Consider the following 72,089-nt stretch of genomic DNA (forward strand, 5'->3'; position numbering starts at 1 on the left):
TCTTTGTTCTAAAAAGTATTTAAGGCTATCATGATCCATTTTTACCTTGAAGTGTCTTCCCATTAGGTAGGGTCGCCATTTCTTAAGTGCATGGAGTATTGCCAACATTTCCTTCTCATAAATAGCTTTTCTTAAAAGCTTTCCCTTGATTGGACGACTTTCAAAAGCAATGGGTCTTTCATCTTGCATTAGAACAGCACCAATTCCATTTCCTGAAGCATCACATTCCACAATAAAGGTTTTTGTGAAGTCCAGTGTAGCTAAGACTGGTGCTTGGCACATTGCCTCTTTAAGATGTTCAAAGGCCTTTGTTGCTTCCGGAGTCCATGAAAATGCATCTTTCTTCAATAATGTTGTTAGAGGTGCTGCTATTCTCCCATAATTCTTAACAAACTTGCGATAATACCCTGTCAACCCAAGAAATCCTCGCAGATGCTTTATGGATGTGGGGATTTTCCATTCCTTAATGGCTTTAATTTTGCTAGGGTCTACCTTAACTCCTTCATGAGATACAATATGACCCAAATATTCCACCTCCTGGACTCCAAAGAAACATTTGGATCTTTTTGGATCAGGTTCCCAAAGGCGAACATCATGTTGGATATTGTCTTTTAAAGACCCTATGAACACATCAATCCTATGCTCCTCTGGAATATCGTTTACCCTGATGTTCAATTTTTGGAACTCCTTAATGTGCTCCATTATTGAACCCTTTTGTTTGAGACTTATAAATTGGCTAAAAAAAGTTTTGCTTTTTGTATCCTCATAATGTGCTATCAATTCTTCCGTAAAAATTTCCCAAGTGATAAATTGTTTATGAGAACAAATCCATTGATACCATACAAACTGATTTGGTTCCAAATATACAGTTGCCATACATACCTTTTGTGTGTTTTTCACATTATTGAGATCGAAGAACTGCTCCATCTGTAAAATCCATGTGGCGGTATCCTTGCCATCAAACTTCCTCATATCGAGTTTTGGAATATGGTGGGTCTTCGATCCAACATTAGAGTCTATGGAATCATGATTAACATTTCTTTGGTTCACATCATGAGTTTCCTTTACAACCTTTTCACCCTTAGTATGTATTTCTTGTAGAAAATTTGTCAAATCTGTCTTCAAATCTGCCATGTCTGTCTTCAAATCTGTCTTCAAATCATCCATCTTAGCTTCCATGCCCTTTATCTTAGATTCCACGCCATTTATCTTAGATTCCATGACATTTATCTTAGCTTCTGTTAGATTTTGTGAGCGTGACATTTGTTGCACTTGTTCTTGTAATTTTGATATATCATGTAGCATTTCTTCCTCTTCTTCATGAGTCATGCTAGAGCTTTCAGGTTCCTTACTAGGTGTTTGCATTTTCTTTCCTCGGGGCATCAGTTACCGATAATAATGCTTTACTATGCCCTTTGAATTCCTTCAAACCAAGCTTACGCAAAAATAAAAAATAAAAACTACACACCTTTTTTTCACTTTGTAGAAGCCCGATATTGAATCTGATGTATCTCTGTAATTTTGGATCATTCAGTTCTGAAATTTCAACCTGTGGTAGCCTTCTACGTCCTCTTTCCAATGCCACAAGTCTGACCCAATTTGGTTTCTCCAAAGAAGAGTTATGCGAAATCTCCCACAGTGACTTGATTATAGACTAGTTCGGTAGAGCAAACTTGTACGACGTGCCACGAGTCACTGTTTAACCCTATGGATCTAAAAAATGCCTACAAGAAACTACAGTCCGTCCTCTTTTTGTACCTTCTTACGAAATTTCAATCCGATCCCCAGAGAGAAAGTTATGACAATTTTCCCCAAGTCACCTATTTTGAATGTAATTCAGGAGTCTACAAAAAGACTAACTTTCTCTGATCATATCTCCGAAAATATCGTACAAAAATCTCTGAAATTCGGACCCAAGGTTCAGCGTGCTTTCTTCTCAAATGGGTTTTTTTTGAGACTTCTGAAACATCACAGAAAAAAGTTATAGCGAAAATGCCACGATGACCTGTTTGGAGCAGCAAAACCCTAGAATCCAAAGCTCTGATACCAAATGTTATGAAACCAGCTCAAGAAAAGATAGAAAAGATAAATCCACGCCTCATAATTCTGCCTCTTCGAGGGGGCAACCTCTTTTACATTACATAAATGAACAATTCTTGGATGATTCAAATGACAAAACCTCCTTTCTATATATAGGAGTCTAAGGAGCCACAATATAATCCAGCCGACCTAACAATAATAATATAAAGCCACAAAAATAACAATAGAGGGATTCTATGGGGCACATAAATAACAATATGGGGGTAATAGGGGCACAACAATATAAATAAGGGGTATAACTACAATAGTAATGGGGTAATCACTAGTATTATAGGGACCCAACATAGATTTAATATATTAAATTAACATTAATATTATAAATGATAAGATTATTATTATAAACCTCAGGATTAATATTATAAACCCCAAGAATAATATTATAATTGCTAGGACTAATATTATAAATACTAGCGCCCACATCGTGTAGCTCAATTGGTGATCACTTTGCTATGAAGTAATATATAAAGAATGTGATTAAAATTTCAAATCCTTTTGGGTTAGACCAACAATTTTTTTAATAAACCTTAGCATTAATATTATAAATCCTAATATTAATATTATAAACTACAAGATTAATATTATAAAACTTAGGGATTATAGACTCTATGATTAATATGATAAACCCTAATATTATTATATCAAACCCTAGTTTAATATATTAAACCCTAAGAATATAAATTATAAACTTAATATTATAAACCCTAAGATTAATATTACGACCCTAGAATTAATATTATAAACACTAGAATTATAAACCCTAGGATTAATATTAAGCCCAATATTATAAACCCTTATTTTGAAATATCGCAATGTGATATTGAATAAACTACAACGTAATGTAACATCGTTACAATGATTATCACACTAGTTGTCACAATGCAACAATTATAAACCCTAGGATTGTAAAGCATAGGATTATAAACCCTAGGATTGATATTATAATCCCTAGCATTAATATTATAAACTCTAGGGATTATATACGTTATGTATAATATGATAAACCCTAAGATTATAAACTCTGAGATTTTTATATCTAACCATGAGTTTAATATATTAAACCCTAGGATTATAAACCCTAATATTTTTTTTTCTCAGTAAAAACTAAATCTATTAAGAAAACGTATGGTACAATGCATGGTTACAAGCAAGAGAAGCAAGAACAAAGGCAGCCGGAAAGGATTGGTTGTCCACCTCGGCTCCTAAGAAAAAAAAGAGTGGAACACAATGCTGAGCATGAAGAAACAAGAGGAACAAAAGAGCAAAGAGCTGAACAGAGGACTCTACCCTACATGTGCGGAGTCCACTATTCTGCTTTTTTTCCCTTTCTTTTTACCAACTTTGACCCACTCAGGAGGATTTTGCTGAGCTGGAATAATTTGCATACTGAGATGAGCCAACGGGGAGGTTTCCTTTTCTGAGTCCGAGGTGGAGGATTCATGGTTCCTTTTCTGAGAAGCTGGTATGACTGATGAAACAACAGGACCTACCGAGGACGGATCCGGTTCTGTCGTTGCTGCCATATCTTCCTTATTCTCTTCCTCTTCATCGGAGCTGAAGTCAAAATCATCCATGGGAGGAGGATCATGAGGCTTCCAGCTTTTGGATTTCTGTTTAGCATTGGCTTTCTTCTTTTGGGCTGGCATCGTGGGACAAGAGCTCTGAAGGTGACCTGTATGATGGCAGTTGCGGCAGCGGAAGGCTGTGTTCTCGTAATCCAAAGACTGAGTCCAATGGAAATCTCCAATTTTGAGATTAATCTGGTCCGGGAGACCTTTGCTTATGTCAATTTCTACACAGATCCTGGCAAAAGTGTATAAGCCCTTTTCCCCTCTGTAAACGTCTGTGTCTAATAGGCGGCCTAGAGATTCGACAATCCCTTGAAATACCGCAAAGTGCCAGAGATTCGCTGGGAGGTTTGGAAGTCTGACCCAAATGGGGAGTTTGGTGATAACTGCTGTAGAGGGATCAAAATCTGGGAACCAAGGAGTGAGGAATAAACCAGCTGCACCCCAGAACCATGGGCCACCAGATAAGGCTTTTTGATAGTCCTCATCGAAGGCGAATACTACGATGAAAAATCCATTTGAGCATAGCAGAACCTTGCAGTTGTTGGTCCAGTTAGATTGGACCCATTGGTAGAGGTCTGCTGTGCGTGGCCATAGCCCATTAAACCTGCAGATAATGCCATGGTCCGCAAAATGCTGGGTTTGCTCATCCAGCGATGGATGTTTTATTTCTATGGAGGGGGTTTCCTCCAGCTTGTCCACCAGGAAAGGCTTGGGAGCTTGAGCAGGTGGAACTGTTCTCTTAGGCATCTTTGCATGGACAGCGTCTTTATAAGAAAATGCCTCCGCTGAGGAAGACTGCCCTGCAGCGCCCCCTCTTAGACGAAGGGTAAGAGCAATGGAGGAGTTTCTTTGAATGCTGTAAAAAGACAGGGGGAAGAGATCCTCGAGTTGTTTACCTTCATGGAGAAGTATCTGTGCTGTAGAAGGGATCCTCAGCTTGATTTCTAGAGCCTGTTTAAGGTCTTGCACTAGATCCGACGTTCTCACCCATTGAAGCAGGGTTTTGCCTGATATAGGCTTGATCAAGATCTGAAAAGGGGCAGAGGAACCAGAGTTCTGCTTGCCTCTGCCTATCTGAGACAACAGGCTGGCCTTCTTATCCTGCTTTTGCCACAGGAGATTGAGAAGAGAGGAGGCGGGAGTTCTGGAGGTGCCGAATCTGACATTGCGATCTTTACAAATAGATTGAAAATCTTTTTCCAGAACCATATTTGAATCCTGAGAAACCTGGCTCTGAGCTAATAGTATGGGGGCCATATTATAGATCTGCTTTACATCCTTTCTGCCCGAACCCTTACAGGAGTGTTTCGGTGCCCAAGCTTCAAGCATATGAAAAATAACCTGCTGCCGAACATATGTCCGTAGACCCGAATCGATGAGTAGTATTTCCCCCAACGATTTGATGCAGATCTGGAAACGAGCCATCAGATCTGTGCATAACTCGGTTGTTACAATGCCCCGGCTAGCCTCATTCAACAACAGCTCGCTCAAACGCATAGATCTGAGGCTGTGAGGGTTCGCCTGTGAGAGAAACCCAATAACGTCCTCCGTTTTTAACATTCGCTGCATTGTCGAAACCCATAAGCCCCTCACAGCCTTGGTTTCTTTCACATTTGCATCTATTGGCTTGCCGGCGAGGAGAAACCGTGGAGATCCGCAGTCCTTTACATCAGTGGGTAGCCAAATCTCTGCGTCATATGCAGATGCAATGATTCTTGCAAGGGCTCCTTCGTCAAAGGCCGTTGAGCAGCGCTGACGCCCTCCATTTTCCCTGCCGCCATAAACCCTAAGGAAGAGCCGAAGCTCGACAACGAAAGCGGGAACGAGGAAACCTGCGCTAGCCATTCTCAAGGGTCTTATAAACCCTAATATTAATATTACGAACCCTAGGATTATAAATCCTAGCATTAGTATTAATCCCTAGCATTACACCCAATATTATAAACCGTAATATTAATATTACGAACCCTAGGATTATAAATCCTAGCATCAGTATTAATCCCTAACATTACACCCAATATTAAACCCTAATTTTGAAATGTCACAATGTGATATTGAATAAATTGCAATGTAATGTAACATTGTGAGAATGATTGCCACATTGATTGTTGCATTGTGACAATGCTTGTCATACTACGATGTTGGATAGATTGACATGCCATTCCAACGTCACATTATTGAACCATAATATGAAACCAAATATTATAAACCTTAACATCATAAAACCCAATATTATAAACTCAATATCAAACCCTAATATTATAAACACTAAGATTAGAAAACCTAATATTATAAACCATAAGATTAATATTATAAACCCTAAGATTATAAACACTGAGATTAATATGTTGATAACGTAAAACTCTAACATTATAAAACCCAATATCATAAAAGTTAAGATTAATATATCAAACCCTAATTTTAATATATTAAACCCTAGGATCATAATCCCTCATATTAATATTCCAAGCCCTAGGACTAATATTATAAACCCTAGGACTAACATTATAAAACCTACATATGAAGTTGTATAATTATAAACCATATATATGAAACCCTAATATTATAAACCTTTATATTAAACCCTAATATTATAAACCTTGTATGTTAAATTCTAATATTATTATTATTATTATCCGATTTTAAGGTCACGACCAAGCTAGACACCAAATTGGTGTATGAGACCCCCTTTTTTGTTGGACAAGGGACCCACCTCCATGTAGCTATTTGACTGCTAAGCCTATGAAGGCATACATACTCTAGCCCCCTCTAGTTTTGAACCTGTGACCTTTTAGGAGGAAATGCATGTTCTTAACCATTAGGCCCACTCAAGATGTTTATATATTAAATACCTATATTATAAACCTGAATATTAAAATTAATATTATAAACCCTAATATTAAATTCAATAATAGTTTACGATGATTGACCGAGGTTTCTTGTGGTTGAACATGACTATCTATGGCTCATGTTGAAAAATGAAGCAAGAAATTCTCAATTTGATTTTGACTTGATTTAATTGAGAAAATTCAAATTTCCACATCAGCAGACAACTTGGATGATGTTAACTTGAGTGACATGGCTTGTGTCACCCAGTTTACTCAGTAAATTCGTGTTGGAGGAGTTAGAGTTCAGTTAAGCATGTGTGATTTCTAATTTGTAGCAATCAAGGTCAGTTATCTAAGGTTGTTTTCAGTTAAACTAGTTCTAACTGTTGGAAGAACTAGTGGAGGGTCAAGTTGCGCAATGGGACTTCAGTCAAACTCAGTGATCATCCAGTTAGTTAATCAATCAACCAAAAATATCTAGTGCATGGAGAGAATTCGAGTTACTGAGTTGAGGTGGATATTCCAAGGTAGTGTAACATCAGTTGTAGACTAGTTCTGAATGTACATGTGTTGCATGCAGTCAGAGGAAGGACCTAGAGAAATTTCACAATTCAATTAAGGGAATTTCCTTAAAAATAGGGGCTAATTCCTCCACAAACATGAAAAGGAAATAGGAGCTCAATCCAAAGTAGAAATTGACTAAGTTTGGGTCAGAGGCCTTTAGTGAGCAAAGAGATAAGTTGTGCACTTGCACGGTGAGCTCAGTTGAGAAAATAAATTATATTACATCTCTATTTCATCTGATTAATGCAAGAGGCATTGGGGTTTTTAGTAGATTTCTTTCCCTAGATAAAAATACTTGTTGCATGTGTGTGAATTATTATTGCATGTCTGAAATTATTATTCTAAATTGTGGAATAATGTCTGTAGAATAGTAGAGTAGGTTTGTGTCTTGTGATTTTGATTAAATCTTCATGACGAGTTTCAAATCTACAACATAATTTCTACATGGTACCAGAGCTAGATTCATAGTAGAGCATAAATTCAAAGTTGTTTCTTAGAGGCCCAAATTTGGAGATCAATGTTGCATTTTTTCTTCAAAAAGAAGAAGATGGATTTCAATGGAATAAGGCTAGAGTATTCCTTAGAATGCACCTCAAATTTTGTTGCATGGAAGGATCGCATGGAGGCAGTATTGGATGATAATGGATTGCTAGAATACATTAAAAAATACATTGCAAAACCATAAAATCTAATGCCCAAAACCTTCCTAAGTGGAATAAAGATGTTTCCAAAGCGAGGAGAATCATACTGGAGGGAGTATGTGATCATATTGTATCAAATATCCATGGAAAGGAAACTTCTTTCACTATGTGGAAAGCATTGTTAGAATTGTTCGAGAATAATAGTGACCACAGGAAGATGACGCTCAAGGATAAACTTCAAAGTATCAAGATGTAAAAGAATGACAATTCCACGATATCTGAGTAGGTTCACATCGTGTCGTGATGAACTTGGTGGGGTTGGTGTTAATATCCCTGAAGAAGACTTGGTAAGCCTGGCCCTTCTGGGCATTCCCAATATTTGGCACAACTATCAAGATTCAATGAATGGGAGGGAGAAACTACCGGATTGGGAAAGCTTATGGTCAGAGTTGGTATAGGAGGAAATATGGTGGAATACCAGATATGGGACTTCATCAAAGGGTGAGGATGAAGGAAAATTTTGATTAGCTAGAAAGGCAAAGAAGGGAAGAGGGAAGAAATTTGTTAGGCCCCTATAATACTAGTGTAACCCCTTATTGTTATTAGTACAACCCCCTTATTATATTGTTGTACCCATGTAGTCCCCATATTGTTACTATTGTGCCCCATAGAAGCCCACTATTGTTATTATTGCGCCCTTACATTATTATTGTTATGTCGGCTCCAATTATATTATGACCCCTTAGACTCTTATTTATAGAAAGGAGGTCTTTTCATTTGTATCATAAAAGAATTGTTCATTTATGTAATGTAAAGGAGGTTGCCCCCTCGAAGAGGCTGAATTCTAAGGCGTTTAGCTTTCTTTTCTATCTTTTTGTGAGTTGGTTTCATAACATTTGGTATCAGAGCTTTGGATACTAGGGTTTCGCTACTCCAAATAGGTCATCGTGGAATTTTCGCTATAACTTTTTTTCCGCGACGTTTCAGAAGCGAATAAAAAACAAATTTGAGACGAAATCACGTTGAACCTTGGGTCCGAATTTCAGAGCTTTTCGCGCCATATTTGTGGAGATATGATATGAGGAAGTTGGTCTTTTGTAGACTCTTGAATTACATTCAAAACAGGTGACCTTGGGAAAATAGTCATAACTTTTGTTTTGAGCATCAAATTGAAATTGCGTGAGAAGTTACAGAAAGAGGACATACTGTAGTTTCCTGTGTATATTTTTCAGATCCTAAGGTCAAAATAGTGATACATGGTACTTCATACAAGTTCGCTCTTCCGAAAAGGTATCTAATAAGGTCATCTTGGGAGATTGTGCATAACTCTTTCTTGGAGAATCGATATTCGATCATACTAGTGGCATTGGAAATAGGACGCAGAGGGCTAATGCAGGTCACAATTTCAACTTAAAGATCTGAAAGTACAGAGTTACAGTCGTTTCAAGATCGAGCTCCTAAAATAAAGAAAAAGCGAGATGATGAAGTTTGATGGCAAGGATCCGGTAAATTAGATCTTCCTGCAGCTTCTCAAGTACACCCAGTTTTCCATGTTTCATGTTTAAAGAAGGTTATAGGCGACAAGCTCCCAGTTCAAACAATATTTCGAGAAGGAAAAATTATATTGGAACCGGAAGCAGTTATAGAAACAAGAACTCGACAACTACGAAATAAATCAATTTTAGAGTATCTCATCAAGTGGAAGAATTTACTTGCTAAAGATTCCACATGGGAGGACAAGAATTTTATACAGAAGCATCAAGAACTAGTCAAGAATTGAGGACAACACTTTTTGAAGGAGAGGGGCATGTTAGGCCCCTATAATACTAGTGGAACCCCTTATTGTTATTAGTACAACCCCATTATTATATTGTTGTACCCATGTAGTCCCCATATTGTTACTATTGTGGCCCATAGAAGCCCACTATTGTTATTATTGTGCCCTTACATTATTATTATTATGTCGGCTCTGATTATATTATGACCCCTTAGACTCCTATATATAGAAAGGAGGTCTTTTCGTTTGTGTCATAAAATAATTGTTCATTTGTGTAATGTAAAGGAGGTTTCCCCCTCGAAGAGGCTGAATTCTAAGGCATTTATCTTTATTTTCTAATTTTTGTGCGCTGGTTTCATAACAAAATCCCAATTCAGACCAAAATCTAGTCAAGGGGGCAAGAAGAAACATTTGTCAAAAATTAAATGCTTCAATTGTTATGAATTTGGGCATTATGCCACAAAGTGTCCACACAAGAGGACAAGAAATAAGACCTCAAGAGGAGTAGCAGGTGAAGCCTTGGTTTCATAGTTTGAGCTTGAGTTTATCCTCATTGCATGCATGGTCATCACAGTGATGGGGAGTGTATGGTACTTGGAATTAGGTGCCTCGCTCCACATGATGGGGAATAAAGACTTTTTCAGTGACCTAGAAGAAAAAGATTTGTAGATGCACATCGAGATGGGGGATAACGGAAGGTACAATGCAACTGAGGTTGGTACAATCACCTTCCAAAAGGATTTAGGCTCCTCTCTCAGAGTCAAGGATGTCATGTTCATTTTGGGCCTAAAGAAAAATTTCATCTTTGTTACATTTTTGGAAGACTGTAGTTATGATGTGATCTTCAGCAAAGGAAAGGCATTCCTAAGACACATAACCATGACACAGGTGAAGAAGATCGAGGTTTGATTCAAGAACCTATATACACTTGAGGAAGAAGATGCATGCACAAACTTGAGGATAAAGGTAGAGACTATAGATATGGTGGTTGAGAGGGAGCCAAATAGACCTCTCAAAATGGAGCCTTTGAACAAGCTTCGGGAAGTTGTGGAGCAGCCACAAATGGAGAGGCAGAGTGGAGACATCCACTAAAGGAAATACCTCCAGTAGGGGGAAAGTTTGGGACAAGTGGGAAGAGGGAGCACATGTAGCCATACCTCCAAGTGTGAGGTGGGGTGATGTGAAGCCCTAGGTCACGGTCCATTGAGGCATTCTCCTCATGGATCATTACCTTGCTATAAGGGCCCATAGTATTCAGTAGTAGGAGGAATAATGTCAGTCATATACTGAGGAGTGCATTGAAGTGTTGACAATAGAGTAGGAGGCTCAGTAGCAAAGTCAACAACAAAAATTTCCCAGTGGACAGTTGCAGACACAATTGATTCAATGTTTTTTTAGATGCTTCTCAGTTGCAAGTGTTGCAGTAGTAGTAATAACAATGAGAGGTGTTGCATGCAGCACATTCCATAGGTGTCGAATAATGTTGGTTGATAATATCTTTCTTGTTAAGAGGGAGTGTTGAAAAATGTAGCAAGAAATTCTCAATTTGATTTTGACTTGATTAAATTGAGAAAATTTGAATTTCCACATCAGAAGACAACTTGGATGATGTTAACTTGAGTGACATGGCTTGTGTCACCCAGTTTACTCAGTAAATTCGAGTTGGAGTTCAATTAAGTATGTGTGATTAATTTGTAGCAATCAATGTCAGCTATCTAAGGTTGTTTTTAGTTAAACTAGTTCCAACTGTTGAAGAACTAGTGGAGGGTCAAATTGTGCAGTGGGACTTCAGTCAAACTCAGTGATCATCCAATTAACTGATCAATCAACCCAAAATATCTAGTTCATGAAGAGAATTCGAGTTACCAGTTGAGGTGGAGATTCCATGGTAGTGTAACATCATTTCTAGACTAGTTCCGAGTATACAAGTGTTGCATGCAATCAAAGGAAGGACTTAGAGGAATTGCACAATTAAATTGAGTGAATTTCCTTAAAGATAGGGGCTAATTCCTCTAGGATAAATGCAAGGAAATAGGAGCTCAACCCACTGTAGAAATTGACTAAGTATGGGTTAGATGCCTTCAGTGAGCAGATAGATAGGTTGTGCACTTGTAGGGTGAGCTCCGTTGAGAAAATAAATTGTATTACATCTCTATTTCATGTGATTAATGAAAGAGGCATTGGGGTTTTAGCAGATTGCTTTACCTAGATAAAAATAATTGTTGCATGTGTGTGATTTCTTATCGCATGTCTGATTTTTTTTTCTAAATTGTGAAATAATGTATGCAGAATAGTAGAGTACATTTGTGTCTTGTGATTTTGATTAAAACTTCATGAGTAGTTGCAAATCTACAACATAATTTCTACAATTGGCAAAAGTCAATCATCATGAAAAGAGTCAACCATGGTTGATAATTTCTTACCATGGTGACAATAGTTAGTTATGGTCAATCATAGTCATGCATGATGATCATAGCTGATGATGGTTGATGGTGGTTAAACTATGGTTGAGAATGTGTGAATTGTTAAACATCGTTGATTTTGTTTTCACTATGGTGAACGATAGTTTGACTATGGTTGAACATGATTGACTATGGTTGTCCATGTTCACTGTAGAAAGGTAGATTAGGTTTGAATATGTCATCACGTTGACTATTGTTATATATGGTAAACATAGAGTTAACAAAGTCTGATCGCCATGAACTATTTAAGCATTGACTATTAAGGTTTGAATCTATTGTGGTTGACTATGTGGTGCAACATGATACTCATGTTGACTATTGTTGCCTATGATTCCTATGTTTATTATTGTTGACCATGTCAACAATAGTTAACCATAGTCAATATGTATTAATGTAAAGCTTTTTATATTTAAAACATGATAAATGTGTAGATTAATATATTATTAATATTCCATTAATGTTATATTACACTCTTATTAATCTTGTTTATATATATATATATATATATATATATATATATATATATATATATATATCCGTGATAACTAAATATTCAGTCATAACTAAATATTAATAATATATTTAATATTAATTATGTATTAAAGAAATATTATATAAATGAACTAATTATTAATAAAGTTTCAACTTTATTAATGTAATATCATTAATATTATTAACCTTATAATAGCTTTATAAATTTTATTAATCCTATATATTAACTCTATTAATTTTATTATCTCTATATATTAAACCTTAATATTAGAAACCTAAAATAACATTAAAACTTATTATAATGTCATAATGTTAATTTATAAATTAATGTATTAATATATTATTCAGTTATTAATATTGAGTTAAAGCACCAATGAATCATGATTGTCTATGAGTACATTTTCTTTTTCTTTCTTACACTATCAACTTTGTACATAATTATCATGATATCAATGTTTATGAAATGAAAAAAATCAACAAAAAAAATCTATATATACATCATTGTCTAAATTACAAATTATAAAATTATAAATTTTTTAATATATAAATTAATCATTGTTAAAAAAAATTCAAAACAAGAATAATTCACACCTCTCTCTCTCTCTCTCTCTATGTGCAAAACCTACAACAAACCAACTACATAATTAAAAATTCTCAAATTGGATTTAGTGGATGGCCCTTTTCATCTATTTAATATTAAATTTAATGGTCCCCTATATTTGTTAATTCTTGACACCTACAATGGAGATGCAGTATCTCATATACAACATCCTTGTCAATGGATATCACTAGTGTAGCTATGCAAACCCTAAAGGAAAAACTGCAAGAAAATGTAGAAAACCTTTCTGATCATAACGAACTAAGTTCAGTTCAAAATTTTCAGTGTTGTAGTTTTTTAGAGGAAAAAAATGTTGGTTTATATAGATCTACTGGTACAATATTCAGAAATTTTCATACAATATATTAGGTGCTAGATCCGGAAAAATGTAAAATCACCCCTATCCAACCAGAGATACAAAGAATAAAATCCACATAATATGGCAATATGCATCATGATGGAGTGACAGATAAAATCAACATAGCATGACAATATGCATCAGGATGAAGTAACTAAATAGCGCGGTGGTTATCATAAGCATCCCTTGGAAAATAATCGTAGGCGTTGCAAGATGGTTAGCATGTTGAATTCTTTGTTATCCCTTTTCCACAGATCTACTTCGATTCTCCTTCCTAAGAGGACTGCGTATATCCATGTGTGTAGACTTTGTATCCTTAGCTCCAGATTTACAGAAGTCTTCCAATTGAAAAGAGGGTATCCATGACAATTTATTATTGATAAAATTAATGTCCAAGTTTTCAGCTGGCATGCATTTAGAGTTTGAAATATGCCAATGCGCCTGCTTGGTTTTCATTTATTGAATTCTAACCAAATTGCCCACAATTTCTTCAAAATAGTCTCCGAAACTCCCTTATTTGGTTCGCTAGCATTGGCTTTTGGCTTGCACTTGATATGTCTCTTTTTGTGAGGCCTCCAGTTGAATGAAAGCTTACTCTCATTTGGGTCCCTAGTAGGAGATCCAATACAAATGCTTATTCAAATTTCAATGGCACAGTTGAAACTAATACTGATATGTAGAGTCGAAAATAATGAAATCTAAGAGGACAAATAACCTTCTTCTTGTTGTAACAACCATGATGCAATAATGTTAAAGGGCAGAGCAACACTTAACCCTCTCAAATCACATAGAAAACCTAATAGGGAACCATCGCTCCATCTATTAATAATTTATGAGAGAAAGAAATTCAAAAGAAACTAGCAAACATTTATACAAAATTGCCCACAAACTTGAAACTAACATTGATATATAAAGTCGGGAATAACGAAATCATAAGATGAATAACCTTCTTACTTATGCCACCATAACCCAACACATTTAGGGAGTAAAACAATTTATAACTCTCAAAAACATGATATATATATACCCTTCTGGTTGCTTATTCCAGCATAACCCAACACATTTCGGTAGTAAAACAACTTGTAACTCTATAATTTCGGTAGTAAAACAACTTGTAACTCTAGAAAACTTGATAGTAACCATATATATAAATAACGACTTAGGTGAGACAACAATGTAAAAACAGTTTATTCGAGGAAAAATTTAACCTATCAAGGAAAATGATGGGACCGCTATATATGAAGTCACATGACCCTCCGAGTCACCCCACCGGAAGGTGTCATCAAGTCACTCTCAAAAAAGAGGGCAGGGTGAAATCACAACCCTTCATGTTATTATTTCACCCTCCATGTTATTATGAATGAGAAGCATATTTTCTGAATATTCAATCTCACCAATTGATTAAAAAAAAAATACAAACCTATATAAATAAATAGATACACACATCAGAATAATTAAAAATGTGATATAAAAATTTATAAACACGGATTTCAAAGTGTATTTTCAGCGTTCTCTAACTCTCAACATGAAAAACTCAAAAAATGCAGCAGTAAGTCGTTTCAAGTAACATCTTATAGGCAGACATTTTATTTTCGCAACAACTCCGTATCAAGGACATCCGTCAAACATGTACTACACAAAAGCAAATGAGACTTTTCAGTATGTCCTGCCTGCAGAACCATTATACCATTACAGCAATCATAAGTCCCGCTTGAGTAACCATTTTAGCATTTCAGAGAACTAATTTTTAAACAAATGAAACGAAATGACATAGGTCAAACAAAACAAGCAATCTAATCGCAAGAAAGTCCTCTTCCTCGCAGTTACAAACAGAAATTACATCTAAAGTACGCAGCGAAAATTACAACCCAAAAACAGAAGCAACAGCGTTTTTATTCAGATACCCTGCAAATTCACCTCTTTCCAACTTTTTCTCTCCATTACCTCCTTTAAAGGAAAGGAGAGCTCTGTCAAGGGGAATTGTCTCTTTTATATTTTTCCCATTCTTCACGCCATGCCATGAAGCTACTTCCTTTGAAGAAAACATCTGGAGAGATTTTGAGAGCGTCGTTCATGGTTGTCACATACTTTTCAAACTCTCCAAGACTTTGTAGGCTTTGGTGATGTCCTTGTTTCAGATTTTCCAGGTCTTTTCGAGCCTCTTCTACACGTGCCCAAAAGCATGAGTCCTCAGTGAGGGACGCAGGCTTGGCGCGGCTTCTTCGACCTCTTGAACTGCGGGTCTTTTCTTTGGCTTCCATCCATTCTTGAAGAACTTTATAGCGATTGGGTCTTCCATCTGAAACATAGTTGCCTTTACCCTTAGACATGCCATAATAAAATGCAATATCCAGAGGCTCTACAAGTCTTCTATATGTATTGCCGGCATTTATCCACTTATTTTGGGATTGAAAATCACTGGGCAACTCATGTCTCTCCCACATCTCAATAATCTCATCCCAAAACCCAGCGAGCTTTAACCTCCGCTCATTAGCCTCCACATCCTCATGTTTCTTGAATGAATCATAATACGTGATTCCATCTTCCTTCTCACAACGCTCTTTATACCACTCAACCTCTGCCATAATACGCTGTTTCTCACTTAATTCAATTGCTAGCTTACCAGCATTTGTATTATGCTTGTTTTCAATGCCTCTTGCTATTTCCATGGCGATCTGTGCATCATCATGCTGCACAAAGTTGATAACAGCAATTTAAGAACACGGTTTAGGAATCAATTAGTACGTGAAGAGAGAAAATAAAATTGAGAAATGCAGATGGGGTTCTTTCAAAATCTACTTGAAAGGGAATTGAGTGTATCACCTGAACCCCGACACCAATAGCTTCTAGCTGTAATGACATTCCCATCTTGTAAGAGGACTCTGAATCAGGTTCTGCAAAATTTTCACCACTGATGGACTTTTCTATGGCATGTTTCAAAGCAGAACCATACTCTACATGCTCTGACAAACAGTCATTTACGATATTATCATAAGGTTTTTCATGGCTCTGCATTGTCAAATGAAGCATCTTCAAAACGATCTCAGAATTCTCAATGCAAGCTGCGCCTTCACTTGAACAAAACATGTAAGTGCCAAAAGGTCTGTATGGGCTTGAATCAAGCTCATGGTTCGCTATTGTAAGAGCATACTGCAGAACATTATTGAGAAGAGTCCTACTAGCATCTTGAATAGAAGAATCAGGTATAGTTTTACTGTCATTAGCCTGCATTATGCCTTGCCAGTAAGAAAAGATAGCAATCAAGGGTTCAGAAATTGATTCAACTGGTGCAAGCAGCATCCTAGGAACAATATCATGCTTGGAAACCACATGCAAAAAGTTGCCTGCCCAATTCTCACGGCCAACTGCTTCAACAAGGTTTACATCTCCCACTAAAGGGCAACCAAATGTGATACAAAAAGGAGAGCTTTGCCTCAGCCTCTTTTGCAATATCCATAGTGTGGCCAAGGTTGCAACTGCCCCTCCTATGGAGTGACCAACAAATATGATGGGCTTGAGTTTCCTTTGTTTTGAGTCTGTATACACCTGCATCTGCTCGATCATAGAATGCATCAACACAACGTTACCCTTCCCTTTTTCAAAAATATTCATAACTAATGAGTGAAGTAACAAACCTTTTTTTTACGAATCTAAGATCAAACAATCCTGAAAGATAAATTAGTTTACCTTTGCTTGGAAATCTGTATTCTCCATGATATGGATGAACAAGTTGAGAGCACCCTGATGGACGAGAGCTGGTTGATCGCCATTACCGTTGACGCAACCAGAAAAGAACTTCTTGTGAGCTTCTATATTTCCCTCTCCATATTTACTCTCTCCGACGATGAAACCTTCGATATTATAAAAGGAAGGAAAGGCTACATATGCAACACCTTCATACTCATTCACATTATAACTCTCTGAGTTGTTTGCAAGACATGACTCTTCCCAAGCCTTGGGCAGTATTCCACATGAAACAAGGAAAGTTGCAATATCTTGACCAACGGTGAACCTGCAACAACATTTCTGTAAATTAAAAGCACCATACTAAAGAAACAGGTCAAATACAAGATTACAGGATCTCCCATGTCTAGGCAGTATCAAGTTCCCATAACTAATTACAGATCATATAATTATTTACCACAATCCCATTCAAAGTTACAAAGCAAATGCCCCATTTTATCCCTTCAGAAACAAACAACCATTTAAATTTTAATGTAAAGAGGTTCAAACACAAGATTACAGGATCTGCCATTTCTAGGCAGTATCAAGTTCCCATAACTAATTACATATCATATCATTATTTACCACAATCCCATTCAAAGTTACAAAGAAAATGCCCCATTTTATCCCTTCAGAAACAAACAACCATTTAAATTTTAATATAAAGAGGTTCAAACCCAACATATTAATCTTGAATATCGTCCAACACATAGAATCTATGTTTAGACTGCTTCGTCCAAAGGGACAGTATTCCTACAAACGTTCCAAATACTTAAGAACGGGAATTTTGTGTATGTTAAATACTCCATGCTTAGCAGGTACCGATGTTATGACTCTGAACTGGGAGGCATGCACCAGCACCTTGAATCAAACCCATTAAAAAAAGAGATAAATTTACTTGAAAATTAGTTGTTTCCATAAAAACTATTGAGATTAATATCCCATAAATCTATCTTAAATATAAATTTAACATGATTCTAGAGGAATCTAATTGGATCCAATATTTTTAAAGGTAATTTTTTTTTGATATTATTTAAATATTGTATATAGTTATTTAAGTGGATTGAGATTAATATCCCATAAATCTATCTTAAATATAAATTTAACATGATTCTAGAGGAATCTAATTGGATCCAATATTTTTAAAGGTAATTTTTTTTTGATATTATTTAAATATTGTATATAGTTATTTAAGTGGATCCAATTTCTTTAAAGGCAATTATTTTATGAGTGGATATTATTTAAATATTGTGTATAGTTATTTAAACTTTTTATTTTTAATTTTTTTTTCTTGATGGAGATTAGCCAAATTTGAACTTTAATGACCAATGGACAACTTTACACATCAGACTAGGTTGTAGAATAAACCTCTAAACTCAATAAAACTAATACCAGAAATTTAATTACAGCCTCATATAAAAGCTCTCTTTTACCTACTACCAAGTTCGAATTTTTTGGAAAACCACGTTAAACAAACAAACAAAAAACAATCTTCACCATCTTAAAAAATATCCCAGGAAAGATCAATTCAACATATACACAAAATTATCTCAAATTTGACACAGGCATTTATCAAAATGTAAATAAAACAATGATATCTTGCGAATAAAAATGATTTTCTTTACAGTGGGGTGGATGACTCTGCCTCCATTTTGATTTGCTATTGCCTGACAATGCTTTTCTAGTTTCTGTATATGCAGCCGCAGTGTGATTCACAAAGCTTTTGGTGCTTCTGTATAATGCAACCGGGGTGTCTTTATAAGTTTCGAGGGAGGAAAAAGAAAGATCCGAACAATATCCCAGAAAAAGAATGGAATGGAGACTTCGACAAATTCCTGACTTGAAGTGTGGGTTGAATATAATTAGTTGATTTTCTTTGACCAAGATATTTCCAGACACCTTGCCCGTGGCCTCCTGGAATGATCGCGATATTGACGGCTAACGAGAAAGTCCGGTCACCGGTGGAAGGTCAGTTCCGGTAATTAGTATTCATTTCCTGAGAAATTTCCATTGATTTGCTGCTATTGCCTCACAATGTTTTTCTAGTTTCTGTATATGCAGCCGCAGTGTGATTCACGAAGCTTTTGGTGCTTCTGTATAATGCAACCGGGGTGTTTTATAAGTTTATAGGGAGGGAAAGAAAGTTCCGAACAATATCCCAGAAAATGAATGGAATGGAGACTTCGACAAATTCCAGACTTGGAGTGTGGGTTGAATATAATTAGTTGACTTTCTTTGACGGAGATATTTCCAGACACCTTGCCCGTGGCCTCCTGGAACTAACCCTCTCCGATGATCACGATTTTGTTGGCTAAAGAGAACGTCCGGTCACTGGTGGAAGGTCACCTCCCGCAATTGCCTTTTCATTTCCTGAGAAATTTCCGAAGTAATTCCCGGTAATACGGAAATTTGCGAAAAGACCAACTTATGAATTCGAATTTATTAATTATTTGTTGAAAAAATAAATTAAATACAAATATTTATTATTTATTAATTATTCGTTGAAAAAAATAAATTTAATTAAAATAGTTATGAGTAAGGTTGAGAATTTTTTTTAGCTATTATAATATTATAGTTAATTTCACAAAATAAATATTATTTATTAATAAATAATATTTTAATATAAGGAAATAATTGTTGACCATGATGATGATGGTGGTTAACATCCGTTGAGATTAAATTTTGATCTAACGGACTTAAAGAAATGAATTATTTAGTTTCATTTAAGATTTTATTCCTATGCTGGAAAAGCTTGGAGAGAAACCTCCTAGCTCAATGTGATTTTGACATCCTAAAAGGCTAGGAAGGTCAATGTTGCAACAAAGATTTTGAAATTGAGATCTAATGTGGTTGTAGGCGGGGCACTCTAAGAGAAAGTGATTTTCATCCTCGATGTTTGTATTCTCACAAAGATGGCAGAACCTTTCCATCCATGGTGTTTTAGGAACTGCCCAACTACCCGTTTCACTATGGAGCTCATGAGAGTTCGTTCTAATCTTGGCTATATTAATTTTCTTCTTTGAGCTAGTTAAAACAGAGAGATATTTTTTATCTTCTAGGGTGGGGTTGATGACATCCTTATAATATCTTAGTTTTCTTTTAGCTGGTAAATCTTTCTCACACCACATTTTTTCTTTGAACTTAGAAGTAACAATATTTTTAATGTTATTAATGTTTTGCAATGCAACATTCTCGTCGATCTCCCAATGGTTTAACCAAGACCTGGTGTCTTTATACTTACCTCGTTTGAGCCTTAGGTGGTTTTGGCTGGAATTAAAGCTAGCTTAGGAAGTCTATGGTCTCCTATGTTATTGTGTTTGTGATTGTACAACAGAAGCCTAGTCATAGCTAGGCTCTTGATAGGGGAAAGACCCACTTATATAAGGAGAATAGGATAGGGTGTGTTGCTTTTAATTTTGAGGTTATACGTTATAAAACGCTTCTCGATTTGCTCAATCTTTCTCCAGGATTGTCTAAAGATGCTACAACCCCAGACCTCACATCCATATAAGATAACCGGAGTGACTAAAGTTTCAAAGAGGAACTTCTTTCTATCCCACATTACGAGGTTTGCCATTTTACAATTATTTTCAAGACCAAAATAAGCTTTCCATCCCCCATTAATCTTTTTCTCAATGCTATAGTTCCAGTTGAGCTTGTGATGAATATCAATTCCTAGGTACTTGTAGGAAGACACTTCCTCCAAGTTACTATTGTCATACATAAAATTAGCGTAATTGTCCTTCTTGGATTTGATAATCATAACTTTTGTTTTGTCAGTGTTAACAATCATACCCATGATAGAGCATAAATACTTAAGAAGTATAAGTTGCTTATCAGGATGAGATGGTCACCTTTCCAGAAGAACAATATCGTCAGCGTAGAGAAGAAGGATGATGATTATCCCAGCTAAGATCTTGCCAGCACATTTTGCTTCCTCTAAACAACCTTCTAGCTTGTCGATGTAAATGCCAAATAGGGTAGGGGAGAGGGGGAAACCTTGTTTAACTCCGATATGACACTTAATATCTTTTGACCACCCCTCATTGGTCATTAGCTTGGCAATTACATTATCGTATAACCTTATAGCGGTAGCTCTCAACTCAAAAGGAACCTTTAGCTCTTCTAATCTGTTCCAAAGGTTGTTTCTAGGAACCGTATCGAAAGTCTTTCTAAAGTCCAGAAAGCAACAAAAGAGATTGGATTTATCATTGCGGCATTCCTCCACAATGATCCTAAGCATAACGAGGTGGTCTGTGGTTGAGTGTTGCTTTCTAAAACCCGCTTGGCCTTTGGCCCGCTTACCTTCACTTTCAAGCCATATGCTCAACTTCCTTTCCAAAATAATACCATATAACTTGGCTAAGAGAGGGCTGATCATAATTATTCCTTTTGTTAGTCTTCTTCAGTCGTGCTTTATGACCCATGATTGTGGTTATTCCTTTTTTTATAGCTGCTTTGCTGATTGCATGACATTGTCTTCCATATCACCCCCTAAAAAAATATAATTTTCAATATACACCCCGTAAGACACAATCTTCAGCAAAAAAAAATTATCATACTAAACAAAATATTTTTGTAAACCAAACTTTACAAAATCCTAAACACACTTCCCATAAAAAAAAAAAAAAAAATAACATCTTTTTTTAATGAAAAACCCAATTTCATAGAAATCTCCAAAATATATTTGAAATTACTCTTTACTCAACCTTTAAAGCACCCTTCGTAACCTTTTCACAGATCCTTTTATTTTAAATTTATGTTGTTTACAAACCAAATGAGCTCGGCTACAGTGGTGGAGAAATTTTCGACTTTCTTATTACTCTCACATGCACGCTGTGTCTTTATAATTTTTCCATTCGATATCAATATGTAGGAAGATGGAGAATAGAGGAGATAAAGCATGAATTCACACATAAAACACGAGTTGATTTTCTTTTATTGATTACATAAATCAGGATACTTACAATGAACCCAGTAAAGGGTATTTATCCTTTTCCAACTAGCTATTTGTCTAAAATATCTTGACATGCAATCACATGCAACCACACACTAAAAATCGTGGTATTTATCCTTTTCCAACTAGCTACTTGTCTAAAATATCTTGACATGCAATCACATGCAACCACACACTAAAAATCTTCTATCACTTAACTCGATTTAACTCAACACTCAATCACTCAACGAACTGACTCTCTATGTTTAGTCAACTACTCATATAAGAATAATTACAATTTCTAACATTAAACTAACATAGATATAAAATTCTAGTCTCCATGCTTGGTTTTCATATATTGAATTCTATCCAAAACACCCACAATTTCTTCAAAATCGTCTGCGGAACTCCCTAATTTAGTTCGCTGGCATTGCCTTTTGGCTTGCACTTCATCTGTTTCATTTTCTGAGGCCTTCAGTTGAAAGGAATCTTACTCTCATTTGGGTCCCTAGAAGGAGAACATGGATCCAATACAAATGTTTATTCAAATTTCAATGGCACAATTGAAACCAATACAGTCGAAAATAACGAAATCTGAGAGGGTGAATAACCTTCTTGTTGTTGTAGAAAGAGAGAGCAACACTTAATCCTTTCAATTCAACATTCTTATTGTTGTTGTATTAGCAAGGCAGAGCAACACTTAATCCTCTCAATTCACATAGAAAATCTGATAGGGAACCATCTATCCATCTATTAACAATTTATGAAAGAAAGAAATCCAAAAAATATAGCAAATACTTAGGTAAAGTTCAATCACCCACGAACTTGAAACTAGCACTTGTATATATGGTCGAGAATAACGAAATTATAAGATGAATAACCTTCCTATTACTTGTGCCACCATAACCTAACACATTTAAGTGGTAAAACAACTTGTAACTCTAGAAAACTTGATAGATATATATATGGGTGAATAGGCACCCGGCGTGCATGATATGACGGTTGGGGCGGATGGCTTTCGCTCGATCCCTGCGGAGGGCCCCTTGCTTCGGCGATATATATGACGGCTTTTGCGTAAAAATCAGCTGGCTTCGGCCGTATTTCTAACTGGCTTGGGCCATAATGTATTCCGGCTTCAGCCGTATTCTGACTCGCTTCGGCCATATTGTATTCTCAGGGCTTCGGCGATATATATGACGGCTTTTGCGTAAAAATCAGCTGGCTTCGGCCGTATTTCTAACTGGCTTGGGCCATAATGTATTCCGGCTTCAGCCGTATTCTGACTCGCTTCGGCCATATTGTATTCTCAGGGCTTCGGCCATATATATGGATTTCTCTCTGAAAAAAAATGGATAAATAGCCTTCCTCTTGCTTGTGCCCCGATAACCCAACACATTTCTTTCGATGGTAAAAACAAAACTCTTGGAAACTTGATAGGAAACTATATATATGTATAACGGCTTAGGTGAGACGATAAATGATGGAACCGATATATATGAAGTCACATGGCTGTACGAGTGACCCCACCGGAAGGTGCCATCAAGCACATGGAGAAAACGCATAGACAGACTGTGGAAACGACTAAAGAGAATGGATAAGTGAGGTGGGTGAAGAGCTATTATCTTTTTAATAAAAAATAGTATAGATTTATTTTAATTAAAGATTTTACTAGGAGAACAGAAATTAAATTTTAAATTTGAAAAAAGATTTATATATCTGATTTTATCAAGAGCAGAGAGGGATTAAATCTTACATTTGAAAAAAGATTTACACATCCACAGATTTAACCTTTTTTAGTGCTTGGTAAATATGTGATTAAGATAAATCTATAGTGGTAATTTTTCATTGTTTATATTGTATTTTTGAATATATTAAAAATTGATTGAGTTACATTTTCTATTATTAAGAAGTAACTACATTATTTTATCTTTAATTACTTTTTCCTTTCAAACGTTGAAATATTTTACTAAAATAAATATTAATACACACATAAGAGAGAAAAAGAGTTAGTACAGAAATATATTAGTTAATATGGATATTCAAACAATTTATTTAAGTTTTAAACTAGAGATATTTATAAGAGAATATTTTTTTTTTAATTACTTTATCTTTGTAAAGCTATATAAAATTATATTATTTAAGATAGACATGGAATTATTTTATTTATTACTTGAAAGTGAAAGTGAAATATCAAACAACCAAGTAGAATGAAAGGGAAATATTAACAATCAAGTTAATAAATTTTTAATTATTTACTTATATGGATATTTATTTTTTTTAGTAATATTAGCTAAAATTATTTTTTTATTTTTTGAGGAAATTACATACTTACACATGTCCCTTATACTAGAATGTAAAATAAACCTCTTCCCTTAATAAATCTCTAAACTCAATAATTTATTATTAACTTTTTCATGGAGCTCAAAAAACACCGGAATAAAATCACAACCCTCCATATTACCATATTACCATATTGAAACATATTCCAAAGTGTATTTTCAGCGTTCTCAACTCTCAACATGAAAAACTCAAAAAATGCAGCAGTGAGTCGTTTCAAGTAACATCTTATAGGCAGACATTTTATTTTCGCGACATTCTATATCAAGGACATCCGTCAAACATGTACTATACAAAAGAAAATTACAATTTTCAGTTGTCCTGCCTGCAGAACCATTATAACATTACAGCACTATTTTCAGTTGTCCTGCCTGCAGAACCATTATAACATTACAGCACTCTTAAGTCCCGCTAGAATAACCATTTTAACATTTCAGAGAACTAATTTTTAACAAATGAAACGAAATGACATATGTCAAAGAAAACAAGCGATCTGATAGGAAGAAAGTCCTCTTCCTCGCAGTTACAAACAGAAATTACAACCCAAAAACAGAAGGAACAGCGTTTTTATTCAGATACCCTGCAAAATTCACCTTTTTCAAACTTTTTCTTTCCATTACCTCCTTGAAAGGAAAGGAGAACTCCGTTAAGGGGAATTGTCTCTTTTATATTTTTCCCATTCTTCACGCCATGCCATGAAGCTACTTCCTTTGAAGAAAACATCTGGAGAGATTTTGAGAGCGTCGTTCATCGTTGTCACATACTTTTCAAACTCTCCAAGACTTTGTAGGCTTTGGTGTTGGCCTTGTTGTTTCAGATTTTCCAGGTCTTTCCAAGGCTCTTCTACTCGTGCCCAAAAGCATGAATCCTCGGTGAGGGATGCAGGCTTGGTGCGGCTCCTTTGACCTCTTGCACTGCGGGTCTTTTCTTTGGCTTCCATCCATTCCTGAAGAACTTTATAGCGATTTGGTCTTCCATCTGAAACATAGTTGCCTTTACCCTTAGACATGCGATAATAAAATGCAATATTCAGAGGCTCTACAAGTCTTCTATATGTATTGCCAGCATTTATCCACTTATTTTGGGATTGGAAATCACTGGGCAACTCATGTCTCTCCCACATTTCAATATCTCATCCCAAAACCCAGCCAGCTTTAACCTCCGCTCATTAGCCTCCAAATCCTCATGTTTGTTGAATGAATCATAATACGTGATTCCATCTTCCTTCTCACAACGCTCTTTATACCACTCAACCTCTGCCATATTACGTTGTTTCTCGCTTAATTCAATTGCTAGCTTACCAACATTTGTATGATGCCTGTTTTCAATGCCTCTTGCTATTTCCATGGCGAATCAGTGCATCATCATGCTGCACAAAGTTGATAACAACAATTTAAGAACACGGTTTAGGCATCAATTAGTACGTGAAGAGAAGAAAATAAAATTGAGAAATGCAGATGGGGTTCTTTCAAAATCTACTTGAAAGGGAATTGAGTGTATTACCTGAACCCCGACACCAATAGCTTCTAGCTGTAATGACATTCCTATCTTGTAAGAGGACTCTGAATCAGGTTCTGCAAATTTTTCACCACTGATGGACTTTTCTATGGCATGTTTCAAAGCAGAACCATGCACTACATGCTCTGACAAACTGTCCTTTACGATATTATGATAAGGTTTTTCATGGCTCTGCATTGTCAAATGAAGCATCTTCAAAACGATCTCAGAATTCTCAATGCAAGCTGCGCCTTCACTTGAACAAAACATGTAAGTGCCAAAAGGTCTGTATGGGCTTGAATCAAGCTCATAGTTCGCTATTGTAAGGGGATACTGCAGAACATTATTGAGAAGAGTCCTACTAGCATCTTGAATAGAATAATCAGGTATAGTTTTACTGTCATTAGCCTGCATTATGCCTTGCCAGTAAGGGAAGATAGCAATCAAGGGTTCAGCAATTGACTCAACTGGTGCAAACAGCATCGTAGGAACAATGTCATGCCTGGAAACCACATGCAAAAAGTTGCCTGCCCAATTCTCACGGCCAACTGCTTCAACAAGGTTTACATCTCCCACTAAAGGGCAACCAAATGTGATACAAAAGGGAGAGCATTGCCTCAGCCTCTTTTGCAATATCCATAGGGTGGCCAAGGTTGCAACTGCCCCTCCTATGGAGTGACCAACAAATATGATGGGCTTGAGTTTCCTTTGTTTTGAGTCTGTATACACCTGCATCTGCTCGATCATAGAAGGCATCAATACAACGTTAATATTCCCTTTTTAAAAAAATTTCATATACTATGAGTGAAGTCACAAACCCTTTTTTAACGAATCTAAGATCAAACAATCCTGAAAGATAAATGAGTTTACCTTTGCTGGGAAATCTATATTCTCCATGATATGGATGAACAAGTTGAGAGCACCCTGATGGACGAGAGCTGGTTGATCACCATTACCCTTGACACAACCAGAAAAGAACTTGTTGTAAGCTTCTATATTGCCATCTCGATATTTACTCCCTTTGACGATGAAACCTTCGATAATATAAAAGGAAGGAAAGGCGACATATGCAGCACCTTCATACTCATTCACACTATAACTCTCTGAGTTGTTTGCAAGACATGACTCTTCCCAAGCCTTGGGCAGTATTCCACATGAAACAAGGAAAGTTTCAATATCTTGACCAACAGTGAACCTGCAACAACATTTCTGTAAATTATAAGCACCATACTGAAGAAGCAGGTCAAATACAAGATTACTGGATCTGCCATTTCCAGGCACTATAAGTTCCCATAACTAATTACAGATCATATCATTATTTATCACAATCCCATTCGAAGTTACAAAGCAAATGCCACCATTTTATCCCTTCAGAAACAAACAACAATTTAAATTTTAATATAAGGAGGTTCAAACCCAACGTATTAATCTTGAATATCGTCCAACACATAGAATCTATTCTTAGACTGCTTCGTCTAAAGGGACAGTATTCCTAGAAACGTTCCAAATACTTAAGAACAGGAATTTTGCGTATGTTAAATACTCCATGCTTAGCAGGCACCGATGTTATGACTGTGAACTGGGAGGCATACATCAGCACCGATTTTTTTGACAGATTAACAAAATTTCAATTTTGATGACGAATGGACAGCTTTACACATCAGACTGGGCTCTAAAATAAACCTTAAGGCTCAATAAAAAATGATAAATTTACCAGAAAGAAAATGATAAATTTACCAGAAAATTAGTTCCCACCTGATATAAAAGCTCTATTTTACCTACTACAAAGTTCAAATTTTGCCAAAAAAAAATACCACGTTAAACTAACAAAAAAAACAATCTTCACCATCTTAAAAAATTATTATACCACGTTAAAAACTAACAAAAAAAAAAACAATCTTCACCATCTTAAAAAATTATTCCAGGAAAGATCAATTCAACATATACACAAAATCAACTCTGACACACAGGCATTTGTCAAAATGTAAATAAAACAATGATATCTTGCGAATAAAAATGATTTGCTATTGCTTCACAATGCTTTTCTAGTTTCTGTATATGCAGCCGCAGTGTGATTCACAAAGCTTTTGGTGCTTCTGTATAATGCAACCGGGGTGTCTTTATAAGTTTATAGGGAGGGAAAGAAAGTTCCGAACAATATCCCAGAAAATGAATGGAATGGAGACTTCAACAAATTCCAGACTTGAAGTGTGGGTTGAATATAATTAGTTGATTTTCTTTGACGGAGATATTTCCAGACACCTTGGCCGTGGCCTCCTGGAACTAACCCTCTCCGATGATCGCGATATTGACGGCTAGCGAGAAAGTCCGGTCACCGGTGGAAGGTCACTTCCGGCCATTACCTTTTCATTTCCTGAGAAATTTCCGAAGTACTTCCCTGTGATAGTTGTAAATACACCATGTGGGGGGGAAAGGACTTGTGACGATATTTGCGGGAAGATTATGAATTCAAATTTATTAAGTATCTGTTGTGGGTTAAGGAGATAAAGTTATAAAATGTTATTAATTATTAATAAAAAAATAAATTAAATAAAAATAATTATTAAGAATAGGTTTTGGTATTAAATTAAATAGATTAAGAGATTTTTTAGCAGTTATAATATCACATTTGATAAAAAATATTATTTTTTAATAAATAATATTTTAATATAAAAAAATAGTTGTTAATATAGAATTCAGGAAAAATAATCATACAAAATAAAATTCTAATCAAATAAATATCTAAAATAAAAATAATAATTATGTTAAATTTAAAGTATCAAAACAATAAAACAATTTATTCTAAAAATAAAATTAAAAAATTTTAAGAAATCAAGGTAGGGACTCAACCCCTGCTAATTTTCTAATTATTGTTTTTATTCAAATTACTTGGTTTTTTTTTCAATTTCCATGACCTCCCTATAGGATGATGAAAATGATGATCAATTCTCACAATGAGCCTAACCTCTTCAATGCATGTATAATATTTTTATTTTAACTTTTCTGCATGTTCTGTTAAAGTTAAGAAGTAAATCCTTCCATAATTGTTAATTGTTGTTGATTGTGTACTCATAAATCCTCTAATTTATTGAAAATTCATATATATATATATAATCATTAATAATTATTTGAATCTTTAAAATATATTAATAATATAATTTTATTTTATAAATATAAAAAATAAAAATATTTTTTTGTTAATTCTAATATTATATTTCATTATAATATATATTAAATAATTAATATAATATCATAATTTAATAATTATAGAATTAATATTATTCATATTTATATGAAATAACATATTAGTAGTTTATTGGTTTACTTTGAAAAAGTCATGCAATTCATAGGGTAAGCTACGGAGTTGGAACTTTCGTAACGTCTAAATTGGCCAAAATTATAATGATTTTCTTGAAAAATTTAAAATGATTTATTATGTTGTGGTTTCATTATATTATTAAAATTATAATGATTTTTTAAAATAAAATAGTTAAAATAATTTGCTATAGTGTGAGTTCCATCATATTATTAATATATTCATGCTTATGATTTCTTTTTAAACAAATTGCATTAAAAAATTAATCTTCATTATTTATTAGAAAATTATAATTACACACATAAACACGATTTTGATTGCACATATGTGATGAATATAGTTTACTATAGTTAAATTATAGAAGTGGGTCTTTCTGCTATGGAGAGCCTAGCTATGACTAGGTTTCTGTTGTACAAGCACAAACTCAATAACATAGGAGACCATAGACTTCCTAAGCTGGCTTTAAATTCCAGCGAAAACCACCTAAGGCTCAAACGAAGTTGGTATAAAGACACTAGGGCCTGGTTAAACCATTGGGAGATAAAGGAGAATGTTGCATTGCAAAACATTATATCATTAAAAATATTGTTACTTCTAAGTTCAAAGAAAAAATGTGGTGTGAGAAAGATTTAGCAGCTAAAAGAAAATTAAGATATTATAAGGAGGTCATCAACCCCACCCTCGAAGATCAAAAGTATCTGTCTGTTTTAATTAGCTCAAAGAAGAAAATTAATATAGCCAACATTAGGATGAAGTGTCATGAACTCCATAGTGAAACGGGTCGTTGGGCAGTTCCTAAAACACCATGGATGGAAAGGATCTACCATCTCTATGGGAATATGAACATCAAGGATGAAAATCACTTGCTCTTAAAGTGCCCCACGTAAAACCACATTAGATCTCAGTTTCATAATCTTTGTTGCAATACTGAGCTTCCTAGCCTTTTACGATGTCAAAATTATAATGAGCTTGGGAAGGTTCTCTCCAAGCTTTTTAAGCATAGGAACAAAATCTTAAATGAAACTAAATAATTCGTTTCTTTAGGTCTGATAGACCAAAGTTTGGTTTTAGTGGACGTTAACCACCACCACCATCATCATCATATATAAGTAATAATTATTATAAATAAATATTTATTTTATATTATTTTTATTATTTTCTAAAATTTTCTTTTTAGATAAGGTAATAATGCAATAAATATTTTTCACCCAGAATGATTTTAAATATTTTTTTATAATGTGATGGATCAATTGTACAAACAAGAATATATCTTTTTTTGTGATGTAACATTTTTATAAAACTTGAGGAGGTTAACATTCTTCAAAAAGACACAAGCTTGGATTATAGGACAATCTTGATGTTGAGAAAGTGAGGTATTTGAATTTGGCTTCTATTGCTAAAAGGAATCATTTTTCTCGCTTGTCAGACTCTTTCTAGTGGAGGGTGGCTTCTATTCCCTTGACCTGCAACTGGGTTTTCGTGGCTTGGAGGAGCCAGACTTCCCTTTTGATGCAAGGCATGCATTTTGAAGATGCCTTGGTGGCTAACAAACTCTGTATCTAAAAGCTTGGTTTTCATTGTCCAGAGTCTGTAGATACTCCTTCCCATCCCATTCAAGACTGATTTTATCTGGAAGACCCTTGTTTAAGTCCAGTTCCATGAAAATGTGGATAAAAGAGATGAACCGGTTTGCCAATGTTTCATTGTCGATTTTGACGAAATGACCTAAAGTGTTTCCAATAGCTTCCAAGAAGTCTGGTTGAATCCATTGTAGGAGTAGGTTGGGAAGACAAACCCACACAGGAGTAGCCAAAAAATTCATGGAAAGGGGATTGAACTCTCCAAACCATAGTTGAATCAAGAGACTAGTGCGACCCCAAAACTAGGGTCCTTGGTCGAAGACCCTTTGCTAATCTTCGAGGTCTTTGAAAACAACCACGAAAAAACCTTTGGAGTAAAAAATAAACTCCACGTTTTGATGAACCCAAGCCCTGAGAGCAAAGGCAAGGGGCTAGAAACCATTGAAACAACAAATGACTGCATGACGTTAATAGTCTATAATCTTGATCTTAGTGAATATACCATTCATCTGTAATGAAGGGGTGACCAATGCATGTTCCACCACAGCATATTGGCCTGAAAGAGCCTTTGTAGATTCATAATTGGAACCTAGGTTGAGGGCGTCTTTAAAGGACAAGGGTTTAGGTGTTTAGGACGCCTCCTTTCCTTGGTCACCTCGACTCAACCCTGCAATAAGGGAGCTAGTAGAATCCTTTATTATGCCATAATCTATAAGATCCTTTGACACATTTAATTGTTTCCCATCGAAAAGGAGATACATCGCTAATGGAGGGACTCCAGTCCTGGAGTGAATACTTGTTACAAGAGAGGAAACAACCTCTTTCTCCTTGACCATGACGTAGAGGGACCTTCCAACCAAGATTTTGATAAAAATAGGGAAAGAGTCAAGCTTTGAAGTATTTCTATCCTAATTAAAGTGCAAATAGCACAGGACTTGACTAACAATAGACTTGAGATTCATTTTTGGTTGAGGATTTATGACAAGCACTTTACATGCTAACTTGCTTCTCCTCTGAAAGGTTTGAACAAACATTTGCCCCAACAATTTGGGGGCACACATCTCACTTGAGAGCTCGTCACTCGTTGTTGCATCCCACAACAAGATCATAGATGTGACCAAAGGAAGGGGTAAACAATGACTCTCCCTTTGTCTAAATAGTGAGGGTATCACAAATAAAACCCAAATATGATCGCCATTGCTCTAGAGGAGCCACACATTCGAGAAACAAGAAATGAGGCTAGCTATAAGTGACGTGGTAGCTTCCAACAAGACTCTAGTGGTGAGCCAGATAGGGCGGGGTTGTGGCTAGGGTAGCCACCAGAAAGGGCTTTTGGTAGACAACCCACCCACCTTCGACAAAGCACCATCTTCTACAACCCACAACAGATGACCTTCCAATGACCGAGACCTATAGATGAAAATAGCTTGGACAATAATACCTCGACTTCTAGCGGCTTCACCTTTCCATTTCCTACAAAAGAACCTTAGTTTCTGTTGTGGCTGCCATCTCTCTTCTCCTCAAAAGGGAGATGTATAGTTTATTCAACTCTTAATATAGAATTAATATGTGACATTTATAAATATTAGCAATAATAAAATTGAATGTAGATTATAAGTAAAATATTTAAATATGGATAATTCAAAAATATTGAGGTGTATCAAAAAATATATTAATAAAAAAAAAAATTCAATGTCGACAACATCCATAAATAAAATATTTCGTCCTTATTAATTAAATTTTATCAATCTTGACTATGTATATATTTACGCCGATAGGCGTCCCCCCTATCAGAATCGGCAAGTTAATCATTTTGTTAATTAATCTTGTTGATTGGATGGCCTGAATTGAAAGATGCCGGTATATTCTTGTAGTCCTCAGTAAATCAATGGATGAAACTAGCTACAGTAACTTTCTTGCATGTCTAGAACACATACTTAGACCATACCTATCTTAATTTTTTACAAAGCATGATTAAAAATTTACTGTGCCTCTCGTTCATAACCACGTATGTAGGATTAAGAAAAAATGAAATAAAAAAATTACTGTCGAACACCCATCTTTCACAGTGCCTTTGAAAGTGATCTCTTTGCATTCTGAAATGTATGAATGGTTGAAGCATAAGGGCACGTTTTGATCCATTACAATGACGGTTGAACCATTTATGCCCGACAATCATCCATAACCATGACAATGAGGTATGTAGGCATAAATTCGAGTAATAAGGACACATTTCATGCATTAGAATGAAACTGATGTCTCTTTGCATTCTGAAATGTATGAAACCAGGTTATTCGCTGCTGGGGTGGGTTAATGTATAATGCAGGTCGTTAATAATGTGCAGATGGGTGGGTTAATGTATGACGCAGGTCGTTAATAATGTGCAGATGCTAGGAGCGAGGGCTATTCCTTGGGCACGGGCTAACCTCAACCATGCTGCACAGGCACTTACTGCCCCCTCAAGTAAGCCAACAATTTAATTTGATCAAATCCCCCATTATTATTATTATGTTGTAGTTGCTTGATTCTCCTCATGAATATATGTATCAAATTTTATACATTATAGATTTGCAAAATACATTCTCTTCATTCTCACTCTCATTAGTCTCACTCATTGTAATTATTTAAATAAATTGCATGTTGTGTTGTGTACTTTAACTAGGGATATTGGCTCAGCTTATTTCATCGTAGCAGATAAGACCATTCTCATCTATGCGCGTAGAAACTTGTTCGGTGAGCAAATGGAAAATCAAGCGGAGTATTTCACTTTCTGGTTTCTAAAAGCAAGCAGAGAAGCTAATTATGTAAGGAGTAGAGAGTAGATCAAAGATGAATCCTTGTGATGTCTCTGTGCATCTGATTGTATGGTTCCCTGTCAACTAGTATTTTTATGTGTGTATCAGTTCCGGTTCTGTTATTTTCTGCGTTTTATTAATAGTGATTCAATCTTTGGTTTCCAATTAACACTTAAGCTTAGGCATGTTGGGTTGTTTCCCTTTCATATCGGTGTGCCTGTTCTCTTACATGCATTGTTAAGATCCGCAGTGGAACCTCTGTTTACATAGGAAATCTTTGAAAAAGACTTAATTTGGACGTAGTTCTAGACTTGAAATATTATTGAATCTGGTTCATACTTGTATCGGGTTTGAACCATTATCACATCGCAAGAACCACAAGTGGTGTGGAAGGGACCTTCTGAACCGCCGAAGTCCGAACTCCAACAGCCCGGACCCGAACCATTATAGAGAAGAGTGGAAAGGTTATCGGGTCCGCGATTGTTATCGCATCGCCAGATCGGAACAGAAGGAGCGAAGGTTCATAAGAATAATTAAAAAGATAAACTTACCTGGACAAAATTATCTTTATTTTTATTAAATCTCGATATTTTTTTTATTTTTTATTAACTTTTTCTCTAAATGTAAGTTCCTAAGAATAATTAAAAAAGATAAACTTACCCCACAAAATTATTTTTATTTTTATGAAATAGTGATCATTTAATTTTTATCTTTTTTCTTTAAATATAATAAAAAATCTGAAAAAAACATATTTAAATAGTAGTAAAAGTTCTTCCACGCTATTGAATATATTTAAACATTTAAAATTACAATTTCATTAATGCAAACTCTCTATTTTATTAACAATTTCAGAACATGATATTAGTGATTATTAAAAAAAAGAAAAACCAAAATCTATGATCCGCAGTGGAACCTCTGTTTACACAGGAAATCTTTGAAAAAGACTTAATCTAGACGTAGTTCTGGACTTGAAATATTATTGAATCTGGTTCATACCCATATCGGGTCCGAACCATTATCGCATCGCAAGAACCACAAGTGGAGTGGAAGGGACCTTTGGAACCGCCGAAGTCCGAACTCCGACAGCCCAGACCCGAACCATTATAGAGAAGAGTGGAAAGGTTATCGGGTTCGCGATTGTTATCGCATCGCCAGATCGGAACGGAAGGAGCCTAGAATTGGAGTGTCCGATAGCGATTTCCGATATTCCACATACTATCACATCGGGGTTATTGGAGCACTATGTTATTGCTCCGTTCCATGAATGATTACCATAATGGGTTCCTCCATTAAATATTTATCCAAATTATTTTGATGAAAGCATATATCACTAATAACTATCATTTCCAGTGCCTCCATTAAGATTTCTGGAACTATTTCAGATGTACGTATATAGTGGAACTATTAAAGATCTTGTGTATCTATTAAATTATACATGTCCATATTTGTGAAATAGTAATTTTAATAATAATAATAACCTAAATGTAAAAGTGTGGATAATATTTTGTATTAGATATTCATAAATATTAAGAAAAACACATTAATAATCATATTTTAAATAATAAGTATTAATTTATTTTCTTAAATACAATGGGAAAATCTATCATCAATGTATTGACTCATCACCACCATTATTCAAGGAAAACCATGTCACTTGGTAGTCCATAAAATAATCCATAAGAAAGTAAGCTTTCACTCTTGTGGAAGGCTTGAAACCTATTTGCTTAAGTCCAAAGAATACGAACTCTAACCAAACAACTACAATTCATTAACCAACTCTATGCCTAAATAGCAAATATAAATATAAAATACTATTAAAACAATAATTTGTTAGTTCATGTTTGCAATATTTTCCAATCTGAAAAACAAAAATTAAGTGAAATCTAAAAAAAAAAAAAAATACTTTTTTAATTTATCAGGAAAGAAGTCGAATTTCCCATTTAACACCTCGAAGATATAAATTTATTTTCATTAAAAATAAATACTTAATATGTTTTTGTTAATTTTAAATATTTTATAACTTTTAAAAACAACTCTCAAACATATATTCTTGCCAAAGATTAGACCCTAAACCTATGATAACCGCACCTCAGCATCTAACCATTTTCCATTTTATCGTTCACTTAGTGAAGAACTTACGAAACATTTATAATATTGTCAGATAGAAAGATTTATCTATAACATATTTAAGATCTGACAAAGTCGTTGTATATATTTATTGAAAAGAAAGATCGGTTGGTTACATATTTTTTTTTTCTCTGCAAAGACTAAGATCTATTAACTTAAAGTAAAAATATTTTACAAGTAATCGAGGCCTCAGAAAAGAATTCATGAGGGCTCTCTACACAGCACGTTTGCCCCAGAATGGAAGGATTCTGGGCATATATGCTACAAAAAACTACATGACAGAAATACATTTCAGAGAAGGACCAGTAGATCAGAAGACTGTGCATGAGTACAAGAGAGCTGATATCCATAACGAGTCTGACTGTAGAAACGTTGCCACTGCCCTGGAAATGACCAAAAGCGTCAAGATGATGGAAATGAATCATGACTGTAATCAAAGAAACCTGGATGCGTTCATCTGCTTGACAGCCAAAAAACAAAAAAGAGACAAAACAGACCCAGGTGGCCTTAAGCTTCCGTATCCCCGCCAGGAGTCTTCTCTTCTGCTAGACATGCGCTACCCAAACACAGATCGTCATTGCCGGCCTTATCATCCTCTGGGATTAACATGGGGTGATTAGTATCATTCAGAATTCCATCCCCTGCAGCAGGGAGAATATCTATATGAGGCGGAATGATTCTTGGACTGTCAATTTGACCTGGTTGATCAACCAAATCTTTCTCCTGGCTTCCCACTGTCAAATGTTGCTCGCTGCTATGAGAGGGCTCCGGAGCTATGCAAGCCAGAGGATGGATCTAGTTTTCTTCTTCCGAGAGGATGATGGTGATATGGGAAGAAATCAGAGGCCTGTTGAGATTTCTTTGGAATTTAAAATGGGTGGTTTGGAAAGCACTATTCGGGATTGGCCTACGAGCAGGGCTAGGAGAATGCACATTCGCCTGAGAGAGAGGGAGATTAATGGGAGATTGTTCAGGGTTCTCAGAACTGCTAGCTGTAGGTCAAGAGCCATTACCATTACGCCCTCTGGGTCGCTTCCTGTCACTTTGGCAGACCATGATGAGGAACGTAGGGAGGGCCACATAATCAATAGAACAAGCAAAGAAGGCAATTGAGAGTCGGAAGGATTGAGCGAGAGAGTAAGAAAATACAAACTGAGAGGGTCTGAGAAGGAGGTGAGAACCGCTTACCCCTGAAACGAGCTTGAGTCCTGCAGAGCTCGCCTCTGTAAACGGAGATCTTCTCCCCACTCGAAACCTTCGAAAGCCAGAACTCAGAGCAAGAGGATTGAATACTAACCATGAGAGGGATGAGCCGGGATGCCTTGAATATAACATTCCTTGCCATGCTTCGAACAGAGCACACCATAAATGCCCAGATACTGCCATATCCATCGTAATGCTGTTGTTCAGTTTTACATGAGGTAAGGTTCTGGGGAGCCCCGCTGCTCTGCAGCAGGCGGTACCCGCATTTAACAGTTGGCCTGTATATCATTTATGACACCTGTGTCACCCGCATCCGGGGGGTTGGTTACATATTTATGCAACATAAAAGCATCGTAATGGTGGGGGATGAATGATTACTCTAATGGGTTCTTCCATTAAAGATTTATCCAAATTATTTTGATGAAAGCATATATCACTAATAACTATCATTTCCAGTGCTTGCGTTAAGATTTCTAGAAGTATTTCAGATGTACGTATATAGTGGAACTATTAAAGATCTTGTGTATCTATTAAATTATACATGTCCATATTTGTGAAATAGTAATTTTGAAGCTTACTTTTAAAAATTTATAGTTTCACTAAACATAAATTTTAGAATGTAAAGTGGGAAAGAACAATACAACATTATAAATGGTTTTGAAAGAGTAGAAAAACATTAAAAAATTTGATGTAAATTGGAAAATAACAACACATCATAAATATATGGATTCCAAGTTGTAATTATAACACATAAAATTTTGAAATATTATATTAATTTTATCTTTATTAAAGATATAAATGTTAAATTTTGAAATATTATATTAATTTTGTCTTTATTAAAGATATAAATGTTAAAATATGAAGTGTATATTATATTATGGCATTGCAAGAACCACAAGTGGAGTGGAAGGGACCTTTGGAACGGTCGAAGTTTGAACTTCTATAGCTCGGACCCAAATCATTATAGAGAAGAGTGGAAAGGTTATCGGGTCCGCGATTGTTATAGCATTGCCAGATCGGAAAGGATGAAGCCTAGCATTGGAGTGTTGGAATCAAAGCACTATGTTATTGCTCCGTAGGAAGAAGCCTAGCATTGGAGTGTTGGAATCAGAGCACTATGTTATTGCTCCGTTCCATATGAAATTGCCGATAATTAAATTAGAATAATTAAATGGTGGGGATTATTTTGGCAGTGAGCCACGAAGTAGGGATTATTCAAATCCGATGCCGATGAAAATACAACAAATTTTCTTGTAACTTCATTAAAAAAAAGCACAAAATTACAATAAGTTTTCTTTTAATCTGGGTAATTTTTTTATTTTTTATTAACTTTTTCTCTAAATGTAAATTCCTAAGAATAATTAAAAAAGATAAACTTACCTCACAAAATTGTTTTTATTTTTATGAAATAATAATCATTTAATTTTTATCTTTTTTTCTTTAACTATAATAAAAAATATGAAAAAACATATACAAATAGTAGTAAAAGTTCTTCCACTCTGTTGAATATATTTAAACATTTAAAATTACAATTTCATTAATGCAAACTCTCTATTTCATTAACAATTTTAGAACATGATATTAGTGATTATTAAAAAAAAAAAAAAACCAAAATCTATGATTGAACTGAAAATGTAAATATGGTTGTGGAAAATTTCCAAAAATTCGTAATATGCTTTTAGTGATGGTTGTTTCAAAAAATCAAAAAATCCAAAAATGTAAATATAGTTGGAAAAAAAAAATGCAGTAAATGCAAAGATGATTTCCCAGAAAAACACCAAAGATGCTAAAAATGAAAATATGATTGCCATGAAAAATCTCAAATTGCTGGAAATGCAAATATGCTTGCCATGAAAAATCCAAAGCTCCTAAAAATGTAAATATGATTGTCCAAAAAAAAAATTGTGGAAATGTAAATATGGTGGCCAGGAAAACAAATGCAAAAACATTGGAATCCAAATATAACTACCTAGAAACATGGAAAATCCAATTAAATTACATATGCAAGATGCAACTAAAGCTTTCGAGGGTGATAAAAATACGATTTCAGTAATAAAAACTTACAGTTTCATCATTAATTTCATAATTGATAATAAAAACTTACAGTTTCATCATTAATTTCATAATTGATAATAAAAACTTACAGTTTCATCATTAATTTCATAATTGAATTATCTTGTAAATATTGATATTTGCATTTGTTTAATAAATTAAATTATAAACTTTAAATTAAATTAGAATTAATTTTTTAAATATAATTAGTATTTTTATGATTATTAAAAGAGGGAAATTGGTAATTTTTATGTTTTTTATTTTAATAATAATATTTTAAATATTACTTGCTTTATATTTCTAATATAAAGTAGAATTTAGAGTTTCACTAAATATAAATTTTAGAATGTAAAGTGGGAAAGAACAATACCACATTATAAATATACATGGGTTTGAACGAGTAGAAAAGCATTAAAAAATTTGATGTAAATTGGAAAATAACAACACATAATAAATATATGGATTCCAAGTTGTAATTATAACATATAAAATTTTGAAATATTATATTAATTTTGTATTTATTAAAGATAGAAATGTTAAAATATGAAGTGTATATTAAAATTAATTAGAAAAAAAGGGATATGTATCAAATTATCCATGTTCATTGTGAAACAACAAATTTTGAAATATAATTGTAAAACTTATTTTTATTAAACATAGAAATTTTAAAATGTCAAGTGAAAAATAACAACAAAACATCAATTAATAAATGATAAGTATCTATTTTTGAAAAATATTAAATATTGAAATATAATTCTAAAATTTATCTTTGTTGAACATAAAATTCTTAAAATGTAAAGTAGATTAAATTTAATTTGAAAAATTATAGATATCAATACTAGTGAATGAATAACCTTTGAAATATTTTTGTTAAATAATAATTTTTGAAATGCAATTCTAAAAAAAAATCAAAATATGAAATAGATTAAAAGGATAAAGTAAAATAGATGATGAATATAATTAGAAGAATAAATTATGCATTCAATTATAGATCTCCAATATAAATATTCATAACATTTAATTAACAATATTAAAATTATTAATGACATTAACATTATTATTATAAATAATATCATCAACATTTAATAATAAAAATAATATTAAATTTTTTTAATATTATTTCATTGGGTTCACAATCCCTTGGGGTTTTAGTATTAATCTCTTGGGTTTAATATTATTCCCTTGCGTTTATTATTCATTTGGGTTTATAATATCAATCCCTTGGGTTTATTATTCCCTTAGGTTGATATTATCAACAAGGGATTGTGACAACGATTGTCTCACCATCAAAATAAACCATGTTTATTTTAGAGTTTGTAGTGTTTATATTTCAGTTTAACAATGTTGGGTTTATAATATTAGTCCAATGGGTTTAATATTATTTCTTTGGGTTCATAATCCCTTAGGGTTTTAGTATTGACTCCTTAGTTTTATTATTCCTGTAGGTTTATAATATCAATCCCTTGGGTTTATTATTCCCTTAGGTTTATAATATTAGTCCTCTGGGTTTAATATTATTCCGTTGGGTTCACAATCCCTTGGGTTTATTATTCCCTTAGGTTTATAATATTAATCCCTTGAGTTTAATATTATTCCCTTAGGTTCACAATCCCTTGGGGACTTAGTATTAATCCCTTGGGTTTATTATTCATTTGGGTTTATAATGTCAATCCCTTCGGTTTATTATTCCCTTAGGTTTATATTATCAACAAGCGATTGTGACAATGATTGTCTCACCATCAAAATAAACCATGTTTATTCTAGTGTTTGTAGTGTTTATATTTGGGTTTAACAATGTTGGGTTTATAATATTAGTCCAATGGGTTTAATATTATTTCCTTGGGTTCATAATCCCTTGGGGTCTTAGTATTGATCCCTTAGTTTTATTATTCCTTTAGGTTTATAATATCAATCCTTTGGGTTTATTATTCCCTTAGGTTTATAATATTAGTCCAATGGGTTTAATATTATTCCCTTGGGTTCACAATCCCTTGGGGTTTTAGTATTAATCCTTTGGGTTCATTATTCGTTTGGGTTTATAATATCAATCCCTTGGGCTTATTATTCCCCTAGGTTTATATTATCAACAAGGGTTTGTGACAATGATTGTCTCACCAACAAAATATACCATGTTTATTTGAGTGTTTGTAGTGTTTATATTTGGGTTTAACAATGTTGGGTTTATAATATTAGTTCAATTGGGTTTAATATTATTTCCTTGGGTTCATGATCCCTTGGGGTTTTAGTATTGATCCCTTAGTTTTGTTATTCCTTTAGGTTTATAATATCAATCCATTGGGTTTATTATTCCTTTAAGTTTATAATGTTAGTCCCTTGGGTTTAATATTATTCCCTTGGGTTCACAATCCCTTGGGGTTTTAGTATTAATCCCTTGGGTTTATTATTCATTTGGGTTTATAATATCAATCCCTTGGGTTTATTATTCTTTTAGGTTTATATTATTAATCATGGTCAACCATGGTTGAATGTTGCATTGTGACAATGATTGTCTCACCATCAAAATAAATCATGTTTAATTTAGTGTTTGTAGTATTTATATTTGGGTATACCAATGTTGGGTTTATAATATTAGTCCAATGGTTGAATGTCGCATTTTGACAAAGATTGTCTCACCATGAAAATAAACCATGTTTATTTTAGTGTTTGTAATATTTATATTTGGGTTTACCATATTAGTCCAATGGTTGGATGTCCTATTTTGACAAATATTGTTTCACCATGAAAATAAATCATGTTTATTTTGGCCTTTGTAATATTTACATTTGAGTTTATGAATGTTGGGTCTATAATATTAGTCCCTTGGGTTTAATATTATTCCCTTGGGTTCATAGTCCCTTGGGGTTTTAGTATTACTCCCTTGGGTTTATTATTCATTTGGGTTTTAATATCAATCCGTTGGGTTTATTATTCCCTTAGGTTTATAATATCAATCATGGTCAACCGTGGTTGAATGTCACATTGTGACAAGGATTGTCTCACCATGAAAATAAATCATGTTTATTTTAGTCTTTGTAATATTTATATTTGGGTTTACGAATGTTCGGTTTATAATATTAGTCCCTTGGGTTTAATATTATTCTCTCGGGTCCATAATCGCTTGGGTTTTTTGTTTTTGTTTTTGTTTTTGTTTTTTTTTTTTTAACACGGTCGATTACTTTGATATTATAAAATGAAAAGAAGAAGGACTAAGTCCTATTACATTCCGAGAGAAAATGGTCTTTACTAGAGGTATAAAATGGGAACGCAGTCCCTACCTCAGCTTGTGAGACCTTGTTTCTAAAGTACTGAAAATTTATAAAAGCATACTGTCTGACAAACTGCCCAAGCAACTTACAAAATTTACATAGCATTGGTGGATGGATGCATGTTGTTCACCAAAATTGGTTCACTGACTCCTCTGGTTGCTGTCCCTTTTTCTTACTGTATCTGGAGGAAGTTTCTCCTTGTTGGCTTTGATTCAGAGAGTTGATGTAGTCTACAGCATCCTCCAGATGCTTGCATTTATCCTTCAACTCTTCGATCTCTTCTCTTTGCTTCTCAATTTCACTTTGTTTATAGTTGTTTATACCCTTCATCTCTGAACGAAGATCTTTGAGAGTTTGAATAAATCGGCCTATCATGAATCTGTTAGCACGGCACATTGCACAACTCTCATTCTTTTCCACTTTTTCTAAGGGGTTGCAAGACATCTTTGATGGACTTTTCACTATATTACTCTTTAGATCTCTATTCTTTGGCTGAGAGCTTCTGTGCTTTTTGTTTTGATGGCCTTCTAGTTGTTTACTTTGATCTCTCTTCTTGAATGTTGTAGTGTTCTTGTTAGGGTGCCAGTGAAGCTGCTTCCTCTTGCTGATGCTGAGAACTTTGGGGATCTGCTTCTGAGTAATAAGAAAAGGAAGGGTAGTAGGCTCAAAGCTTAAAGACTGAGATTTACAGCTGGATGAATTGCAGAGGAGGCTGGCGAAGTCCAGGAGTACCAACAAGAAATTCAAAGGAGTTTTTTCTCTGATTTTTTGCAAATGTCCAAAGCTATGGAGGCTAGGTAATGTTGGAACTGGAATAGTGAGTTCACACTGAGAGTGAGAACATTGGCCGGGAGTTCTGATCGGATGGGACTGACTCTGTTCAGGATGGGATAGATCAGGGAGTTGAAAAGGTAGAGTTCTGAGTGGAATGAATTGCGATGAGATTTGATTTTCTATTCTGCTGGCGATGGGATACAGAAACAGAGCCTCTGAAATCAGGGGCCTGTAGACTCTTAATACAACAACTACCCTGCAGATAATATCAATGTGCAAAGTAGAGCAATTTCTATAGTGATTATATTCTCTGATAATATAAGCAACTCGTTTACCTCTGTTCTGGTCTTGTGTAGTGGAATTGGTCCTCAGATTGCTGACCACTCTTGGCACGCCTCCCACCTGATCCTTTGGTTCAAAGCACTCTTTTTTACTAGCTGTTCGCTGCTCACTAAAGCATATTTTCCAGTGTTTTCTCTGATGTTGGTGGCACCTATGCTTATGGTTCCTTTTATAGACATGTCTGAGATTGTTGGGCTCATGAATCTACTCAGCCTTCACGAGATTATCCCCCAAACCTCCATGCTTGCCCGTATCCTTATTCAGATAGAAATCAGTGTGATCATACTGATATGACCTTTAACTGCTGCATTCTGCTCATGGATACAATTTCTGGTCCAGTGCCATTCACGATGCGACCTTTTCTTCATTGTGAAGATTTTCTTCATTGCACGATAAGGATAGACTGTGATTTTGTTGCCTATCATGTGCAGGTGTATCTCCTGCTTCTTAATCCTATTATGATTTATTGCTTCTGTTGATTTGATGTGGTATGCTCTACTTTGATCCTCATACCAGTCCTCTTGAGAGGACGATTTATGGGATAGGTTCTTCATAGATATTTTGGTTTTCTTTCACCATTCCAGCTCGCTGGGTCCACTTCCTTGTTGGCCAGTGAGTCAGCCTCCTTATTTTGTGTTCTAAGGACATGTTTAAATACAACTTTCCCCATATTTTTTGTGTTATCTAGAATTCATTGTCTTATTTTATTTAAGGCTGCATTTTTGAATTCTTTCCCTGCTTCCATCGCTGCTATAATAATTGTCGAGTCCCCAATTATTATAGGATCTTTTATCTGATTTTTTTCTAGGATCTTGGTACCTATTAACAAACTATATGCCTCTGCCCTATTATTTGTCATTGTTCCTAGGCCCCATTCATATGTTGTTATTGTCTCGCCTTTCAGATCCAGGATTAAACCGCATGCCCCTGCTCTTCCTGGATTGTTCTTTGAAGCTCCATCGAAGAAAAGAATGTGTTTTCTTTATTCTTTAATCCATTCCTCTATTTCCATGTCGTTCCAACGAAGCTTCCAATCTCTGATTTTTACTCCTCCCTTGTTTAGATTTTGGATCCTCGATGTGCCTTCAATGAGGACTTTGCTGAACCAATCCTTTTCTTCTTACTGCAGTCTATTGTGATCTATACTTGAAGCTCCATTTACACTTATCATTTCCGAAACTTGTCCCCAAGTCTTCGCTATAATGGTCCCTATACTTGGCTTTTGTCCTTTGAAGATACACTTATTCCTGGCTAGCCATAGATTCCAGCAAAGAGTAGAGGGAAGGCATTTCCAAATTCGACTTATGACTGTTTTTTTTTCTTTGCATAAGGGTAACTTTGAGCCCAATTTTTGTTTAGAGTTGTCAGCTGCTCTATTGTGTCTATGTTCAATTCTAAAGGACTGATAATTTGCTTCCAGCATTGTCTTGCCATAATGCAATTCAAGAATAAATGTTGAGTGCTTTCTTCTTCCCTTTGGCACATAATGCATATGGAGGGGCCTTGAAAACCTTTTTTCTTTAAATTTTTCGCCGTAAGAATCTTGCCTTTCAGCAATGACCATGCAAATTTTTTTATTTTGGGTAGGCATTCATTCTTCCATACTACTGTCCATAAATTCCAGTTGTCATAATTGTTGTAATTTTGAAGGAAGTTATAACCTGATTTTACTGTAAATTTTCCTCCATTTGGATCCCAAATGTAATTATCTTGGCTTTCTTTTTTATGGGAGCTGCTCCTACTAAAAGGAGCTTCAACTCTTCCCACTGCCTTTTTAGCCTGTCTGGAAGTGTCTGCACTCTCCAAGCTGTCCAGCTATTATGTTCCCATTCAGATATGGAATATAAAGAAGTTATACCTTTCTCCTCCATCCATTCTTTCAAGCCTCTTAAATTTTGCTGTTGGTTCAAAGGGGCTACTCCCATGATTCTGTCATCCCATATTGAGATAGATTTCCCATTCCCCCGATTTTTTGGAAATTTGGTCTCTAATTTGAGGGATAATTTTTTTGATAAGTTTCCAAACTTGAGTACAAGGCCGGTCTGGAATTATTTCGGTGAGCATCTTTGACCAATGATAGTTTAGATATTTCCTTGATAGTGCTTCGCCCCACCATTGTTCCTTCCCATTTATCATTCGCCAAACTAACTTGATCCCGAGTGCATTATTCATCAATCCTAGTATCCTGATTGAAATTCCTCCTTTTTCAAATGGGAGAGTTACTTGTTCCCATCGAACAAGACTGAATTTTTTGGTTTCTTGTTTTCCTCCTTGCCATAGAAAGCTTCTAGTAATTAATTCCATTTGTTTGTGTGCGCTTTTCGGTGCCATAATTATGGCATACTGATATATTGGCAATGCTGAGAGGAGGGCTTTGATTAATATTGATCTACCTGCTAGATTTAGCCACGTCATTCCCCAACTTTGGATTTTCCCCCTCATTTTTTCTACTTGTTTATTCCATACTTCTGCCTTGACCACTTCTTTTGCCAATGGTAATCCAAGATATATGAAATGGCTCCATTTTAATTGGACCGGGATTTCCATTATTTGTGAGATTCTCTACATTATGTTGATTGGAGCGTTCCATCTGTAAATTCTGCATTTCTTATTATTTAAAAAACCTCCTGAAGTAGAAAGGAAGTCATCTAAAACTTTTTTAAATCGTCTGGCTATAATGTTGGAGGCTCCTCCAATGAGAAGAGTGTCATCTGCAAAGAGAGAGTGGTTTATTTCTTTGACCCCTCTAGTGATTCTAATACCTGTAATTTTTCTTTTTTCCCTTTGATTTTCTAGCTGTATACTCAGCGATTCAGCCATTATAATGTAGAGGAAAGGGGAAAGCGGGCACCCTTGTCTTAGTCCTCTTGTGCTTCGGAAAGAACTACTTGGCCTTCCATTGATCAATGGTGCAATCCAAGGGGTGGAGATGCATGCCATAACAATATCTATGAACTTAGAAGAAATGCCAAACTTTTGAAGGATAACCACAAGAAATTTATGATTTACTCTGTCGAAGGCATTGGCCATATCCAGCTTTATGACCATACCCTTTTCCTTTCGTTGTATACTACTGTGTATGGCCTCCTGCACTATAATTACATTGTCTGTAATTTGTCTTTTTGGAACAAAACCACCTTGATTTTCTGAGATGATGCATAGCAGAATTCTTTTTAATCTATTTGCCAAGATTTTTGTGATTATTTTGTAGGAAGAGTTGCATAGAGAGATAGGCCTGTATCTATCAAAGGAAATAGGATTTGGTTATTTAGGAATAAGAGCCAAGAGCGAGGCTTTGGTATTTTCTCCAACTTTATTTTTTTGGAAAACATTTTTGATCATTCTCACCAAATCTTTCTTGATTGTTACCCAATGGTTCTTGTAGAATGCAATTGTGAAACTGTTTGGGCCTAGTGCTTTTTCCAGGTGCATACTCCATATTGCTTCTCTAATTTCCTCCTGTATGACCTATTTCTCTAGATCTCTGTTTTGTTGTTCGGTGATTTTTTTGCTAATTTGCCGAAGAAATTCTTCGTTGTCCACTTGCTGATCCCCTATGGAGAGGAGATTTTTATAGTAGTTATGTGCTGCCTTTTTAATTTCTTCCATTCCTCTTATTTCCTGCCCCTCTACTTGTATTTTGTCAATTTGATTGCCTGCTCTTCTTATCTTTAAATTGTTATGGAAAAAAGCGGTGTTTTTATCCCCCGCTTTCAGCCATAAGCATCTTGACTTTTGCCTGCATTCCTCTTCTTCTTGCCTGTTTTGCTTGTATAAATCCAAGAAAACTTCTTTTTCATCCGCATCTTGCTCGCTATCTTGTTTATTTTATTTTTCCTCGCTCATGTTTTCAAGTTTCTCTTGCAGTTCTATTTTTTTTCTTTGAGAGCATTTTCTCTTACCCATGCTTTTAGAAGAAGTCTTAAATTTTTCAACTTAGTTTCCTATACATAATGAGGAGAGCCTATTACTGTGTTTTTCCAGCTTTCTCTTATTTGCTTGCCGAAGTCTTACTTGTTGTCCCACAATTTGTTGTATTTGAAAGGAATCGGTCCTTGATTTTCCAGCCTATCCAAGGTCAATACCACATGCTTGTGATCGGAAGCTGAAGCATGCACAATTTTGCTTTTCACTATGGAAAATGTTGCTGCTATATTTTCTTGAATCAAAATTCTATCTAATCTTTCCTTTATGTTGTGTATTCCTGTTCTTTTATTGCTCCAGGTGTATTTTCCATTACTTGGGGGTATATCAAGTAGTTTATGCTCTTCTATGAGTTCTTCTAGCACTGCTCTTGAGGGGTCACTAAAATAATTGCCTCCCAGTTTCTCATCTATATTTCTAATCAGATTTAGGTCTCCTCCTATAATTAATTTGCCTCTTTTCCCTTCTAATACTTCTTCTTTCACTGATTTCCAACATTGAGCTTTATCTCTATAGTGATTAGGAGAGTATATATTTATGATGCTAAACTCTTCATTTGTACTCTTATTTTTTAGATCTGTTCTTACCCAATAATTATTGAGTTTTTGTTTGGCAAGTTCCCATTTCCATTTGTTCCACAATGTACATATACCGCCTAAGGCTCCATTAGAGTCTATGGTTGTTCCTTCATAGTTTTTTTGAGTTTTGATCATTTTTTGAACTTCTTGCTTGCTAACTTTGGTCTCTTGGATCATAAGAATGTCTGGCTGTTCCTGGTTTATTATATCCTGAACTGCGTTGATTTTAAAAGCGGATCCCAGACCCCTGCTATTCCAAGAGACCGTAATCATTATTTACTGGATTTGTGATGAGTCCCTCCCTTTTCTTTATGCTGATTTTTTTCCCCACTTCCCATCTGTTTGCCGAGGAAGGAGTCCATTGGCTGTTGGGTGCCAATGGCCATTTCCTTTGCAGCTACCTCATCCCTTATTTCTTTATTAGATTTCCTTTCTACTTTTTTTGGTTGATCCCATGCTTGATTGTTTTCTTTTGCATTGTTTCTTGTTTATATTCAGTCGACTGTGAGTGGAGGGGGGGATGGACTCTGAGTGGGGGATGGAATAAGGGATAAAGCATTAAATTGATAAGGAGAGCAAGGAGATGGCAAGTCTTCTCCTAGGATTTCGAATGGTTTTGAGGAAGGAATTACTGGAGGGGCCGAATTTATTGGAGGAATAAATCATCACCCCAACAGTGAAGGGGGAGATGAGGCAACCTTACCCAAACTGGAACCGTGCTTGGAATATCCATCTCTAGATCAAAGTCTGGTGATCATCTATTCAGATATAAGCCTCTTGAATCCATAAAATAGGGTCCGTTTCTGAATATTAAGTCCCTGTCTTCTTTAGTTTCAAATAAGAAGGTAAAATATCCTCTTCCACAGAACCATATAACTATTTTTCCTTGTATATTTGCACTCCAGTTTCTTTCTACCCATTTCTGGACTGCTTAAGGAGAAGGCAACAACCCTGTAAATTGTCCCACCAAACCACGTTCTGCTAATGATATAAATGCTTTTCTTGGAAGTGTTGGAGGTAATGAGATCTTTGGAATGTCTGTTAGCTTCTTCACAAATTTATTGACAGATGGCCTGGCTTTTGGAGCTCCGTTTTCCGATATTAGAGTTGCAAATGCTGCTTCATGATCATCAATCCCTTGGTGGGAGGAAGAATCTCCCCCTGCTGAAAGAGGCATGGTATGGAAGATCTCAACAGCAGGAGGCTATCGAGAGGAAGGAAGATAGCGAAAAGTTGCTCAGATTAGAGGCCCACATCAGCTCAGAGAGGCCAAGCCGTGCTCAGAGGATCTCAATAGCAGGAGGCTGCCAAGCGGAGGAGCTACAGGAGGCAACAATGGCTGCTAGGTCAGGCCTGCAGCACGCACGGGAGCTCGTCGAAAAATTTATCGGTTACCGCGAATTAATCCCTCGGGTTTTAGTATTAATCCCTTGGGTTTATTATTCATTTGGGTTAATAATATCAATCCCTTGGGTTTATTATTCCCTTAGTTTTATAATATCAATCATGGTAAACCATTTTCAATCATAGCCAAACATGGTCAACCATGGGTTTATTATTAACTTGGGTTTATAATATCAATCATGGTCATCTTTATTAATCTCTTGTATTTGTAATATCAATCCCTTGCGCTTCTTGATCGCTTAGGTTTTTAATATTTATCCGTTGGGTTCACTAATTCCTTGGGTTTATAATATTAAACCATTTGGTTTATTAGTTCCTTGGGTTTATAATATTAGTCCCATGGGTTTAATATTATTCCCTTCGGTTCATAATCCCTTGGGGTTTTAGTATTAATCCCTTCGTTTTATTATTGCTTTTTGGGTTTATAATATCAATCCCTTGGGTTTATTATTCCCTTAGGTTTATAATATCAATCATGGTAAACCATTGTCAATCATAGGCAAACATGGTCAACCATGGTTTTATTATTAACTTGGGTTTATAATATCAATCATGGTCATCTTTATTAATCTCTTGTATTTGTAATATCAATCCCTTGCACTTCTTGATCCCTTAGGTTTTTAATATTTATCCGTTGGGTTCACTAATTCCTTGGGTTTATAATATTAGTCCCTTATGTTTAATATTATTCCCTTTGGTTCATAATCCCTTGGGTTTTTAGTATTAATCCCTTGGGTAATGATAAACAAAAGGGACTAATATTATAAACCCAATGTATATAAACGCTAAGATAAATATTAAAAATACTAAAATAAACATGGTTGAATTAATAAAACCTCATAATAATAATAATAATTATTATTATTATTAATTAATATTACTAATTATGAATTATTAATATTTAATATTACTAATATTATTATGAGTTTATATTATTGTAATAATATTAATAAAACCTAATAATAATAATTATTATTATTATTAATTAATATTACTAATTATGAATTATTAATATTTAATATTACTAATATTATTATGAGTTTATATTATTGTAATTGCCAAGCTAAAGAGCAATGAGGGGTGGTAGAAAGATATTAAATGTAACATCGGAGTTAAACAAGGTTGCCCCCTCTCCCCTACCCTATTTGGCATTTACATCGATAAGCTCGAAGGCTTTTTAGAGGAAGCAGGATGTGATGGCACGATCTTAGCTGGGACGGTCGTTGTCCTTCTTCTCTATGCTGATGATATTATTCTTTTCGCAAGGTGCCCATCTGATCTTGATAAGCAACTCAGGCTTCTTAAGGATTTTTGCTCTACCATGGGTATGACTGTTAACACCGACAAAACAAAAGTTATGATTATCAAATCCAAGAAGGACACTTACACTAATTTTATGTATGACAATAATAACTTGGAGGGAGCGTATTCTTAAAAGTACCTAGGAATTGATATTCATCACAAGCTCAACTGGAACCATAGCATTGAGAAAAGGATTAATGGGGGTGGAAAGCTTATTTTGGTCTTGAAAATAATTGTAAAACAACAAACCTCATAATGTGGGATAAAAAGAAGTTCCTCTTTGAAACTTTAGTCACTCCTGTTATCTTATATGGCTGTGAGGTTTTGGGTTGCAGCATCTCCAGAGAATCATGGAGAAAGATTGAGCAAATCCAAAAGCATTTTATAACTTATAACCTAAAAATTAAAAGTAATACACCCTATCCTATTCTCCTTATAGAAGCAGGTCTTTCCCCTATTGAGAGCCTAGCTATGATTAGGTTTCTGTTGTACAAGCACAAACTCAATAACATAGACGATCATAGACTTCCTAAGCTAGCTTTAAATTCCAGCCAAAACCACCTAAGGCTCAATCGGGGGTGACATGAAGACACAAGGCCCTGGTTAAACTATTGGGAGATCAACGAGAATGATTCATTGCAAAATATTAATAACATTAAAGATATTGTTACTTCTAAGTTCAAAGAAAAAATGTGGTGTGAGAAAGATTTAGCGGCTAAAAGAAAATTAAGTTATTATAAGAAGGTCATCAGCCCCACCCTAGAAGATCAAAAGTATCTCTCTATTTTAACTAGTTCAAAGAAGAAAATTAATATAGCAAAGATTAGAACGAATTCTCATGAGCTCCATAGTGAAAGAGGTTGTTGGGCAGTTCCTAAAACACCATGGATGGAAAGGATCTGCCATATATGTGAGAATAGGAACATCGAGGATGAAAACCACTTCCTCTTAGAGTGCCCCGCGTACAACCACATTAGATCTCAGTTTCACAATCTTTGTCACAATACTGACCTTCCTAGCCTTTTACAATGTCAAAATTATAGTGAGTTCGGGAGGCTTCTCTCCAAGCTTTTTGAGCATAGGAATAAAATCTTAAATCAAAATAAATAATTTGTTTCTTTAGGTCTGATAGACCAATGTTTGGTCTCAGCGGAGGTTAACCATCATCATCATCATCATCAATATAATAATCATAAATATATAAATATATAAGAATATCATTGTTATTATTTATATATTTATTAATTATTATAAATGGTTGGTCTTTAAAAAATTACACACAATAATTCACTTATCACAATTCTAATTATTATTGGATCATGATTATTATTATGAGGTATTATTATTATAATAATATTAATTCAATATAATTGTGATTATTATTATTATTATTATTATTTTATATTATTGTTATAATAATATAATAATAATCATAATATATTATTATAATAATAATAAAATAATATAATAGTAATTGCTATTATTATTATTATTATTATAGCTAGTATATTAGTATTATTAGTATAATGTTAATTATATTATTATCTTATTAATAATTATATTTGTATATTATTATAATAATATATTATTATTATTATAAGATATTATTATTATTATTATTATAACATATAATAAGAAATATATTATAATAATTTAACTAATTAATATTAATAATATTATTATGAGTTTATATTATTATTATAATATTCATATAATAATATATATAAATAATATGGTTGTTAATATTTATATAGTTACTAATAATCAGTTGGCCTATCCGCGTATATCAACCATATTGGAAAATGTGGTTGATATATACGCTGATATACGCTTATCTGCGTATATCAACCATATTTACTTTGGTAAATATGGTTGTGCTAGTATATATAGTTTTAAAAATTGAAAAAAAACATCTTATGGTTAAAACATTTCAAACAATCTTATCATTCTACATTTCTACCCATTTTTTTAATATTTTTTTCCTAAATTTTGTCTAAAATCTAACAATAAATTGTTAGAGTTGTAAGTTCAAGTTGTGTAGTCTACACAATCTAAGTGCCCAATGAGATTTTCAAGTAGTCAAATCCATTTATACATTCAAAATTGCAATTTAAATGTTATATATAAAAGATTAAATTTCTTCAAATACAAATATTTTTTGCATTTAAAAGATGTGTGCACTTTAAGAAATTTGATTTTTCTCTATATTTACTAGATTATTTTTTTATTAAAATAGATCTATACTAATTATTAATAGAAAATAAACATAAAAATAAAAATAAGAATAAGATAACAACATTATGTGGAAAAAAAATATTAATTAATTTAAAAATTAAAATTTTAAATAAAAAAATAAAAATATTGGAAGTGATATCTATCTTGTATATTGTTTGTTAACTTTCATATTAATAATATATAAAATAAATTGCAATCAGGTGTGGCTGTGCTTTGTTGGAATTCTTTTAAATTCAATAAATATCTATATATATATATATAGAATAATTTTGATAAGAGTGACAAAAGTTTAGTTAGAGTAGAAAACATCAAAGAGCATAACGAGATGGGCCGGTTTATCTGACTTGGTATCTATGTCAACCTAGGTATGCTTTCTAACTTTCGAGTGGGATTAGTAACTGTTTGAGTGGGATCAAGAACTATTAAAAGATTATTGTTGCTACTTTGGGTGTAGGAGACTATGATATCAATGCCAAAATTTACGGCTAAAATATCCTCGTGTAAAATAAACTCGTTTAGGAATGTAGTTTTCAAATTCAACTTGAATTTGCTATTTAAACAATAAAATAAACTCGTTTAGGAATGTAGTTTTCAAAGTCAACTTGAATTTGCTATTTAAACAATATTTCTCTAGCACTGATTTCTACAATTGTGCCATCCATTTTTGAAACCTTTTGTGGAAACTGATACCTTCATGGTATAACAAAGGATGCGGGAGAATGAGTTAGAGGGGATTTACAATAGGTACAATCAGGTGATGGATGAGACATGGGATTGGAACTCCATATAGAATTCACTCAACGTTTAAAGATATTATCTCTAGTTTGTTAAGTGTTGTGATATTTAATCGAAATAGTATGAAAATGAAATAACAAGCAAATGAATATACCATTCACACAAATGAAGATAAGATGTATAATCTGAAACTTGAAATGGGAGAAAACTCAACTAGAAGGTGAGACCTATGTTTTGCTCTCTTTTCTTCAATGATGAAAATGTAGAGACCTATAATATTCTCTTTTTTCTTCAAATATAAAGATGTAGAGACCTACGCTCGACTCTCTTTTCTTCAGTTATGAAATTGCAAAAGTAAAGAAAGGTGGTTTCTTTTCTTCAGTTATGAAAATGCAAAAGTAAAGAAAGGTTCACTCACTATAGAGTTTCCTTTGGCACTTTGGCCTCAATAACAACCATAGAATATTCTTCCTCCTTTATTTTATGCATGAATCCTAATCCTACACACTCTACGCAGCAACAATGCTAAAATAATGGAACACACTCTCCTCCTATGGACCTAGTGTTTAACATAATATAATAGTTGTCGAGGGTTAGGGATTATGTATGCCCCAACCCTCAATTAGTGCTAAGTTTGTGAATATTCTAGAGTTTTCTTGAAAGTCGACACTTAACTAATGACACGTGACTAATGCGAGTTGAAGTGGCATCCACATGGTACCATATCGGTTAAAAAGGTAAGTCAACTTTTAGGAAGCATAATTTTGGTATGCAAACTCTATAAAGCACCAAAATAGAAGGAAAATGATTTAATGATTTAATCTAGATCATTGAGACCTCTAGAAAAAGAAAAAGAAAAATTAATGCAATAATACTAGTATTCATTGAAACAAAAAGTAGTTGTAAAATGAGAAAATTGATTGACAATTTCAAAGTTGATCCATAAGATTAGAGCTTGGTAGGAGGTTATCGCCATCATTGTGTTCTAGAGGTAGCTACTATGATGAAACTTGGATATTTACAATCAACCAAGGCTTGAAATAGCCAAATATTTGTGTATTTCATAATGGTGATGACACAACCATATTCACGAAATCATTTGTATACTTACAAATTAGATAGAATGGTTTCACAATAATTATCCTTCTTCTTCCTCTTCCTCTCCATCATCTTACCTCACACACACCAATATGAATTCCAATTCTACAATAATTATCCTTGTAATTCATCTTCCCCTCACATACACTAATATACAAGCAAGTTCAATAATTGTCATCACACCAGGAATTTTAAATGTAATGAAATTTGTTTATTTTTCATGTTTGTTATCTTAAGTTTACTCATATTTAAGAGTGTCATTTTTTTTTTGGTATGCAAATTATAGACAACAACATCCCATACTTAAAGTAATATACTTTTTATTAAATGGAGAAAGTTCATTTTGCTTAGAGGTTCACTAGGGCTTGATCTTAAAAATTTCCTAAGTTCCAACTCCGCAATGACATTAAGAAACTCTGTGAAGAATGGAGCATAAGAAACAAATTAAATATATTTCAAGATCAACAAAAGAGAAATTTAGATCTATAGGTAGGAGACAAAAATTTAGATCAATAAGTAGAAAATATTTGTCATTAATATCTAAGAAATTTGTATAGAGTTTTTTTATGGCAATAGATGGGAAACCCTTATAAAAAGGTTGTGTTGAACATAATTGGGCATGCTCATTAGACAATTCCTTGTCATACTAAGAAACAATGATTTGTTTAACTAAAGAGAGAATTGTTTTATTCATAATCAACTAAATAAAACCTGTCTATTCACCAATAGCCATAATTTATGGTAATTAAATATTTAGAAGTCAAATATATAGTTTATTTTATTTTATCCACATATAATAATATTTTACTATTTTCATTCATAATAAAATATATTTAAAAAACCAAAAGAATTGCAACCACCCATCCCACATTTACCCAATTTCACTGGCCTGCATGGGTACGAGAGTTACTATGACATGACCCAACATCCTAGCTCCAGTTAAGGAAGTGGGTCCTACAACTGATCACTGAATCCTAACTCACAACATTCCTCAGTGCTATAGGGACACTCAAGGGCCAAAGAACCACCCTAGGTGACCATTCCCTGAGTTGGGGCTCCTTTCACACAACCTAATCACCAACCGCATGTATGATAAGGCCTCCATGTAGTTGAAGGCCTTCAACCGCACTCACAAGCCTACCTGAGTGCAGTCGTGACCCAAATTGTCCAGTTCAAAGGGTGTGGTCCTAAGATCTAAGCCATAATTCTAGGTCAGCCTCTAGACCACTACCCAAAACTGCTTGAGACTTCTTAGAATCATTATTGACATGATAACAAAGCTAAACATTCAAGTTTTCAGCTGGCATGCATATATAGTTTGAAATATGGCAATCCCCCTGATTGGTTTTCATATATTGAATTTTGTCCAAATTGCCCGCAATTTCTTCAAAATAATCTCTGGAACTCCCTTATTTGGTCTGCTAACATTGGCTTTTGGTTTTCACTTGATATGTTTCATTTTGTGAGGCCTTCAGTTGAATGAATGCTTACTCTCATTTGGGTCCCTAGTAGGAGATCCAATAATGTTTATTCTAATTTCACTGGCACACTTGAAACTAATACTGACTTGCACAGTCGAAAATAATGAAATCTAAGAGGGTCAATAACCTTCTTGTTGTTGTAACAACCATGATCCAATAATGTTAGGAGGGTAGAGCAACTCTTAACCCTCTCAAATCACATAGAAAACCTAATAGGGAACCATCTATCCATTTATTAACAATTTATGAGAGAAAGAAATTCAGAAAAACTAGCAAACATTTATGCAAAATTGCCCACAAACTTGAAGCTCGCATTAGTATATAAAGTCAAAAATAATGAAATCATAAGATAAATAACCTTCCTCTTACTTATGCCACTATAACCCGACACATTTAAGTAGTAAAACAACTTATAACTCTCAAAAACATGATATATATATATATATAGAAAAGAGAATGAATACCCTTTTGGTTGCTTGTGTCACCATAACCTAACACATTTCGGTACTAAAACAACTTGTAACTCTAGAAAACTTGCTAAGAACCATATATATAAATAACGACTTAGGTGACACAACAATGTAGAAACAGTTTATTTGAGAGAAAAATTATCATATCAAGGAAAATGATGGGACCACCATATATGAAGTCACATGACCCTGAGAGTCACCCCACCAGAAGGTGCCATCAAGTCACTGCAGGGTGAAATCACAACCCCGTATTGTTATTTCACCCTCCATGTTATTATGAATAAGAAGCATATTCTCTGAATATTCAATCTCATCCATTGATTTAAAAAAATAAAAATACAAACCTACATAAATAAATAGATACACATATCAGAATAATTAAAAATGTGATATAAAAATTTATAAACAAGGATTTCAAAGTGTATTTTCAGCGTTCTCAACTCTCAACATGAAAAACTCAAAAAATGGAGCAGTAATTCGTTTCAAGGAACATCTTATAGGCAGACATTTTATTTTCGCAACAACTCCGTATCAAGGACATCCGTCAAACATGTACTACACAAAAGAAAATGACAATTTTCAGTAAGTCCTGCCTGCAGAACCATTATAACATTACAGCAATCATAAGTCCCGCTTGAGTAACCAATTTAGCATTCCAGAGAACTAAAATGAAACGAAATGACATATGTCAAACAAAACAAGCAATCTGATCGGAAGAAAGTCCTCTTCCTCGCAGTTACAAACAGAAATTACATCTAAAGTACGCAGCGAAAATTACAACCCAAAAACAGAAGGAACAGCGTTTTTATTCAGATACCCTGCAAATTCACCTCTTTCCAACTTTTTCTTTCCATTACCTCCTTTAAAGAAAAGGAGAACTCTGTCAAGGGGAATTGTCTCTTTTATATTTTTCCCATTCTTCGCGCCATGCCATGAAGCTACTTCCTTTGAAGAAAACATCTGGAGAGATTTTGAGAGCGTCGTTCATGGTTGTCACATACTTTTCAAACTCTCCAAGACTTTGTAGACTTTGGTGTTGGCCTTGTTTCAGATTTTCCAGGTCTTTCCAAGCCTCTTCTACTCGTGCCCAAAAGCATGAATCCTCGGTGAGGGACGCAGGCTTGGTGCGGCTTCTTTGACCTCTTGAACTGCGGGTCTTTTCTTTGGCTTCCATCCATTCCTGAAGAACTTTATAGCGATTGGGTCTTCCATCTGAAAGATAGTTGCCTTTACCCTTAGACATGCGATAATAAAATGCAATATCCAGAGGCTCTACAAGTCTCCTATACGCAGTGCCAGCATTTATCCACTTATTTTGGGAGTGGAAATCACTCGGCAAGTCGTGAGTTTCCCACTTTTCAATAATGTCATCCCAAAACCTGGCGAGACTTTCCCTACACAGATTAGCATCGATATCCTTCCTATCGAGTTTCTTGAAGGAATCATAATATGTGATGCCATCTTCCTTCTCACAACGCTCTTTATACCACTCAACCTCTGCCATATTACGTTGTTTCTCGCTTAATTCAATTGCTAGCTTACCAGCAGTTGTATTATGCTTGTTTTCAATGCCTCTTGCTATTTCCATGGCGATCAGTGCATCATCATGCTGCACAAAGTTGATAACAGCAATTTAAGAACACGGTTTAGGCATCAATTACTACGTGAAGAGAAGAAAATAAAATTGAGAAATGCAGATGGGGTTCTTTCAAAATCTACTTGAAAGGGAATTGAGTGTATCACCTGAACCCCGACACCAATAGCTTCTAGCTGTAATGACATTCCCATCTTGTAAGAGGACTCTGAATCAGGTTCTGCAAAATTTTCACCACTGATGGAATTTTCTATGGCATGTTTCAAAGCAGAACCATACTCTACATGCTCTGACAAACAGTCCTTTACGATATTATCATAAGGCTTTTCATGGCTCTGCAGTGTCAAACGAAGCATCTTCAAAACGATCTCAGAATTCTCAATGCAAGCTGCGCCTTCACTTGAACAAAACATGTAAGTGCCAAAAGGTCTGTATGGGCTTGAATCAAGCTCATAGTTCGCTATTGTAAGAGCATACTGCAGAACATTATTGAGAAGAGTCCTACTAGCATCTTGAATAGAAGAATCAGGTATAGTTTTACTGTCATTAGCCTGCATTATGCCTTGCCAGTAAGGGAAGATAGCAATCAAGGGTTCAGAAATTGATTCAACTGGTGCAAGCAGCATCCTAGGAACAATGTCATGCTTGGAAACCACATGCAAAAAGTTGCCTGCCCAATTCTCACGGTCAACTGCTTCAACAAGGTTTACATCTCCCACTAAAGGGCAACCAAATGTGATACAAAAAGGAGAGCTTTGCCTCAGCCTCTTTTGCAATATCCATAGTGTGGCCAAGGTTGCAACTGCCCCTCCTATGGAGTGACCAACAAATATGACGGGCTTGAGTTTTCTTTGTTTTGAGTCTGTATACACCTGCATCTGCTCGATCACAGAATGCATCAACACAACGTTACTCTTCCTTTTTCAAAAATATTCATATCTAATGAGTGAAGTCACAAACCCTTTTTTTACGAATCTAAGATCAAACAATCCTGAAAGATAAATTAGCTTACCTTTGCTTGGAAATCTGTATTCTCCATGATATGGATGAACAAGTTGAGAGCACCCTGATGGACGAGAGCTGGTTGATCACCATTACCCTTGACACAACCAGAAAAGAAGTTGTTGTGAGCTTCTATATTGCCCTCTCCATATTTGCTCCCTTTGACGATGAAACCTTCGATGTTATAAAAGGACGGAAAGGCGACATATGCAACACCTTCATACTCATTCACACTATAACTCTCTGAATTGTTTGCGAAACATGACTCTTCCCAAGCCTTGGACAGTATTCCACATGAAACGAGGAAAGTTGCAATATCTTGACCAACAGTGAACCTGCAACAACATTTCTGTAAATTAGCACCATACAAGATTACTGGATCTGCCATTTCTGGACAGTATCAAATTCCCATAACTAATTACAGATCATATCATTATTTACCACAATCCCATTCAAAGTTACAAAGCAAATGCCACCATTTTATCCCTTCAGAAACAAATAACAATTTAAATTTTAATATAAAGAGGTTCAAACCCAACGTATTAATCTTGAATATGGTCCAACACATAGAATCTATGTTCAGACTGCTTCGTCCAAAGGGACAGTATTCCTACAAACTTTCCAAATACTTAAGAACAGGAATTTTGTGTATGCTAAATACTCCATGCTTAGCAGGCACCGATGTTATGACTATGAACTGGGAGGCATGCACCAGCACCTTGAATCAAACCCATTAAAAAAAAGAAGATAAATTTACTTGAAAATGAGTTGTTTCAATGAGAACTATGGAAATTAACAATACAGGGAAATTTTTTTCCTATGAGTGGACATTATTTAAAAAATTTGTATAATTGTTTAAACATTTTATTTTTAGATTTTTAAATTTGTGTATTTTAATGGAGATTAACAAAATTTGAACTTTAATAACTAATGGACAACTTTACACATCAGACTAGGCTGTAAAATAAACCTCTAAACTCAATAAAAAAAAAAAATTGACGAAAAATTTGATTACAGCCTCATATAAAAGCTCTATTTTACCTACTGATTACAGCCTCATATAAAAGCTCTATTTTACCTACTAAGTTCAAATTTTGCCAAAATCCACGTTAAACCAAAAAAAACAATCTTCCCCATCTTAAAAAATATCCCAGGAAAGATCAATTCAACATATACACAAAATCATCTCAAATTTGACACAGGCATTTGTCAAAATGTAAATAAAACAATCATATCTTGCGAATAAAAATGATTTTCATTACAGTGGGGTGGATGACTCTGCCTCCATTTTGATTTGCTATTGCCTAGTTTCTGTATATGCAGCCGCACAGTGTGACTGACAAAGCTTTTGGTGCTTCTGCATAATGCAATCGGGGTGTCTTTATAAGTTTATAGAGAAAAGAAAAATATGAACAATATCCCAGAAAATGAATGGAACGGAGACTTCCAAGAAATTACAGCCTTGTGTGGGTTGAATATAATTAGTTGATTTTCTTTGACCGAGATATTTCCAGACACCTTGGCAGTGGCCTCCTGGAACGATCCCTCACCGATGATCGCGATATTGGCGGCTAACGAGAAAGTCCGGTAACCGGGTGGAAGGTCACTTCCGGAAATACCTATTCATTTCCCGAGAAATTTCCGAAGTACTTCCCTGTGATACTTGTAATACACCAAGGGTGGGAAAGGAATTGTAACGAAATTTGCGGGAAGATCAAGTTATGAATTCAAATTTATTAATTATTTGTTGTGGGTTAAGGAGATAAAAGTATAAAGGGTTAATAATTATAAGCCAGTTTTTTTGGCGTAAATTACAAGAAATTTCATTTGTCGACGTGTTTGGAACTAACAATTTCATTTGTCGACGTGTTTGGAACTAACAAGTGTGATTCATCGTCAGGACAAGTTGAATGAGCAGATTCATTCTAACCCTGAGCTGCTCATTCAACTTGTCCTGACGATGAACCACACTTGTTGATTCGAAATGCCGAAGAGACTCTCTTATACTTGATATGGACCAGAAAAGCCTCAATTCAACAGGTTAATAATTATTAATAAAATAAATTTAATTTAAATAAAAACAATTATGGAGAGTTTTTAGGAACCCTGTTGTGGTATCAAATTAAATAGATTGAGTTAATTTTTAGCTCTTATAATGGCACACTTAGTTTGACTAAAAAAATATTATTTATTAATAAATAATATTTTAATATAAAGAAATAGTTTTTAGAATATAGTTGTTAATATAGAATTCAGAAAAATAATTAGTCAAAAGTAAAATTCTAATAAAATGAATATCTAAAATAAGATTAATATTTAGATCAAAATTAAATAATAAAAATAATTCATCTTTAAAAAAAATAAAAAATTAAGAAGACAAGTTTGGAATCCAACTCTTCCTAATTTTATAACTATTGTTTTTATTCAAATCAGTGGGCTTCTTTCCAATTTCCATGACTTCCCTAATAATGGCACATTTAGTTTGACTAAAAATATTATTTATTAATAAATATTATTTTAATATAAAGAAATAGTTTTTAGAATATAGTTGTTAATATGGAATTCAGAAAAATAATTAGTCAAAAGTAAAATTCTAATAAAATGAATATGTAAAATAAGATTAATATTCAGATCAAATTTAAATAATCAAAATAATAAAAACAATTCATTTAAAATAAAAATTAAAAATTAAAAAGACAAGTTTGGAATCCAACCCTTACTAATTTTCTAACTATTGTTTTTATTCAAATTACTGGGCTTCTTTTCAATTTCATGACTTCCCTAAACTAAACTCAGAGTAATAAAAATAATGATCCTTGCAATAACCCTAGCCTCTTCAATGCATATATAATATTTTTATTTTAACTTTTCTACATACTCCATTAGAATTGAGTAAATCTTTCCACATTTATTGTTAATTATGTGCTCATGAATCTTTGATTTATTGAAAATTCATAAATATATATATATATATATATATATATATATATAAAATGTCATTAATAATTATTTAAATATTTAAAATATATTAATAATATAATATAATTTTATAAATATAATAAAATTACATAATAAAATTTTGTTAATCATAATATTATATTATATTTCATTATAATATAAATGAAATGTATTATTAATATAATACCATAATTTAATAATTATAGAATTAATATTATATATTTATATGAAATAACATATTAATAGTTTGTTTATTTAATTTCCTAATTAATATCATGTTTGAAAAACTGTCATGCAATTCATATGGTAAATTACGGAGTTGGAACTTTCGTAACATCTTAATTGACCAAAATTATAATGATTTTATTCTTTCAAATAAAAAATTTAAAATAATTAAAATAATATAATATATTGTGGTTTCATCATGATTTGTTTTTAAACAAATTGCATTAAAAATTTAATCTTCATCATTTATTAGAAAATAACAATTACACACGATAAACACGATTTTGATTGAACATATGTGATGCATATAGTTTACTATAGTTAAACTATTTTAAATTTTATTTAAGAATATTAAATATGATATATTTTTTATATGGCTTATTATATAAGTAATATTTATTATAAATAAATATTTATTTTATATTATTTTCTTAAAAAAAATTATAACGTAATAATGCAATAAATATTTTTTTAACAAGAATGATTTTAAATATTTTTTTATAATGTGATAGGATAAATTTTACAAACAAGAATATATCTCTTTTTGTGATGTAACATTTTTATAAAACCGGTGGAGGTGAAGATTCTTTAAAAAGACACAAGCTTGGATTATAGGACAATCTTGATCTTGAGAAACTGAAGTATTTGAATTTGGCTTTTATTGTTAAAAGGAATCATTTTTCTGGCTTGTCACATTCTTTCTAGTGGATGGTGGCTTCTGTTCCCTTGAGCTGCGATTAGGTTTTCGTGGCTTGGAGGAACCAGACTTCCCTTTTGATGCAAGGCATGCATTCTGAAGATGCCTGGGTTGCTAACAAACTTTGCATCTAAAAGCTTGGTTTTCATAGTCCAGAGTTTGTAGATACTCCTTACCATTCCATTCAAGGCTGATTTTATCTGGAAGACCCTCGTTTAAGTCGAGTTCCATGAAAATGTGGATAAAAGAGATGAACCTGTTTGCCAATATTTCATTGTCAATTTTGATGAACTGACCTAAAGTGTTTCCAATAGCTTCGAAGAAGTCTGGTTGAATCCACTGTAGGGGTAGGCTGGGAAGACAAACCCACACAACAGTGGCAAAAAACTTCATGGAAAGGGGATTGAACTCTGAAAACCATAGTTGAATCAAGAGACTAGCGTGACCCCAAAACTAGGGTCCTTGGTCGAAGACCCTTTGCTAATCTTAGAGGTCTTTGAAAACAACCACGAAAAAACCTTTGGAGAAAAAAAGAAACTCCACATTCTGATGAACCCAAGCCTTGAGGGAAAAGGTAAGGGGCTAGAAACCATTGAAACGACAAATGACTGCATGACGCTAATAGTCTATAATCTTGATCTTAGTGAATATCCCATTTATCTGCAATGAATGGGTGACTAATTCATGTTCCACCACAAAAGCTTGGCCTAAAAGAGCCTTTGTAGATTCATAATTGGATCCTAGGTTGAGGGCGTCATTAAAGGACATGGGTTTAGATGTTTAGGACCCCTCCTTTCGTTGGTCACCTCCACTCAACCTTGCAATAAGGGAGATAGTGGAATCCTTTATTTTCTAATAAGAAATTAGATAAGGTAATAATCCAATAAATATTTTTCAACAAGAATGATTTTAATTTTTTTTTTTTTATAATGTGATGGATCAATTGTACAAACAAGAATATATCTTTTCTTATGATGTAACATTTTTATAAAACTTGCGGAGGTGAACATTCTTTAAAGACACAAGCTTGGATTATAGGACAATCTTGATCTTGAGAAACTGGGGTATTTGAATTTGGCTTCTATTGCTAAAATGAATTGTTTTTCTGGCTTGTCACATTCTTTCTAGTGGATGGTGGCTTTTGTTCCCTTGAGCTGCGATTAGGCTTTCGTGGCTTGGAGGAGCCAGACTTCCCTATTGATGCAAGGCATGCATTCTAAAGATGCCTAGTTGCTAACAAACTCTGCATCTAAAAACTTGGTTTTCATAGTCCATAGTTTGTAGATACTCCTTACCACCCCATTCAAGACTGATTTTATCTAGAAGACCCTTGTTTAAGTCCAGATCCATGAAAATGCGGATAAAAGATATGAACCTGTTTTCCAATATTTCATTGTCAATTTTGACGAAATGACCTAAAGTGTTTCCAATAGCTTCCAAGAAGTCTGATTGAATCCACTGCAGGGGTAGGTTGGGAAGACAAACCCACACTAGAGTGGCAAAAAACTTCATGGAAAGGGGATTGAACTCTGAAAACCATAGTTGAATCAAGAGACTAGCGCGACCCCAAAACTAGGGACCTCTGTCGAAGACCCTTTGCTAATCTTCGAGGTCTTTGAAAACAACCACGAAAAAACCTTTGGAGAAAAAAAGTAACTCCACGTTCTGATGAACCCAAGCCTTGAGGGAAAAGGTAAGGGGCTAGAAACCATTGAAACGACAAATGACTGCATGACGCTAATAGTCTATAATCTTGATCTTAGTGAATATCCCATTTATTTTCAATGAAGGGGTGACCAATACATGTTCCACCACGAAAGCTTGGCCTAAAAGAGCCTTTGTAGATTCATAATTGGATCCTAGGTTGAGGGCGTCATTAAAGGACACGGGTTTAGATGTTTAGGACCCCTCCTTTCCCTGGTCACCTCCACTTAACCTTGCAATAAGGGAGATAGTGGAATCCTTTATTATGCCATAATTTATAAGATCCTTTGACATGTTTAATTGTTTCCCATCGAAAATGAGATACATCGTTGATGGAGGAACTCTCGTCCTGGAGCAAATACTTGCTACGAGAGAGCAAACAACCTCGTTCTCCTTGACCATGAAGTAGAGGGACCTTCAAACCAATATTTGGATTAAAATAGGGAAAGAATCAAGCTTTGAAGTATTTCTATCCTAATTAAAGTGCAAATAACACAAGATTTGACTAACAATAGACTTGAGATTCATTTTTGGTTCAGGATTTACGAAAAACACTTTACATGCTAACTTGCTTCTCCTCTAAAAGGTTTGAACAAACATTTCCCCCAACAATTTGGGAGCACACATCTCGCTTGAGAGCTCGTCACTCGTTGTTGCATCCCATGACAAGATCATAGATGCAACCAAAGGAAGGGGTAAAGAATGACTCTCCCTTTGTATAAGTAGTGAGGGTATCACGAATAAAACCTAAAGATCATCACCACTACTCTAGAGGAGCCACACATTCGAGAAACAAGAAATGAGGCTAGCTAGAAGTGATGTGGCATCTTCCAACAAGACTCCAATGGTGAGCCAGATAGGGTAGGGTTGTGGCTGGGATAGCCACCAGAAAGGGCTTTCGGTAGGCAACCCACCCACCTCTGACAAAGCACCATCTTCTGCAACCCACAATAGATGATCTTCCAATGACCGAGACCTATGGATGAAATTAGGTTGGACAGTAATACCTCGACTTCTAGTGGTTTCATCTTTCCATTTCCTACAAAAGGACCCTAGTTTCTGTTGTGGCCGCCATCACTCCTCCTCAATAAGGAGATGTATAATTCATTCAAATCTTAATATAGAATTAATACGTGGCATTCATAAATATTAATAATAATAAAATTGAATGTGGATTATAAGTAAAATATTTGAATATGGATAATTCAAAAATATTGAGGTGTATTAAAAAATATATTAATAACAAAAAAATTCAATGTCGACAACATCCATAAATAAAATATTTAGCCCTTATTAAGTAAATTTGATCAATCTCGACTATGTGTATATTATATATAGTTTTAAAAAATGGATTTTTTTTTTCTTATGGTTAAAGCATTTCAAGCAATCTTATCATTCTACATTTTTACCCACTTTTTTGTATATTTTTTCCTAAATTTTGTCTAAAATCTAACAAAAAATTGTTAGAGTTGTAAGTTTAAGTTCTATAGTCTACACAATCTAAGTGCCCATTGAGATTTTCAAGTAGTCAAATCCATTTATTCATTCAAAATTGCAATTTAGATGTTATATATATAAGATTAAATTTCTTGAAATACAAATGTTTTTTGGATTTAAATATGTTTTCACTTGAGGAAATTTGATTTTTCTCTATATTTTATAGATTAGTGATTTGATTAAAATGGATATATACTTATTATTAATAGAAAATAAAAATGAAAATAAGATAATAACTTTATATCCCAAAAAAATGTTAATTATTTTAAAATAAAAATTTTAAATAAAGAAATATGAAATATTGAAAATGACCACTCTATATTATTTATAGGGTTAATTAAATTTTATCATATAAAAAAAACAATTTTAAATAAAGAAATAAAAATATTGGAAGTGATATCTATCTTGTTGAATTTAGGCTTCTGGCATCCATATCAAGTTTATTGAGAAGAGTTTTGGGAAAAATTGACAAATGAATTATGATGTGATTTTCGACGAAAAATCTTCTCAATATAAACTTGATATCTATCTTATATATTGTTGGTTAACTTTCATATTAATAATATATAAAATAAATTGCAATCATATGTGGCTGTGCTTTGTTGAAATTTTTTTATAATATATATATATATATATATATAAAGAAAAAAGAATAATTTTGATAAGAGTAACAAAAGTTTAGTTAGAGTAGAAAACATGTAATAACATAACGAGATGGGCGGGTTTATTTGGCTTGGTATGTATGTCAACCCAGGTATGCTTTCTGACTTTCGAGTGGCATTAGTAACTGTTTGAGTGCGATCAAGAACTATTGAAAGATTATTGTTACTACTTTGGGTGTAGGAAACTATGATATGAATGCCAAAATTTAGTTTAGTGAGGCTAAATGTTTTTGTATCCTTGTGTAAAATAAACTCGTATTAGGAATACAGTTATCAAATTCAACTTGAATTTGCTGTTTAAACCATTTTTTTCTTTTTTAGCACTGAATTCTACAATTGTGCCATCTATTAATTTATTTTCGAAGAGAACCTTTTGTGGAAATTGATACCTTCATGGTATAACAAAGGATGGAGGAGAATGAGTTAGAGGGGATTTACAATAGGTACAATCAAGCGACGGACTTGGAATTTGAGGCATGGGATTGGAACCCCATAGAGAATTCACCCAACGTTTAAAGACACTATCTCTAGTTTGTTAAGTGTTGTGATATTCAATCGAAATAGTATGAAAAATGAAATAACAAGTAAATGAAAATACCATTCACACAAATGAACACAAATGTATTTTCTGAAACTTGAAATCGAAAAAACTCAACTAGAAGGTGAGAACAGTGCTTTGCTCTCTTTTCTTCAATGATGAAAATGTAGAGACCTATAGTATTCTCTTTTTTATTCAATTATAAAGATGCAGAGCCCTATGTTCAACTCTCTTTTCTTTAGTTATGAAATTGCAAAAGTAAAGAAAGGTGCTCTCTTTTCTTCAGTTAAGAAAATGAAAAAGTAAAGAAAGGTTCACTCACTATAGAGTTCCTTTGGAACTTTGGCCTCAATATCTACCATAGAATATTCTTCCTCCTTTATTTTATGCATGAATCCTAATCCTACACACTCTACACAAGAACAATTCTAAAATAATGGAACACCCTCTCCTCCTATGGACCTAGTCTTTAACATAATAAAATAGTTGTCTAGGGTTAGGGATTGTGCATGCCCCAGCCCTCAAATAGTGCTAGGTTTGTGAATCTTCTAGAGTCTTCTTGAAAGTCCACACTTAGATAATGACACCTGACTAATCTGTGTTGAAGTGGCATCCACTTTGTACCATATCGGCTAAAAAGGTAAGTACACTTTTAAGAAGCATAATTTTGGTATGCAGACCATATAAAGCACCAAAATAGATGGAAAATAATATAATGATTTAATCTAGATCACTGAGACCTCTAGAAAAAGAATAATAAAAACTAATGCAATAATACTAGTATTCACTGAAACAAAAAGAAGTTGTAAAATGAGAAAATTGATTGACAATTTCAAAGTTGAGCCATACGATTAGAGCTTGGCAGGAGTTTATCATCATCATTGTGTTCTAGAGCTAGCTACTATGATTAAACTTGGATCTTTACAATCAACCAAGGCTTGAATAACCAAATCTTTATGTATTTCATGATGGTGATGACACAACCATATTCATGAAATCATTTGTATACCTACAAATAAAAAAAACCACACCAAGTCTTCTAGAGGACAAACCACCTCAACCCTTAACCAATGATTTGATCCAGGGGATAAAAAATATGCCCAAAAGTGAAAGTTCTCAAAATATCTCAAAACCAATGCCAAATCATAGATCTCGTCGTTCTCATTTCAATGATGTTTGAATCACTTGAATATGACATTGTATGAGGAAGTTATCACGTTCTAAAGTTTTTGGAAATAGCTAAAAAGTCAAAGTGCAGGGTTGATTGTGCAGAATATACACTGACATGAGCAGGCTGATTGGATTATATGACTTTTAGATGGGCCAATCCCATGAGGACAAGTGGCACACTGGTATTAGCTAAAGGGTTTGTGATTTGGGCCAATCGTGGGCCATCACGTGGGCTAATCAAAGGGTGCCACATGGCCCAGTGAGAGGTCGCCACTTGGCCTTGGGAACAACACCAATTTTTTTTATGTTAACCAACCAACACTACGGGGTTCGACTCCATGACCTCCAAAACACGCAAAAAACACCTGACGAACTGGGCTACAGGTGATTCCTAACAATGGTGGTCGAAAAAATTTATTTAATTCATGGAGAGGTTGGGGGAAGGGCAAGTCGATGGGTATGCTCGACTAGCCCGATCCTTGGTTTGTGGCATGACTATATAGCTAGGGATAGAAGTAAAGAGGTGGGCACATGGCACCCTTCTTCTGCCCAAGGCAATGGCCCCAAGCCACATGCTATTCCACAAACCCAAGGTGTTGAAGATGGGAAGGGCACTTGTCCTATGGTTCCATGTAACCCACAAGTCCAAGAGAGCGAGATTCGGAAGGGGTCTTCAAGCCACGTTTAATATAACCCATTGAGATTTGTGGATTGAACCGGGTACTTCTGAGTTTCCAACTGAGCACCCAACCAATAGACCACATAATGAATTTGTTTCTCAGTTTTGCAAAGGAGACTAGTTTGTAAAGCTATTTGGAGGCAAATTGAAGAAGGAGGCCTTTCTTTGCCATATTTCAACCTTTTTGAGCCTAAGAATAGCCTAAACAAGGGTTTTTGGGCATTCTGGAAGTAATGACAATGTTATTTTTACAAATTGAGATTTGTATGTTGAAAAAATTTGCAAGGTTTTTGAATGCTTACAAGTTATAAATTGAGAAAAAGAGAAGGAACACATGAAGAACCTAACCCTCAAACTGTCTCAAGGAGGCCGCAAAATCCATAATTCATGGCTCATGAAGAAGGAGAAGGACAAGAATTGATGTTTGAGGATGTGAGATATTTTCAAAAAGCTTTATTTTATATCAAAGAGATGGTGAAAGTGTTTTACACTGAGAGAACACCAAGGTTGCAAGGAGAAAGTTATAATCAACCAAAAGGTGATGGTGTTAATGGGAGCAAGCCTCCACCTCCTCCTCCTCCTTCACCTCCATCTACACCTCCTTCTTCACCTCCTTCTTCATCTCCTTCATCCCATATACGTACTCCTCCTCCATCTCCAAGAGGACATGCTGAGTCTCCTTTGATTAAGCTTGATGTCAAGTTTGAATTGCCAATATACAATGGGGAAGTAAATGTTGAAAAGCTGGATAATTAGGTTCATCAAATTGAACTCTATTGTACGATTGAAAATTTTGATGATCATGTTATGAAGATCTAGCTTGTTTCTCTTTATTTGGAATGTGCAACCCTCATATGGTGGGAGGCTAGAAATAAAGAAGATTTAAAGAAAAGTGGTAAAATTATCTCTTCTTGGAATGATTTTATAGCTGCATTAAGAAGGAAATTTTATCCATTAGCTTAGATGTAAAAAGAAATTATGGATTGGAAAAATTTTAGACAAGCTAAAGGTCATAGTGTCCAAAGTTACACATAAGAATTTAGAAGAATAGATTTAATTTTGGGTGTTGATTTGACCTCATAAGATACTCTCTTTAAGTATATAGGTGGATTATATAGTTATTAGAGACATACTATACTGATTTTTAATCACACAATATAGATGAAGTATGTGTTCAGGAAACTCATTTAGAATCAAGAGGAAAGAATATTCCTCAAGAGTCCAACTGTTAGGTCCCTATAATACTCGTGATTCCCCCATTAATTTTGTCTTTGTATCCCTTATTAATATTTTTGTGCCCCTATTGTCCCCATTTGTTATTATTGTGCCCCATAAAATCCCTCTATTGTTATTTTTGTGCCTTTATATTATTATTGTTAGGTCGACTTGCTTATATTGTGACCCCTTAGACTCCTATATATAGAAAGGAGGTTTTTTCATTTGAATCATCCAAGAATTGTTCATTGGTGTAATGTAAAGGAGGTTTCCCCCTCGAAGAAGCTGAATTATAAGGCGTTGATCTATCTTTTCTATCTTTTTGTGAGCTGGTTTCATAACATTTGGTATTAGAGCTTTGGATTCTAGGGTTTCGCTGCTCCAAACAGGTCATCGTGGCATTTTCACTATAATTTTTTTTCTGCGATGTTTCAGGCGCTAAAAAAAAAAACATTTGGGTTGAAATCATTCTGAACCTTGTGTCCAAATCTTAGAGCTTTTCACGTTATATTTGCGGAGATATGATTTGGGTGACCTGGGGAAAATAGTCATAACTTTTGTTTTAAGCATCAGATTGAAACTTCGTAAGAATTTATAGAAAGAGGACGGACTGTAGTTTGCTGTGTATATTTTTCAGATCCTAAGGTCAAAAAAGTGACATGTGGCACTTCAGACAATTTCGCTCTTCTGAAAAGGTATATAATAAGGTCATCTTGGGAGACTGTGCATAACTCTTTCTTGGAGAAACTAAATTCAATTAGACTGGTCGGATTGGAAAGAGGATGCAGAGAGCTACTGCAAGTCACAATTTTAGAACTGGAAGATCCAAAATTACAAAGATACATTAGATGCAATATCAAGCTCCTACAAAGTGAAAAAAAGTTGTGTAGATTTTTTAAAATTTTTGCATAAGCTTTGTTTGAAAAATTAGTTTGAAGGAATTCGAAGGGCATAGTGAAGCATTATTATTCGTAATTGATGCACCGAAGAAAGAAAATGGAAACACCTAGTAAGCAACCTGAAATCTCCAACATGACTCGTGAAGAAGAGGAAGAAATGCAACATGATATATCAAAATTACAAGACCAAGTACAACAAATTTCATTCCCACTAAAGGTAAATGAAGCCAAGATGAATGGCGTGGAAGCCAATATGAATGGAATGCAAGTTAAGATGGAAGCTAAGATGGATGGCATGGAAGCTAAGATGAATGACATGGATGATAAGATGGAAGAATTGAAGATAAATTTGAATAAGTTGCTACAAGAAATGGTCACTAATGGTGAAAGGGTAGTAAAGGAAACTCATGATGAGAACAAAAGAAATATTAATCATGATTTCATAGACTATAATGTTGGATTGAAGACCCACCATGTTCCAAAAATCGATATGAGGAAGTTTGATGGCAAGGATCCCGGAACATGGTTACTACATATGGAGCAAGTTTTCGATCTCTATAATGTGCAAAACACACAAAAGGTACGTATTGCAACTTGATATTTGGAACCAAATCAGTTTATATGGTATCGATGGCCTTGCTCTTGTAAACAAATTTTCACTTGGGAAATTTTTACGGAAGAAATGA

General features: G+C 34.4%; 3 pseudogenes across 2 annotated transcripts; all 3 read right to left on the reverse strand.

Annotated features, from left to right (window-relative positions):
* Positions 1–15,099: 15,099 nt before the first annotated feature.
* LOC149243857 (lipase-like PAD4) lies at positions 15,100–23,211 on the reverse strand (annotated as a pseudogene). The gene is made up of 4 exons (XR_016246045.1): positions 23,048–23,211; positions 17,076–17,400; positions 16,212–16,940; positions 15,100–16,078 (listed from the first exon to the last, which is right to left on the reverse strand). The product of XR_016246045.1 is annotated as a lipase-like PAD4 (transcript).
* Positions 23,212–25,030: 1,819 nt separating this feature from the next.
* On the reverse strand, positions 25,031–37,191 carry LOC149243858 (lipase-like PAD4; annotated as a pseudogene).
* A 19,972-nt stretch (positions 37,192–57,163) lies between these two features.
* Positions 57,164–60,501, reverse strand: LOC149243859 (lipase-like PAD4; annotated as a pseudogene). Its single transcript, XR_016245810.1, has 4 exons — positions 60,422–60,501; positions 59,170–59,494; positions 58,307–59,035; positions 57,164–58,172 (listed from the first exon to the last, which is right to left on the reverse strand). The product of XR_016245810.1 is annotated as a lipase-like PAD4 (transcript).
* Positions 60,502–72,089: the final 11,588 nt, after the last annotated feature.

The sequence above is a fragment of the Pinus tabuliformis genome, chromosome 8 (assembly GCF_031772625.1).
Source record: "Pinus tabuliformis cultivar Carrire ecotype Pingquan chromosome 8, CPIR1, whole genome shotgun sequence".
NCBI lineage: Eukaryota > Viridiplantae > Streptophyta > Pinopsida > Pinales > Pinaceae > Pinus > Pinus tabuliformis.